Here is a 72,089-nt window from a genome sequence, read left to right as displayed (position 1 = left end):
AGATGTTGTCACTTTTCTTGCACTGCTGATTTTGAATTCTTTAACGTTCAGAGTGCTGCCACGCTGCATTCTGCCACTTTCTGAATTATGCCACTGTGAAACTTTGCACCTTTGATTTCTGCTGCTGTGACGCACTGCCACTTTGACTCCTTTGCTACTGCGAAACGTAAGCATTTTGATTTTCCCCACTTTGAGGCTTTGACACGGGGAGTTCTGCTACAGGTTGCCTTTGCCACCTTCATTCTTTCAACTGTGAAACTTTGCAGCATCAATTCTTTGCTACTGTGAAACATTGCCAATTTTGACATTTGCTACTGGGAAGCTTTGCCACTTTTGATTGTGTGCTACTGTGAAACTTTTCCAGTTTGATGTTCAGCTCTGTGAGGCTTTGCCACTGTAGTATCTGCTACTGCGAAACTTTGCAACTTTTGATTCTTTTTTGCTACTGTGAAACTGCTGCTTTTGACTTTTTCTACTGTGAAGCACTGCTACGCTGATTTTTTACTACTGTGAAATTTTGATTTTGGCCACTATGAAATCATGCCACTCTGATTTCTGCTAATGTGAGACTGTTACTGGGAGACTTGGTCCATTTTGAAGTTTGCTAGTAAGTAACTCGGCCACATACACAGGGTAATTCATAGAATTTCGCAGAAAAGTGTCGCAAGCGGTTGGCGCAGAGTGTCCGCGTGCGATTGACTGCGCCAGGCACGTGCGCTAAAACCAATTTCCACGCACAGCGTATTCATGGATTTTAGGCTCCCAAACCAGCCGTGGTGCAGAGAATCGCCGCGACCCTGCAGCAGCGCCAGTAACGCCCCCAAGAACGCCCTCGCGCAAGGAAAAGCCATCAAAATCGCTAAATCATCGCAAAGGGCTGCGCTAACCCTGGACCAGTTCACCGGGCTGTCAAACAGCAAACGCCAAGCGGGGAACGTGTATTTCAGGGGTGCGCGGGAAGTTCCACACGCGATTGGCCCCGTGCAAGCAGGGCACGTGTATTTCAGGGGTGCGCGGGAAGTTCCACACGCGATTTCAGCAGGGTACGTGTATTTCAGGGGTGCGCGGGAAGTTCCACATGCGATTGTCCCAGTGCGAGCAGGGTACGTGTATTCCATGGGTGCGCGGGAAGTTCCACACGCAATTTCAGCAGGGTACGTGTATTTCAGGGGTGCGCGGGAAGTTCCACATGCGAATGGGCCAGTGCGAGCAGGGTACGTGTATTCCATGGGTGCGCGGGAAGTTCCACACGCGATTACAGCAGGGTACGTGTATTTCAGGGGTGCGCGGGAAGTTCCACACGCGATTGTCCCATTGCGAGCAGGGTACGTGTATTTCAGGGGTGCGCGGGAAGTTCCACACGCGATTGGCCCCGTGCAAGCAGGGTACGTGTATTTCTGGGGTGCGCGGGAAGTTCCACACGCGATTGGCCCCGTGCAAGCAGGGTACGTGTATTTCAGGGGTGCGTGGGAAGTTCCACACGCGATTGGCCCCGTGCAAGCATGGTACGTGTATTTCAGGGGTTCTGGGGAGTACTACACGTGAATTGGCCGTGTGGGTCCTCCCAGGTGTACGCTCCACAACCTCCACGGCCCCTGCAGGCAGCCCACACCACGGGGGACTACCCAGCACCCCTGCTCATGTCCCGCAGGCAGCCCATCCACCATGGGCATGCCCCCCAGCCAACCCACATGTCACCTTGCACTACTGATCAACAATGCATGTCTCCCACCACCCCCACCCCCCAGCAGTGCAGGGGCACCCTCCACCAGGCCCCCACCCATGTCTCCCACCCACCCCCACCCCCCAGCAACCATGGGCAGCCCCCACCAGGCTCCCACCCATGTCTCCCACCACCCCCACCCCCCAGCCACCATGGGCAGCCCCCATCAGGCCCCCACTCATGTCTCCCACCACCCCCACCCCCCAGCAGTGTGGGGCAGCCTCCACCAGGCCACCACTCATGTCTCCCACCACCCCCACCCCCCAGCCACCATGGGCACCCTCCACCAGGCCCCCACTCATGTCTCCCACCACCCCCACCCCCCACCCACCAGGGGCAGCCTCCAACAGGCCCCCACCCATGTCCCCTATCACCACCTCCCCAGCAGTGCAGGGGCAGCCTCCACCAGGCCCCCACTCATGTCTCCCACCACCCCCACCCTCCAGCAGTGCAGGGGCACCCTCCACCAGGCCCCCACTCATGTCTCCCACCCACCCCACCCCCCAGCATCCAGGGGCAGCCTCCACCAGGACCCCACCCATGTCCCCTATCACCCCCACCCCCCAGCAGTGCAGGGGCAGCCTCCACCAGGCCCCCACTCATGTCTCCCACCACCCCCACCCCCCAGCCACCAGGGGCACCCTCAACCAGGCCCCCACTCATGTCTCCCACCACCCCCACCCCCCAGCAGTGTGGGGCAGCCTCCACCAGGCCACCACTCATGTCTCCCACCACCCCCACCCCCCAGCCACCAGGGGCACCCTCCACCAGGCCCCCACTCATGTCCCCCACCACCCCCACCACCCACCAGGGGCAGCCTCCACCAGGCCCCCACCCATGTCCCCTATCATCACCCCCCCAGCAGTGCAGGGGCAGCCTCCACCAGGCCCCCACTCATGTCTCCCACCACCCCCATCCCCCAGCAGTGCAGGGGCACCCTCCACCAGGCCCCCACTCATGTCTCCCACCACCCCCACCCCCCAGCAGTGCAGGGGCAGCCTCCACCAGGCCCCCACTCATGTCTCCCACCACCCCCACCCCCCAGCCACCAGGGGCACCCTCCACCAGGCCCCCACTCATGTCTCCCACCACCCCCACCCCCCAGCAGTGCAGGGGCAGCCTCCATCAGCCCCCCACCCATGTCCCCTATCACCACCACCCCCCAGCAGTGCAGGGGCACACTCCACCAGGCCCCCACTCATGTCTCCCACCACCCCCACCCCCCAGCCACCAGTTGCAGCCTCCACCAGGCCCCCACTCATGTCTCCCACCACCCCCACCCCCCAGCCACCAGGGACAGCCTCCACCAGGCCCCCACTCATGTCTCCCACCACCCCACCCCCCAGCCACCAGGGGCAGCCCCCACCAGGCTCCCACCCATGTCTCCCACCACCCCCACCCCCCAGCAGTGCAGGGGCACCCTCCACCAGGCCCCCACTCATGTCTCCCACCCCCCACCCCCCATCATCCAGGGGCAGCCTCCACCAGGCCCCCACCCATGTCCCCTATCACCCCCACCCCCCAGCAGTGCAGGGGCAGCCTCCACCAGGCCCCTCCTCATGTCTCCCACCACCCCCACCCCCCAGCCACCAGGGGCAGCCTCCACCAGGCCCCCACTCATGTCTCCCACCACCCCCACCCCCCAGCCACCATGGGCACCCTCCACCAGGCCCCCACTCATGTCCCCCACCCACCAGGGGCAGCCTCCACCAGGCCCCCACCCATGTCCCCTATCACCCCCCCCCAGCAGTGCAGGGGCAGCCTCCACCAGGCCCCCACTCATGTCCCCCACCCACCAGGGGCAGCCTCCACCAGGCCCCCACTCATGTCTCCCACCACCCCCACCCCCCAGCCACCAGGGGCAGCCTCCACCAGGCCCCCACTCATGTCTCCCACCACCCCCACCCCCCAGCCACCAGGGGCAGCCCCCACCAGTCTCCCACCCATGTCTCCCACCACCCCCACCCCCCAGCAGTGCAGGGGCACCCTCCACCAGGCCCCCACTCATGTCTCCCACCCCCCACCCCCCAGCATCCAGGGGCAGCATCCACCAGGCCCCCACCCATGTCCCCTATCACCCCCACCCCCCAGCAGTGCAGGGCCAGCCTCCACCAGGCCCCCACTTATGTCTCCCACCACCCCCACCCCCCAGCCATCAGGGGCAGCCTCCACCAGGCCCCCAATCATGTCTCCCACCACCCCCACCCCCCAGCCACCAGGGGCAGCCTCCACCAGGCCCCCACTCATGTCTCCCACCACCCCCACCCCCCAGCCACCAGGGGCAGCCCCCACCAGGCTCCCACCCATGTCTCCCACCACCCCCACCCCCCAGCAGTGCAGGGGCACCCTCCACCAGGCCCCCACTCATGTCTCCCACCCCCCCACCCCCCAGCATCCAGGGGCAGCCTCCACCAGGCCCCCACCCATGTCCCCTATCACCCCCACCCCCCAGCAGTGCAGGGGCACCCTCAACCAGGCCCCCACTCATGTCTCCCACCACCCCCACCCCCCCAGCCAGCAGGGGCACCCTCCACCAGGCCCCCACCCATGTCTCCCACCACCCCACCCCCCAGCCACCATGTGCAGCCTCCACCAGGCTCCCACCCATGTCTCCCACCACCCCCACCCCCCAGCCACCATGGGCAGCCCCCACCAGGCCCCCACTCATGTCTCCCACCACCCCCACCCCCCAGCCACCAGGGGCACCCACCACCAGGCCCCCACCCATGTCTCCCACCACCCCCACCCCCCAGCCAGCAGGGGCACCCTCCACCAGGCCCCCACCCATGTCTCCCACCACCCCCACCCCCCAGCCACCATGTGCAGCCTCCACCAGGTCCTCACAATCCTCAATCATGTGCGTTATGGTCAGCCTCCACAGCCAAAAAGCCCAACCAAGTAACCCATTCACCCACATGGAAAAGGAAATTACATGTTACACCCCCAATGTTCATAAAGCTAATGAACCCATGTCCGTCACACACAATGGTTGCAATTGAATGGGAAAACACCCAACATGACATGCATGAAAGCAATGAGATGATACCACACAGTGAAGTATGAAAACAAAATTGTATTAAAAAAATAACAATGCAAATGAAATGAAACAAACTACAATGGGAATGAAAAAAAGATAAGGTGCATGTCTGTTCAAAAAATAAAAACACCAAATCCAAATCCAATAAAATGTAGTCCAAAGTCAAATGAAAAATAAAATCAATCCAATTAAGAACTATGTACAAAACATCCAAGGGTCCATGAGCCCAACTGAACAAAGGAAACCTACAAAAAACCCTAACTAAAATGCAACTATATACAAAAAGTGGAGCAGTGTCCGTCGACTCCAAATCATAACAACAAACAAAGGAAACCTAAAACTAAACAACTATATACAAAGGCGGCGGGCAAGTCCAGCGGCTCACTCCGTGGTGTTCCGGCCCAGGGCATCATCGAACTCCTGTTCGATGTCCCGGAGGCGGTCCTGTTCCATGGCCCCGAGGGTCCGCAGGGATGACGCTGTGTCCTCCTCCAACCCCCTACGGATTGCCTCGAGGCACTTGGCCCGCCTCAGGGCCCTCCGCATGGAGTTCTCCGCCCTGACCATTGTGAGCCGCGCCTCTTCCGCCCGCCGCCGCTCCGCACTTATGGCGTGGCCCAACCGCTGCCACACGGAAGACACTCTCTGTCCTGGGTCCTCCTGCCCTCCGGCCGATGCCTGCCCCTCCGATGTGGAAGGCCCCGAGCCTTCATGGCTCCCACCATGTTGCTGCTGCTGCTCTGCCTCTGCCCGTGCACTGCCTCCTGCTGCCTGCACATCCTCAGCCAGATGGGGTGCAGTTGTTGATGTGGCCACCCCTGCTGGACGTCCGACTCCCGACTGTGGCAGGGATGCCTCCTCCACCAGCCTGGCCGCACCGTCAGAGGCAGCTCCACAGGGCACCCAGGTGACTGATGGGTGGGAAAATGGCACAGAGGATGACTGGCGCGTAGGGGGTCCAGTTGAGGAGGGGGTCGGAGCAAGCCCAATCAGACGGAAATCCGGCCTGGGTGACCTGTCCCAGCAGGCTGACGTGGTCAACGAGCCATTCGAGATGACGTGCAGTCTCTCCATGAAAAGACTGCAGGTCACCTCGCATGGCCCGTTGACGCAACGCCACACCAGCCAGGACAGGCTCAACCCGGACCTGGATGGCCACGTCCACAGGCAGAGGAAGGCCAGTTGACGTCAGCTCATCCCCTGCCTGAAAACGGGTCTGGACATAGGCATCCCTGCTGGTGCAAGATGATGCAGGGACAGGATCGGGGACAGGATTGCACACAGGCACATCCGCGGCGGCCTGTGCTGCCTCCTGTCCCTGGTCCTGCACTGCACCACTAGCACCAGTGGGATCCCCACCTCCAGACCCCGTCTCTGGTGCTTGCACAGCCTCCTCCCCCACCAAACCCCCCACCTACCTGGATGACTCAGTGCCATCTTCCCCTGTTGGGCCCTGTGGGGTCCCAGCTGCCCCTTCTGCTGCCGAGGAGTCCAACTCCAACCTCCGCCTCTTGGACCTCCCCCCGGCAGCTTCGGCCTGGGACACGGCACCGGACTCCTCACTCCCCGACGAGAAGACAACACGGGAGGGGAGCCGGGCCTTGCATCTCCGGCTGGCGGTGGGATCCCCGCCGCTGTGCTCCACAGCACCTTCTCCGCCCTCTTCATCAGTTGACGCTGCAGACAGGGAGAAACAAAACACAGGCATAAGGGCACTGTACAATGGACACATACACACATGACAGTTGCACATGAGTGGCATTGGCAAACCTCAGACATGTCATCACAATCCCCAACACACATGTCATTACAACTCGCACACATGAGCCATACCACAGCCATATCGCAACTGCCACCACCATCCCTACACATACAACTGCATGAGCAGCCAAAGGGAACCAGACATCACATGCAACACAGGAAGTGCACCACACATGTACACACACCACCACACTTGCATGCATGTGTACACCTCTGCCAAGTGTCGCACTGTTCAGATGGGCATCCATGTCACATCTGCCAATCAGGCTTCCACATACCGCTGTCACATGCATCTATGTTGCATCACTGTTGCACCCTTGTCAAATACACACACATGCACATGTACACAGTGCTCATACATGCAGCCGAAAACAACATACATGCGTGACATCACGGACATGTCTACTTACATACACATACATACAAACATGTGTGCACACACAACTGCATTTGGCATGCAAGCCTACACACACAAGCACCATCCATGTCTCAGACATTACAGCCCTCGCATGTGTCAGCCCCACGGCCCTGTACACCCCCACCCATACTCGACCCCATACAAACAGATGTGCAACCTGCACACTACCGAATAATCACCACACGCACTGCTCACAATCAGGATGCATGTACACTCACCGCTCGACTCCAGACGGGTCTGCTTCTCTAGGACCTGGACGTGGAGCGCTGAGGATATGCGTTCCAGGACCCTCATCTGTTCTTCCGACAAGTGGCCCCGGCGCCCCTTGGCATCCGCTGCCTTCAAGAGGCGCCGGGCCTTGTTCAGGGTCCTGGACCTGAAGTCCTCCCAGCGCTTCCTGACATGTTGTAAGTCCCGAACTGCCACCCCCTCCGCGTTGATGGCAGTCACGATGTCAGTCCAGATCCGAGTCCGTCCTTCTTTGTCGGCGCGGGAACTTCCAAAGAGGGCATCATACTGCCCCAGGACTTGCTCCACCAGGACACCAACTTCGGTGGCACTGAAGCTGGTGCCCCTCTGCCTCTCTGGCCGGGGGTTGTCAGTGGTCACAGATGGTGTTTGCCCCGACATGACAACCCCAGAGGCAGGAGTGGGTGGGCAACTGGGTCCTGGGGCTGGGCTGTGGAGCGATGGAATCCCAGTCGGGAGTCTTCAGTTCCAGCAGGGGTGGTCACAGCAACAGCACCCCTGGCTGATGTGCAGGCAGCAAATGGCACTGCACGTGGGCAGCAGGCAGTCAGGCAGCAGCAGATGGCAGGTAGGAGCGTGCTCGGGGCTCTGGGGGGCAGTAGTTCGGCCTTCTGGGCAGGAGCGTGGTCTTCCGTGTGCTTACGCGTGGCCAGCTTGATACGGAGTGATTTGGCACGTGAAAATCCTGCACGTCAGCGTGAAAATCGAGGGAAGGCCCTTAGCGCGTAAGTGCGTCAGCACGCATACGCGATTCTATTGGACCAAAGGCCCTCAGCGCGTAAGCGCGTCAGCACGTATACGCAATTCTATTGGACCAAAGGCACTCAGCGCGTAAGCGTGTCTGTGACGTGACGAGCACGGGTGTTTCCCACATAGCACGTGATGACAGAGCACACGTGGAAAGACTGCACGTCAGAGTGTCATCGCGTGTAATTGGACAGCACGTCAGAGTGTCATCGCGTGTAATTGGACAAAAGTGCGCGTACACGCGATTGGCCTATGTACATGTATATCAGTATATCAGGGGTGCGCGGGCACTTACACACGCAAGTACGTCAGTGCACCTGTATCCCGGGGTGCGCGGGAATTGCCACATGCTATTGTACTGGGTACTGGATTTCAGGGGTGCGCGGGTCACACGCTCGCCTACAACACGCGCAACGCATAAATTTGCGCGCTAACAAAATAACAAGCTCAGACCCAGGATGAACATACCGTTCCTAGCAGCAGTGGGCGTGGGCTACCAAAGGAGGAGGAGGAGGATAGTCAGGGGCATAATATTCACACCCAGAACCAACCTTTTCGGGATGCCTGATGACCAGGTGTATGGGAGGTACAGGTTTCCACCACACATAATACTGGACCTGGTGAGTGAGTGGGAGGATGACCTCACATCACCCACCCTGTGCTCCCAAGCACTCAGCCCCCTGGAGAAGGTCCTCAATGTACTGCACTTCTTAGCCACTGGATCATTTCAGCGGACAAGTGCCATAGTGGGTGGGGTATCACAGGCCACCCAGTCACGCTGCCTACACCAGGTCTTGAACATCATCACTGCACGCCCATCAGTACGCAGGCACATATACCTGCCCAGAACACCTGCAGAAAGGCATGCTGCCGCCCTGGATTTTTACGGTGTGGCACGATTCCCCAAAGTGCTAGGTGCCATCGACTGCACCCATGTGGCTCTACGTCCCCCCAGGGTATCAGAGCACATCTATAGGAACCGCAAGCACTGGCATTCCATCAACGTGCAGGTAGTATGTAATGCCAAGGGAATCATCACCTCAGTATATGCCAACTATCCCGGGTCCACCCACGACAGCTTCATTTACCGAATGTCCACCCTAAGCCGGGACCTAGAAGCTGGGGGGCATGGCTATACATGGCTGCTTGGTGAGTATGAATGCCACTGCACATGCATGCATGTCAGATACTGAGCAAGGTCACAACCCCACCAATGATACCAATCACCACCTCCACAGGGGACAGTGCCTACCCTCTCAGCCCCAACATGATGACGCCAATTCGGAACCCCACCACGCCACCCCAGGTAAGATACAACACAGCCCACATTACAACCCGGGGCATAGTGGAGCGCACATTCGGAGTGCTAAAGTCACGCTTTCGCTCCCTTGACCGTTCTGGCGGGCAGCTGTTGTACGCTCCCCCAGTAGTGTGCAGGATCATAGTGGCAGCATGTGTCCTGCACAACGTTGCAACACGCCGGGGCCTGGCCGTGGACATGGTGGTGCCCCCACATCCCCAACCACATGCACAGCCGCTGCGCATGGGAGAGGAAAGGGCACGGGGGGAGGCAGCCCGTACACAGCTAGTGGCTAATTACTTCACATAGTAATCACACCCCTGTGGAGTGCACACTGCCCTGGCACATTCCATCTGACAATCAATGATGACTCAACCTGACACTGATCCTGAATGTCTGGAGAATCAACCGTGAAAACCATATCAGCCTGAGATTGTTCACCTGGAAGTGTTACAATGTGTGCATGCCTACCCACACAGACACCACCAATGCAGTTTTGTGAAGAAACACATCCAAGCAGCTAAAATGAATACCCACTTGCAAAATGCAACAAGAGGACAGTGCCATGTCAGCCAACCCATCCCCAGCACCGCCACACGACACACCGTGCCATGTCATGCCATTTGCAGGTAAACAAAGTAATCACCACAACATGACACTAGTGTCACAATGTACAGTGTCCCTAATTTAAACTTGCAACACCTGAAATGCTCACAGTAATGCAGGACCAACAACAAACTTGAGCAGGTACTACCATTAACATGACATCACAAATGCAAGAAATGAGTAGTCTCACCACCTGGAAATGCCTGCACTCCCACCACTACCAACTGTGCAGTGTTGGTGCCATGTAGAGTAGTAGGTGCACTGCTGCCAACATGGACCCCATCTCCAAACCAGAGGGCCTTGTGTAGACATGAGGAAGGGACCTGCAAATTGGGAGGTAGACACAGATGATGAGTTACACATCAATGCAACATGCAGTGTACAACACAACAGCAATATGCACTAGGAATGTATACACAGTATTTTCTAGACTACCCACACATGTAGTGGGAGTCCAATGTCACCATGTACGTCAATGTCACTTGGGCACACCCTTTGCAAGCCCATGGAAACGGGAAGCAGGAGGGGTGTGTGTGACTCAAACCCAAGCATCTGAACCAAATACATGACAAGCCTGCATGTGCCCAGCCACAATGCAGCATATACCCACAGGAACCACGGAAGGCAACAAATTCTCCCAAAAAAATTGGGAAAAATAAATTTAAAAATAAAAATAAAAATAAAAATAAAAATAAAAATAAAAATCGAAAATGGCCATTGATGGGCCCGGGGGGGTTTGGGAGGCCACCCAGGAGGTCCGAGGACAAGGTGCACACCAAAACCCACCTGTGTGGATCCTGGGAAAAAAAAAACACCTCCATGGGCTCATGGCCCACACGGCTACCCTATTGTGGGAGTATCACTGCTGTCGCTATTATCACCCTGTGCAGCTGCATCCGGAGGTGGTTGCACTATGGGAGGCAGCCCACGCAAGGCCCTAGTCTGCTCCTCCATGGCTGCAAGCATGCGGGTGTGGTAGGTCTGGTTCTGGAGGATGAGTGTGCGGAGGTCCCCATGCAACAACTCACGGGATGCCCGGACCTCCGCCCTCGTTGCCTGCATCTCAGCTGAGAGCGTACGGGTGAGACGCTCCAGCTGCTGTTCTGTCCTTTGGTGTGTTGAAGCCTCAAGCTCAACAAGAGTCGTCCTGAGGTGAAGGAGCTCCTGCCTCAGGGCTTCCCTGTGGCCCTGGGACTCTATGGAGATGGCCTCCTGCAGAGTCGCCAGTGCCGCCTGCCTGTCCCTGTTGGACGCCAACATGTCCTCCCTGTGTGACTGGCAGATGGAGTCGGTTGCCTGCTGTAGTCGCTCCATCAGCCTTTCAGGGGGGACAATGGAAGTGGCCACCCTATCCATGGCCTGAGCCATCATCTCGGATGATGCTGCCTGTTGGGTTGCCATACCGTAAATGGATTGCTCCCATGCGGTATTGCCAGGTGGCGTTCGGCCACCACGTCGGTAGGCACCACACCTGTCTGGGGCAAGGCGAAGTGCGCCTTGCTGTGCCGGCACTGCCTGAGGCTGCAGGACTGCATTCCCCCTCTGATCTGCTGGCCCAGGAACAGGATCAGATGTCACGGAGTGTGACCCTGCATCCGTAACCACCAAAGGCGTAGCTGCCAACACTGACATCCCCATTGAGGGTTCTGACCCTGGTGCAGGTGGGTGGGACAGAACAGAATCCCTCCCTGGAACACTCACCTGCGACGGCACGTAGGTCTCATCATCTGAATCAACACCTGAGTACAGCTCGGGGGAGGTGCAGCCAGAGACACCCCTTGAGAGCACGACCTGCAGCACTTGTGGGTTCTCAGCCACCACCTGTCATGATCTCTGCTTCCAAAAGGTCAGGGTTTTCCCAACTCCCTTGGAAGCAGATCCATAACCCAGGTTCCGAGTGCCAACCAGTCCCAATTGGGACCTTTTGGACCCAGTCCTGGCGCCAGTGGCACCAGGCTCATAAATATGCCCAGTCCCAGCGCTGGAAGCGCCGGGCTCATAATGCTTGGGTGGACTTACCTGCAGCAGACCATGCTGCTTACTTGCCTGCCAGTTGAGCCTCTGATCCTCTTCTGTTTGGAACTACTTTTCCTGTTGGGTGGGGCAGGAGCCACTCCCTAGATTCAGAACACTGGAACTCTTCTGGAAAGCAGGAACTCTTTTCTTACCTAGGCATGGCTGTGGAAGGAGACACCTAAGCACTACAGGAGGCTATTTAAACCACACCCGATGGATGAATCTTGCTTTGCGTTATTCTGCATCCTCTGCAGCAGAACGCTCATCGTGTCTTCTGCATCTGATCCTGGGCCTAAGGAAAAAGGCTTACCATCCTGAATCGAGTCTTCAGCAACACCTATAAAGACAAGAAAGAACAGGTTAGCATTACGGTCTTCAGTGACAGCTCTTCACTTACCTGGTCCATCGGCTGTCACCAACGCCTCGCGCTGCATTCCGGCATCTGAAAGACAAAGGCTTACCTACTCTTCGTGCGCTCCGGAGGTCTTCACACTGCATTCCGGCACCTGAAAGACAAAAGCTTACCAACTCTTCACACGCTCCGGAGGCCTTCGGCGCTGCATCCCGCATCTGAAAGACAAAACAAGGTGCGTTTATAGACATTGGGGAACTTTAATACTCACGTGCCATTACTCCTTTCCACATCTAACCCAGTGGGTATTCCGGCACCCTGCAGCCGCTCCGAACTTGTACCTGCAAATAAAAAGACAGTCAGAGCGCATCGTGAAGCAGGCAACAAGCGCTTACTTACGTGCTTCCAGGCGCTTCTATTCATCACACGGGCTCCATCGTCAACTCACTTCAGCCCGTCATCCGCCATCGCCGGAACCCTGCAAAACAAGAAACATCATTACTAAAGACTTTAAAGACATTAGAATTACTCGAAACTTACCGTTCGTGCAGTAAACGACGGACAGCAGTCCTCTGAAGTCAAGAGGCCTGCTCCCCTTATCCAGTGAAGAAACTGGTTACAGCACCCTGCCCCGAGGCAGATGGAGAGCACGGCGTTCACTTACCTAAGGTGAGAGCGTTAACCTTTGGGGTTCTACAGGAGAAGAGAAAGGGAAGAAGAGAGAGACATTCAATAACCCAGTTCCTTAATCCCATATTTTCTATCTGCAGACATCTTATCCTTCGAGTCAGACATACAGTGCACAGAGGTCCAGCCCAAAGAGCCAGCCATGTGTTACACATCACCTTTGAAGATACGGTATACGCCCAGTCAAGACCGGCGCCTCTACGGGAATCAGGTGAGCGTTACAGAACGCAAAGCCTACCACAAAACTCCCATCCAGGTGCTATGGAAACCTCGGATACCGACCAGCTAGCCCAGTTACTTGGGGAACTAAGGGCAGAAGTGTATGCAGCCCGTCAGGAAACGAACGCTCTAAGAAGGGAACTGATTATTTCCAAGGAGCGAACAGGTGATCTCGCTAGACAATTGCTACAGTCACAAGCCGGACAGACCCCGTTACCCGCATCTGGGGGAAATCTTCCGTCTACATCCTCTATGAATCCAGTGCAGATCAACCTACCTGGGAATGTACCTCTAGCTCCACCCGAACGATTTTCTGGTGACCCAAAGAGGTTTGCAGTATTTATCAATCAGTGCCGGTTGCATTTCTTATGTTGGCCAGCAGCCTTTCCAACTGATCAAGCTAAAGTAGCTTTCGTGCTTTCGTACCTTAGTGGCAATGCGGCAGACTGGTCGATCCCTCTAGTAAATCAAGATGATCCGGTCCTCCATGATTTTCAAGCTGTTCAGCTCAGTATGGAAAAACTGTTCGCAAGACATTCACAGGGGCAGGCCTTGGACAATGAGCTTCTTTCGTTGCGACAAGGTAATCAAGACCTTTTGGCTTATATTGCGTCTTTCAACAGACTGATAGTGGAAACTCAATGGCCTGAGGACAAAAGGATTACGCTGTTTTATAGAGGTCTACGTGGAGAGCTCAAAGATGTGTTAGCCCAAGTAGTGAATCCCCCACAAGATTGTTCGGACTATATAGACTTAGTCGTTCAAATAGATCACAGACTGCAGAACAGGAAGGCCGATCGTTCCAAGTTTGATGCTCGAGTATTTTCCAAACCGCCAACTCCTTCCAAAGGAGTAGACTCCGGGGAACCCATGCAAATAGGGGGTCTGAAAGGTCCTCTAACACAAAAGGAGCGGGAAAGGAGAAAACAGTTGCAATTATGCCTCTATTGCGGAAACTCAGGGCACTTTCTTCGAGACTGTCCGGTGAAACCTGCCAAGAAGGCAGTAGGAGCTGCAGTTACCAAAGTTACAAACTCAGAGCAGGGAAACGACCTCGCCCGACAAGAATAGAGGTCCTCTTGCCGAGCGTGAAAACCAGTTCCGTGACCTCGCATTTCGTGATACCTATGGTCCTCATTAGCCCTGATAATCCGGATCGATTACATGCAATTGAAGCTTACGTCGACAGCGGTGCCATCGGCAATTATGTGGATCATGAAATGGTTTTGAGGATGAATCTAACTCGTTGTCCCAAGGCTGTAAAGGACGTCATTACTACGGTGGATGGTACGGAGATAGCCTCCGGGCCAGTAACGCATACCACTCAAGAGGTGATGCTAGTAAGTCAAGATGGACACCATGAGAAGATCGTGCTCGATGTGATCAAGGCCCCTCAGTTTCAGATTATTCTAGGAATACCTTGGTTAGAGAAACACAATCCTCTGATCGATTGGCGAGCAAGAACGGTCCAGTTTCCAGAATGTGTCTCTACTTGTCACCCTCCACCTGGTGTTGCACTGGCAGCAATTTCTTCAGAGACTCCCCAGTTACCTCCCGAATACCTAGAATACCAAGATGTTTTCCGGAAGGATCAGACTAACTCTCTACCTCCTCATAGGTCTTATGACTGCCAGATAGACCTGATACCTGGATCTACTCCTCCTTGTAGTAGAATTTATGCCCTCACCGAGCCTGAGAACCTTCACCTTCGACAATACCTGGATCAATACCTGGCAAATGGGTTTATTCGTCCTTCCAAGTCCCCTGCTTCTTCAGCTTGTTCTTCGTTCCAAAAAAGGAAGGAGACCTTAGAACTTGTATAGATTATCGCTCCCTGAACCAGATCACCGTTAAGAATAGATATCCGTTACCTTTGATCCCTGAACTCCTGGACCAAGTCAGAAAAGCATGCATATATACAAAGCTGGATCTTAGAGGAGCTTACCACTTGGTACGAGTAAAAGAGGGCGATGAATGGAAGACGGCCTTCCGCAGCAAGTATGGGCTATTTGAATATCAGGTCATGCCCTTCGGACTTTGCAATGCCCCGGCCGCCTTTCAATATTTTATGAACGATGTCCTCAGAGAGCTCATAGATGTGTGTGTTGTTGTTTACATTGACGACATCCTCGTTTATTCTTCATCGGAATCTGAACATCGGAAACACGTGAAAATGGTCCTCGAAAGATTGCGTCAACACAAACTTTTCGCTAAGTTGGAAAAATGTGTTTTCAACGTGACTGAAGTTGAATTCTTGGGATTCATATTATCACCTGGCGGAGTGCGTATGGATTCAAAGAAGGTCGATGCAGTTCTTAAATGGCCATCACCATCCTCCGTAAAAGGTGTGCAAAGCATGTTAGGCTTCGCTAACTTTTACCGCAGGTTTATCCCCGAATTCTCTCGAATAGTTCAGCCCATCACTGCCTTGTTAAAGAAAAACAAACGTTTTGAATGGTCTACCGAGGCGGAACAAGCTTTCCAGGATTTGAAGACTAAATTTATCTCTGCACCAATCTTAAAACACCCTCGCCCCGAACTCCCCTACATCGTGGAAACTGATGCTTCAAGCCTTGCCATGGGGGCAGTTCTTTCACAAAAGGACCCGGTAACCAATCAGTTGCATCCCGTGGCATTTTGGTCCCGCAAATTCTCGCCTCCTGAAATCAATTACACGATTACTGACAAGGAACTTCTGGCTATCAAGTCTGCCTTTAAGGCTTGGCGGCATTATCTGCTGGGGGCCCGACACACCGTTACTGTGATTACGGATCACCGAAACCTGCAATATTTGAAAACCGCAAAAGCCCAATCCTCTAGACAACTCCGTTGGGCATTATTCTTTGCCGAGTTTGACTTCATAATTACCTATCGACCTGGTACAAAGAACGGTAAAGCTGATGCCCTTTCTCGGATGGGAGTGGAAGAACACTTGATCAACCCTAAACCCGTACCAATCATTCCCGAACAAAGAATTCTGGGTGTAATCGCCACAGAATCCATAGAGGAAGTTAAGGATAAAGCCAGGCAACTTGTAACTCCAGCAGACATACAGAATTGGCATCTGCAGGGAAAAGACTTTGCAGTAAAGGACAACTTATTGTATTTCCAAGAACGATTATACCTACCCAGCACAGATTTACAGAAAAAAGTAATCTCTTGTTATCACGATTCTTTAATGGAAGGACATCCCGGTATGGCCAAGACCTCAGAAAAGATCAAGCGCTACTTCTGGTGGCCGTCTTGAAAAAAAGATATCAGAGACTTTATAATGTCCTGTGGAGTATGCGCCCAAAACAAGAGTCAAAAGGAAAGACCAGAAGGCCTCTTACGCCCTATTGACATCCCACCTCGCCCTTGGCATACACTTTCTATGGACTTCATCACCGATCTACCTCCATGCTCCGGATACAATACGATTCTAGTAATCGTGGACTTATTCTCCAAGATGGCGCATTTCATTCCGCTCAAAGGCTTGCCAACAGCAGCAACTCTGGCCCGAGAATTTCTCGAAAACATCGTCCGACTGCACGGTTTTCCTTCGGTTCTAATTTCGGATCGAGGTAGTCAATTTATTTCTCTTTTTGGCGAAGTTGCTGTTGGTCGGCTCAAATTGATGTGAGACTATCGACCAGTCACCACCCTCAGACCGACGGACAAACCGAGAGGACCAATCAAACTCTGGAACAGTATTTACGCTGCATGCTGTAACAAACTGAAAAAACTTGGAAAGACATCCTTTGGATAGCCGAATATGCCTACAATAACTCTGTCCATTCGGGAACTAGGAAAACCCCGTTTTTTCTTTTGTACGGCAGTCACCCTCGAACCTCGGAGTTGGATCACCTCCAAGATCTTGAAACACCAGCAGTAGACTACCTGCATTCTACAATCACCCAAGCCTTTAAGGAAGCTGTTTCTCACCTTCAAAGGGCTAAAGAACAATACAAGAAAGGAGCAGATCAACATCGGAAGGAAGCCCCTCAATATCAAGTAGGGGATCAAGTCTGGTTATCCACCAAACATCTACCTCTAAAAGGGCCACGCACATTCAACCCAAGATACCTTGGTCCCTATTCCATCACTACCATAGTAAACCCAGTAGCGGTCAAGTTGGACTTGCCCCCGCACATGAAGATACATCCGGTCTTCCACGTCTCTCTATTAAAACCCGTGCAACCTCGAACCCGACTAACTAAATCTCCAAAACCTATCCTAGTTGATGGAGAACTCGAGTTTGAAGTCAAAAGCATTCTGGACTCCAAGATCTCCAAATCTAAACTATTTTACCTAATTGACTGGAAAGGCTACGGCCCCCAAGAGAGATCCTGGGAACCTGCTGAATATGTCCACGCTCCTCGCCTAATCAAAAGATTTCACCGAACATTTCCTGACAAGCCAAAACCCCCGGAGAAGCCCGGTTTGGGAGGGGCCTTGAGGGGGGGTACTGTCATGATCTCTGCTTCCAAAAGGTCAGGGTTTTCCCAACTCCCTTGGAAGCAGACCCATAACCCAGGTTCCGAGTGCCAACCAGTCCCAATTGGGACCTTTTGGACCCAGTCCTGGCGCCAGTGGCACCAGGCTCATAAATATGCCCAGTCCTAGCGCTGGAAGCGCCGGGCTCATAATGCTTGGGTGGACTTACCTGCAGCAGACCACGCTGCTTACTTGCCTGCCAGTTGAGCCTCTGATCCTCTTCTGTTTGGAACTACTTTTCCTGTTGGGTGGGGCAGGAGCCACTCCCTAGATTCAGAACACTGGAACTCTTCTGGAAAGCAGGAACTCTTTTCTTACCTAGGCGTGGCTGTGGAAGGAGACACCTAAGCACTACAGGAGGCTATTTAAACCACACCCGATGGATGAATCTTGCTTTGCGTTATTCTGCATCCTCTGCAGCAGAACGCTCATCGTGTCTTCTGCATCTGATCCTGGGCCTAAGGAAAAATGCTTACCATCCTGAATCCAGTCTTCAGCAACACCTATAAAGACAAGAAAGAACAGGTTAGCATTACGGTCTTCAGTGACAGCTCTTCACTTACCTGGTCCATCGGCTGTCACCAACGCCTCGCGCTGCATTCCGGCATCTGAAAGACAAAGGTTTACCTACTCTTCGTGCGCTCCGGAGGTCTTCACACTGCATTCCGGCATCTGAAAGACAAAAGCTTACCAACTCTTTGCACGCTCCGGAGGCCTTCGGCGCTGCATCCCGCATCTGAAAGACAAAACAAGGTGCGTTTAAAGACATTGGGGAACTTTAATACTCACGTGCCATTACTCCTTTCCACATCTAACCCAGTGGGTATTCCGGCACCCTGCAGCCGCTCCGAACTTGTACCTGCAAAATAAAAAGACAGTCAGAGCGCATCGTGAAGCAGGCAACAAGCGCTTACTTACGTGCTTCCAGGCGCTTCTATTCATCACACGGGCTCCATCTTCAACTCACTTCAGCCCGTCATCCGCCATCGCCGGAACCCTGCAAAACAAGAAACATCATTACTAAAGACTTTAAAGACATTAGAATTACTCGAAACTTACCGTTCCTGCAGTAAACGACGGACAGCAGTCCTCTGAAGTCAAGAGGCCTGCTCCCCTTATCCAGTGAAGAAACTGGTTACAGCATCCTGCCCCGAGGCAGATGGAGAGCACGGCGTTCACTTACCTAAGGTGAGAGCGTTAACCTTTGGGGTTCTACAGGAGAAGAGAAAGGGAAGAAGAGAGAGACATTCAATAACCCAGTTCCTTAATCCCATATTTTCTATCTGCAGACATCTTACCCTTCGAGTCAGACATACAGTGCACAGAGGTCCAGCCCAAAGAGCCAGCCGTGTGTTACACATCACCTTTGAAGATACGGTATACGCCCAGTCAAGACCGGCGCCTCTACGGGAATCAGGTGAGCGTTACACCACCACACCACGTCCCTCACTGGTGGTTGGTCGGCCCTCGGACCCCTCCTGGGTCTGCACCATCTCCACAACCCCAGCAGTATCAGGTGCGTCTTCCCCTGCAAAGACATTAAAAAAAAGAAATGGAAACAGGCATTAGCACCATGGCACACAATGAGGGCTGAGAAGCAAGAGAACCAGTACTTGATTGACACATGTCCCACATGACTAAAACCCTCCCATGCATGCACCCTCACTGCATATGAAGGGCAGGCAAATGGCACACACTGATGACACCAAGATGGAAGATGAACACATTTTCTGCATGCTGTCTGGCAGTGGCATCACACAATGGCCTGTGATTGCCAGGTGAAACACACATGCCATCACACAGATGGCATGTACCATTGCTATTGAGTGAAGATGGAGAGGAGGGCAGCACCTATTCATTCAGTCCAGTTCCCGCATGTAATAGCTTTTCTAATTCAAACAGGTCAGATTTTTCACCTGGAGCTGCCAGTCCAAAATGGTCCAATTGCACAGGGACATGTGTGAACAAATGATATCCAGGTAACAAAGTCACTCCACTTTACCATAGCCATGTCAGACATGTGACTAGAGGACTGCGAAATGCCTAGTAAAAGTGGAGGAATGCAAACAATCTGCCTGAATGAACAGTGAAAAATAACCAACATTGTTGTGGCAAGGTGACACTTCAAGGGCAACTGGCGTGAAGTTGGGCTAGATGTCTACTGTGGGCAGAAGGGATACTGCTATGGCCTAATGCAGCTGCGCAGGATGTATTGCATGAAGCACATGGCTGACCCATACGACTCAGGCGCACACACTCTGATCTGGCACACAAACAGAAGCCCTCACACACACACCATGCACATGGATGAAACACACATGCATGTGCACTCACCGGACAATGCCTCGTAATCAGGCAGATCTCCCACGCCTTGGATCTGTTCCTCCGTGACGTAGGTCCCAGCGACTGACTCATGTGGAGTGAGTTCCATGTCTACTACTGGAGACCCACCTCCAGTCACTAGAGTTGCGGCATGACTTGAGGCCAGCTTACTCTTTGCCCTGCGCTTTAGGTCATTCCAGCGCTTATAGCAATCATTGGCTGTGCGCCTCACGATTCCAAGGGCACTTACGATGTCCGCAACGGTCTGCCAGTGTGCCTGGCGTTGTGCAGGTGTGGTCTTGGATCCTGCAACAATGACCATCTCGTTATCATGTGCGGACACATACTCGACAAGTGCATTCAGTTCGTCATCCGTGAAGCTGGGCTTCCTGGACGGGCCGGACTGTGTAGCCGTGTCTGGGGCATCAGCCTGTGCCGGACGAGCACTCTTCCTCTTCCGCTTGGAAGGTGGTGGTGATCCTGAGTGTCCTGCGCCGCTCTGGACACTAGGGGCAGGAGCCCTGGTGGTCTCTGTATCAGGAGTGTGGGATTGCACAATCAGCATGGGAGTTGGTGCAGGCATTGGCTCAAGTGTAATGGTGTCAGTGGGAATGTCAGCAGGATGGACTAGGACCGACACTGTCCTGGCTGGGTGTGTGAGAGCTGGGGTGGATGGAGCCGCAGCTGCCCCTGCAGCCTCTCCGCCCTGCCTACTTGGGGCAGCAGATGACCTTGCTGCCCCAGATGCACGTGGCATGATGACATCAACGTGCACCAGCGCACGTGTCATAGGCCTGCTGACCTGGAAGTCAGCCATGGAGTCAGACAGGTCTGGTGCCACAATGGGCTGGTCCAACAAGGGCTGAGCATGGATGGTGTCAGCCACATCAGCCTCAACGGGAGGGGGGGATCATGGGTGCCCTTGACTGGTCCTCCACACATGGGGGGACAGGCTCACCCTGCAAGTAACGACCACGTCCCCTACCGGATCCACCATGGCCACCACTTGTGGCTCTTCCACCTTTGCCACCCTTACGGAATCCTCGCCTCCCAGCCATGGCACTGATGTTAATGTGCTTATGGGAGTGGCTGTAAACTATTGTCCTGGGCAATTGGGGGTCAAAGGGGTTGGGTACCAGATGGTAATTGTACCCTAGTGCTCTCGCAAGGCTGAATGTAACCCCTGGGGAAAGATGACGGGTCACGCTACGCACAGGAGCCCCAAAAAAGGGAGATGAGGTGCACGCAACCCCTCCTAGACCACGTGTGCAGAAAGAAAAACCTGCACTACGCTGTGGCACCCAGTAACACAAGAATGAACGTATGCGTGTCACACGCAGCCTAGAATGACCTCTGAAGGGGTAGGCTACACACGGGGCAAGCACAGATGTTAGATACGTGCGTGACTCACCGTCTGCCAGGTAAAAGAGCATGAAAAAGGAGCGCGTTTGGTTGGCAACACCCCCGCCAAAAGAAGATTTGTACGCTGTCTGAGGAGACAGGACAACAGTAGAAGGGAACACTGTTTGAGGGAACAGGCCCAGGTAAACCAGTAAAAGAGAAAAAAGAGAAAAAGCTGTCAGAGGTAACAGGGAATACGAACTTAAAACGCCGTGAAGTAAATCACGTGTGAAACGACAAGAAGTACAGAATTCACCCACTCACTCTCCATGAAAAGCACGTACAAGGAAATGGTGTTCTACACATACCTTTTATACAGGCCCACACGTTCAGCGTCACTTACGCGGCGTGTAGGCGCTAGGGCCATTTCCACCAATTACACGCTTTGTCACTTCTGCGTGTAGGGCCATTTCCACCAATTACACGCTTTGTCACTTCTGCGTGTAGGGCCATTTCCACCAATTACACGCTTTGTCACTGCCACGTGTACGCGCTAGGTTCATTCCCACCAATTACACGCTTTGACACTCGGACGTGTCTTTCATTTTTTTCACACGCAACATTTTCAAACGTGTGCCCAATTCAACGTGCACGTGACTTCATAGACGCGCATACGCTGGCGACGCGCTTACGCGCTGAGGGCCTTTGGTCCAATAGAATCGCGTATGCGTGCTGACGCGCTTATGCGCTAAGGGCCTTTCCTCGATTTTCACGCTGACGTGCAGGATTTTCACGTGCCAAATCACTCCGTATCAAGCTGGCCACGCGTAAGCACACGGAAGACCACGCTCCTGCCCAGAAGGCCGAACTACTGCCCCCCAGAGCCCCGAGCACGCTCCCACCTGCCATCTGCTGCTGCCTGACTGCCTGCTGCCCACGTGCACTGCCATTTGCTGCCTCCACATCAGCCAGGGGTGCTGTTGCTGTGACCACCCCTGCTGGAACTGAAGACTCCCGACTGGGATTCCATCGCTCTACAGCCCAGCCCCAGGACCCAGTTGCCCACCCACTCCTGCCTCTGGGGTTGTCATGTCGGGGCAAACACCATCTGTGACCACTGACAACCCCCGGCCAGAGAGGCAGAGGGGCATCAGCTTCAGTGCCACCGAAGTTGGTGTCCTGGTGGAGCAAGTCCTGGGGCAGTATGATGCCTTCTTTGGAAGTTCCCGCGCCGACAAGGAAGGACGGACTCGGATCTGGACTGACATCGTGACTGCCATCAACGCGGAGGGGGTGGCAGTCCGGGACTTACAACATGTCAGGAAGCGCTGGGAGGACTTCAGGTCCAGGACCCTGGACAAGGCCCGGCGCCTCTTGAAGGCAGCGGATGCCAAGGGGCGCCGGGGCCACTTGTCGGAAGAACAGATGAGGGTCCTGGAACGCATATCCTCAGCGCTCCACGTCCAGGTCCTAGAGAAGCAGTCCCGTCTGGAGTCGAGCGGTGAGTGTACATGCATCCTGATTGTGAGCAGTGCGTGTGGTGATTATTCGGTAGTGTGCAGGTTGCACATCTGTTTGTATGGGATCGAGTATGGGTGGGGGTGTACAGGGCCGTGGGGCTGACACATGCGAGGGCTGTAATGTGTGAGACATGGATGGTGCTTGTGTGTGTAGGCTTGCATGCCAAATGCAGTTGTGTGTGCACACATGTTTGGATGTATGTGTATGTAAGTAGACATGTCCGTGATGTCACGCATGTATGTTGTTTTCGGCTGCATGTATGAGCACTGTGTACATGTGCATGTGTGTGTATTTGACAAGGGTGCAACAGTGATGCAACATGGATGCATGTGACAGCGGTATGTGGAAGCCTGATTGGCAGATGTGACATGGATGCCCGTCTGAACAGTGCGACACTTGGCAGAGGTGTACACATGCATGCAAGTGTGGTGGTGTGTGTACATGTGTGGTGCACTTCCTGTGTTGCATGTGATGTCTGGCTCCCCTTTGGCTGCTCATGCAGTTGTATGTGTAAGGATGGTGGTGGCAGTTGCGATATGGTTGTGGTATGGCTCATGTGTGCGAGTTGTAATGACATGTGTGTTGGGGATTGTGATGACATGTCTGAGGTTTGCCAATGCCACTCATGTGCAACTGTCATGTGTGTATGTGTCCATTGTACAGTGCCCTGATGCCTGTGTTTTGTTTCTCCCTGTCTGCAGCGTCAACTGATGAAGAGGGCGGAGAAGGTGCTGTGGAGCACAGCGGCGGGGATCCCACCGCCAGCCGGAGACGCAAGGCCCGGCTCCCCTCCCGTGTTGTCATCTCGTCGGGGAGTGAGGAGTCCGGTGCCGCGTCCCAGGCCGCAGCTGCCGGGGGGAGGTCCAAGAAGCGGAGGTTGGAGTTGGACTCCTCGGCAGCAGAAAGGGCAGCTGGGACCCCACAGGGCCCAACAGGGGAAGATGGCACGGAGTCATCCAGGTTGGTGGGGGGTTTGGTGGAGGAGGAGGCCGTGCAAGCACCAGAGACGGGGTCTGGAGGTGGGGATCCCACTGGTGCTAGTGGTGCAGTTCAGGACCAGGGACAAGAGGCAGCACAGGCCACCGCGGAAGTGCCTGTGTGCAATCCTGTCCCCGATCCTGTCCCTGCATCATCTTGCACCAGCAGGGATGCCTACGTCCAGACCCGTTTTCAGGCAGGGGATGAGCTGACGTCAACTGGCCTTCCTCTGCCTGCGGACGTGGCCATCCAGGTCCGGGTTGAGCCTGTCCTGGCTGGTGTGGCGTTGCGTCAACGGGCCATGCGAGGTGACCTGCAGTCTTTTCATGGAGAGACTGCACGTCATCTCGAATGGCTCGTTGACCACGTCAGCCTGCTGGGTCAGGTCACCCAGGCCGGATTCCTCTGTCTGATGGGGCTTGCTCCGACCCCCTCCTCAACTGGACCCCCTACGCGCCAGTCGTCCTCTGTGCCATCTTCCCACCCATCAGTCACCTGGGTGCCCTTTGGAGCTGCCTCTGACGGTGCGGCCAGGCTGGTGGAGGAGGCATCCCTGCCACAGTCGGGAGTCGAACGTCCAGCAGGGGTGGCCACATCAACAACTGCACCCCAGGCAGAGGAGGATGTGCAGGCAGCAGGAGGCAGTGCACGGGCAGAGGCAGAGCAGCAGCAGCAACATGGTGGGAGCCATGAAGGCTCGGGGCCTTCCACGTCGGAGGGGCAGGCATCGGCCGGAGGGCAGGAGGACCCAGGACAGAGAGTGTCTTCCGTGTGGCAGCGGTTGGGCCACGCCATAGGTGCGGAGCGGCGGCGGGCGGAAGAGGCGTGGCTCACAATGGTCAGGGCGGAGAACTCCATGCGGAGGGCCCTGAGGCGGGCCGAGTGCCTCGAGGCAATCCGCAGGGGGTTGGAGGAGGACACGGCGTCGTCCCTGCGGACCCTCGGGGCCATGGAACAGGACCGCCTCCGGGACATCAAACAGGAGTTCGATGATGCCCTGGCCCGGAACACCACGGAGTGAGCCGCTGGACTTGCCCGCCGCCTTTGTATATAGTTCTTTAGTTTTAGGTTTCCTTTGTTTGTTGTTATGATTTGGAGTCGACGGACACTGCTCCACTTTTTGTATATAGTTGCATTTTAGTTAGGGTTTTTTGTAGGTTTCCTTTGTTCAGTTGGGCTCATGGACCCTTGGATGTTTTGTACATAGTTCTTAATTGGATTGATTTTATTTTTCATTTGACTTTGGACTACATTTTTTTGGATTTGGATTTGGTGTTTTTATTTTTTGAACAGAAATGCAGCTTATCTTTTTTCATTCCCATTGTAGTTTGTTTCATTTCATTTGCATTCTTATTTTTTTAATACAATTTTGTTTTCATACTTCACTGTGTGGTATCATCTCATTGCTTTCATGCATGTCGTGTTGGGTGTTTTCCCATTCAATTGCAACCATTGTGTGTGACGGACATGGGTTCATTAGCTTTATGAACATTGGGGGTGTAACATGTAATTTCCTTTTCCATGTGGGTGAATGGGTTACTTGGTTGGGCTTTTTGGATGTGGAGGCTGACCATGACGCACATGATTGGGGATTGTGAGGACCTGGTGGAGGCTGCACATGGTGGCTGGGGGTGGGGGTGGTGGGAGACATGGGTGGGGGCCTGGTGGAGGGTGCCCCTGCTGGCTGGGGGGTGGGGTGGTGGGAGACATGGGTGGGGGCCTGGTGGTGGGTGCCCCTGGTGGCTGGGGGGTGGGGGTGGTGGGAGACATGAGTGGGGGCCTGGTGGGGGCTGCCCATGGTGGCTGGGGGTGGTGGGAGACATGGGTGGGAGCCTGGTGGAGGATGCACATGGTGGCTGGGGGGTGGGGGTGGTGGGAGACATGGGTGGGGGCCTGGTGGTGGGTGCCCCTGGTGGCTGGGGGGGTGGGGGTGGTGGGAGACATGATTGGGGACCTGGTGGGGGCTGCCCATGGTGGCTGGGGGGTGGGGGTGGTGGGAGACATGGGTGGGAGCCTGGTGGGGGCTGCCCATGGTGGCTGGGGGGTGGGGGTGGTGGGAGACATGAGTGGGGGCCTGGTGGAGGGTGCCCCTGCACTGCTGGGGGGTGGGGGTGGTGGGAGACATGGGTGGGAGCCTGGTGGGGGCTGCCCATGGTTGCTGGGGGGTGGGGGTGGTGGGAGACATGAGTGGGGGCCTGGTGGAGGGTGCCCCTGGTGGCTGGGGGGTGGGGGTGGTGGGAGACATGAGTGGGGGCCTGGTGGAGGGTGCCCCTGGTGGCTGGGGGGTGGGGGTGGTGGGAGACATGAGTGGGGGCCTGGTGGAGGGTGCCCCAGCACTGCTGGGGGGTGGGGGTGATAGGGGACATGGGTGGGGGCCTGGTGGAGGCTGCCCCTGGATGCTGGGGGGTGGGGGGGTGGGAGACATGAGTGGGGGCCTGGTGGAGGGTGCCCCTGCACTGCTGGGTGTGGGGGTGGTGGGAGACATGGGTGGGAGCCTGGTGGGGGCTGCCCCTGGTGGCTGGGGTGTGGGGGTGGTGGGAGACATGAGTGGGGGCCTGGTGGAGGCTGCCCCTGGTGGCTGGGAGGTGGGGGTGGTGGGAGACATGAGTGTGGGCCTGGTGGAGGCTGCCCCTGGTGGCTGGGGGGTGGGGGTGGTGGGAGACATGAGTGGGGGCCTGGTGGAGGCTGCCCCTGCACTGCTGGGGGGTGGGGTGATAGGGGACATGGGTGGGGGCCTGGTGGAGGCTGCCCCTGGATGCTGGGGGCTGGGGGTGGTGGGAGACATGAGTGGGGGCCTGGCGGAGGGTGCCCATGGTGGCTGGGGGGTTGGGGTGGTGGGAGACATGAGTGGTGGCCTGGTGGAGGCTGCCCCACACTGCTGGGGGGTGGGGGTGGTGGGAGACATGAGTGGGGGCCTGGTGGAGGCTGCCCCTGGTGGCTGGGGGGTGGGGGTGGTGGGAGACATGAGTGGGGGCCTGGTGGAGGGTGCCCCTGCACTGCTGGGGGGTGGGGGTGATAGGGGACATGGGTGGGGGCCTGGTGGAGGCTGCCCCTGCACTGCTGGGGGGTGGGGGTGGTGGGAGACATGAGTGGGGGCCTGGTGGAGGGTGCCCCTGCACTGCTGGGGGGTGGGGGTGGTGGGAGACATGAGTGGGGGCCTGGTGGGGGCTGCCCATGGTGGCTGGGGGGTGGGGGTGGTGGGAGACATGGGTTGGAGCCTGGTGGGGGCTGCCCATGGTGGCTGGGGGGTGGGGGTGGTGGGAGACATGAGTGGGGGCCTGGTGGAGGGTGCCCCTGCACTGCTGGGGGGTGGGGGTGGTGGGAGACATGAGTGGGGGCCTGGTGGAGGGTGCCCCTGCACTGCTGGGGGGTGGGGGTGGTGGGAGACATGAGTGGGGGCCTGGTGGAGGCTGCCCCTGGTGGCTGGGGGGTGGGGGTGGTGGGAGACATGAGTGGGGGCCTGGTGGAGGCTGCCCCTGCTGGCTGGGGGGTGGGGGTGGTGGGAGACATGAGTGGGGGCCTGGTGGAGGGTGCCCCTGCACTGCTGGGGGGTGGGGGTGGTGGGAGACATGAGTGGGGGCCTGGTGGAGGGTGCCCCTGCACTGCTGGGGGGTGGTGGTGATAGGGGACATGGGTGGGGGCCTGGTGGAGGCTGCCCCTGCACTGCTGGGGGTGGGGGTGATAGGGGACATGGGTGGGGGCCTGGTGGAGGCTGCCCCTGCACTGCTGAGGGGTGGGGGTGGTGGGAGACATGAGTGGGGGCCTGATGGAGGGTACCCCTGCTGGCTGGGGGGTGGGGGTGGTGGGAGACATGAGTGGGGGCCTGGTGGAGTGTGCCCCTGCACTGCTGGGGGGTGGTGGTGATAGGGGACATGGGTGGGGGCCTGGTGGAGGCTGCCCCTGCACTGCTGGGGGGTGGGGGTGGTGGGAGACATGAATGGGGGCCTGGTGGAGGGTGCCCCTGGTGGCTGGGGGGTGGGGGTGGTGGGAGACATGAGTGGGGGCCTGGTGGAGTGTGCGCCTGCACTGCTGGGGGGTGGTGGTGATAGGGGACATAGTGGGGGCCTGGTGGAGACTGCCCCTGCACTGCTGGGAGGTGGGGGTGGTGGGAGACATGAGTGGGGGCCTGGTGGAGGCTTCCCCTGGTGGCTGGGGGGTGGGGGTGGTGGGAGACATGAGTGGGGGCCTGGTGGAGGCTGCCCCTGCACTGTTGGGGGGTGGGGGTGATAGGGGACATGGGTGGGGGCCTGGTGGAGGCTTCCCCTGGATGCTGGGGGGTGGGGGGGTGGGAGACATGAGTGGGGGCCTGGTGGAGGGTGCCCCTGCACTGCTGGGGGGTGGGGGTGGTGGGAGACATGGGTGGGAGCCTGGTGGGGGCTGCCCCTGGTGGCTGGGGGGGTGGGGGTGGTGGGAGACATGAGTGGGGGCCTGGTGGAGGCTGCCCCTGGTGGCTTGGGGGTGGGGGTGGTGGGAGACATGAGTGGGGGCCTGGTGGAGGGTGCCCCTGCACTGCTGGGGGGTGGGGGTGGTGGGAGACATGAGTGGGGGCCTGGTGGAGGGTGCCCCTGCACTGCTGCCGGGTGGGGGTGGTGGGAGACATGAGTGGGGGCCTGGTGGAGGCTGCCCCTGCACTGCTGGGGGGGGTGGTGATAGGGGACATGGGTGGGGGCCTGGTGGAGGCTGCCCCTGGTGGGTGGGGGGTGGGGGTGGTGGGAGACATGAGTGGGGGCCTGGTGGAGGGTGCCCATGGTGGCTGGGGGGTGGGGGTGGTGTGAGACATGAGTGGTGGCCTGGTGGAGGCTGCCACACACTGCTGGGGGGTGGGGGTGGTGGGAGACATGAGTGGGGGCCTGGTGGAGGCTGCCCGTGGTGGCTGGGGGGTGGGGGTGGTGGGAGACATGAATGGGGGCCTGGTGGAGGGTGCCCCTGCACTGTTGGGGGGTGGGGGTGATAGGGGACATGGGTGGGGGCCTGGTGGAGGCTGCCCCTGCACTGCTGGGGAGTGGGGGTGGTGGGAGACATGAGTGGGGGCCTGGTGGAGGGTGCCCCTGCACTGCTGGGGGGTGGGGGTGGTGGGAGACATGAGTGGGGGCCTGGTGGGGGCTGCCCATGGTGGCTGGGGGGTGGGGGTGGTGGGAGACATGGGTGGGAGCCTGGTGGGGGCTGCCCATGGTGGCTGGGGGGTGGGGGTGGTGGGAGACATGAGTGGGGGCCTGGTGGAGGGTGCCCCTGCACTGCTGGGGGGTGGGGGTGGTGGGAGACATGAGTGGGGGCCTGGTGGAGGGTGCCCCTGCACTGCTGGGGGGTGGGGGTGGTGGGAGACATGAGTGGGGGCCTGGTGGAGGCTGCCCCTGGTGGCTGGGGGGTGGGGGTGGTGGGATGACATGAGTGGGGGCCTGGTGGAGGCTGCCCCTGCTGGCTGGGGGGTGGGGGTGGTGGGAGACATGAGTGGGGGCCTGGTGGAAGGTGCCCCTGCACTGCTGGGGGGTGGGGGTGGTGGGAGACATGAGTGGGGGCCTGGTGGAGGGTGCCCCTGCACTGCTGGGGGGTGGTGGTGATAGGGGACATGGGTGGGGGCCTGGTGGAGGCTGCCCCTGCACTGCTGGGGGGTGAGGGTGATAGGGGACATGGGTAGGGGCCTGGTGGAGGCTGCCCCTGCACTGCTGGCGGGTGGGGGTGGTGGGAGACATGAGTGGGGGCCTGGTGGAGGGTGCCCCTGCACTGCTGGGGGGTGGTGGTGATAGGACACATGGATGGGGGCCTGGTGGAGGCTGCCCCTGCACTGCTGGGGGGTGGGGGTGGTGGGAGACATGAGTGGGGGCCTGGTGGAGGGTGCCCCTGGTGGCTGGGGGGTGGGGTTGGGAGACATGAGTGGGGGCCTGGTGGAGTGTGCCCCTGCACTGCTGGGGGGTGGTGGTGATAGGGGACATGGGTGGGGGCCTGGTGCAGGCTTCCCCTGCACTGCTGAGGGGTGGGGGTGGTGGGAGACATGAGTGGGGGCCTGGTGGAGGCTGCCCCTGGTGGCTGGGGGGTGGGGGTGGTGGGAGACATGAGTGGGGGCCTGGTGGAGTCTGCCCCTGCACTGCTGGGGGGTGGGGGTGATAGGGGACATGGGTGGGGGCCAGGTGGAGGCTGCCCCTGGATGCTGGGGGATGGGGGGGTGGGAGACATGAGTGGGGGCCTGGTGGAGGGTGCCCCTGCACTGCTGGGGGGTGGGGGTGGTGGGAGACATGGGTGGGAGCCTGGTGGGGGCTGCCCCTGGTGGCTCGGGGGTGGGGGTGGTGGGAGACATGAGTGGGGGCCTGGTGGAGGCTGCCCCTGGTGGCTGGGGGGTGGGGGTGGTGGGAGACATGAGTGGGGGCCTGGTGGAGGGTGCCCCTGCACTGCTGGGGGGTGGGGGTGGTGGGAGACATGAGTGGGGGCCTGGTGGAGGGTGCCCTTGCACTGCTGGGGGGTGGGGGTGGTGGGAGACATGAGTGGGGGCCTGGTGGAGGCTGCCCCTGGTGGCTGGGGGGTGGGGGTGGTGGGAGACATGAGTGGGGACCTGGTGGAGTCTGCCCCTGCACTGCTGGGGGGTGGGGTGATAGGGGACATGGGTGGGGGCCTGGTGGAGGCTGCCCCTGAATGCTGGGGGATGGGGGGGTGGGAGACATGAGTGGGGGCCTGGTGGAGGGTGCCCCTGCACTGCTGGGGGGTGGGGGTGGTGGGAGACATGGGTGGGAGCCTGGTGGGGGCTGCCCCTGGTGGCTCGGGGGTGGGGGTGGTGGGAGACATGAGTGGGGGCCTGGTGGAGGCTGCCCCTGGTGGCTGGGGGGTGGGGGTGGTGGGAGACATGAGTGGGGGCCTGGTGGAGGGTGCCCCTGCACTGCTGGGGGGTGGGGGTGGTGGGAGACATGAGTGGGGGCCTGGTAGAGGGTGCCCTTGCACTGCTGGGGGGTGGGGGTGGTGGGAGACATGAGTGGGGGCCTGGTGGAGGCTGCCCCTGCACTGCTGGGGGGGGTGGTGATAGGGGACATGGGTGGGGGCCTGGTGGAGGCTGCCCCTGGTGGGTGGGGGGTGGGGGTGGTGGGAGACATGAGTGGGGGCCTGGTGGAGGGTGTCCATGGTGGCTGGGGGGTGGGGGTGGTGGGAGACATGGGTGGTGGCCTGGTGGAGGCTGCCCCACACTGCTGGGGGGTGGGGGTGGTGGGAGACATGAGTGGGGGCCTGGTGGAGGCTGCCCCTGGTGGCTGGGGGGTGGGGGCGGTGGGAGACATGAGTGGGGGCCTGGTGGAGGGTGCCCCTGCACTGCTGGGGGGTGGGGGTGATAGGGGACATGGGTGGGGGCCTGGTGGAGGCTGCCCCTGCACTGCTGGGGGGTGGGGGTGGTGGGAGACATGAGTGGGGGCCTGGTGGAGGGTGCCCCTGCACTGCTGGGGGGTGGGGGTGGTGGGAGACATGAGTGGGGGCCTGGTGGGGGCTGCCCATGGTGGCTGGGGGGTGGGGGTGGTGGGAGACATGGGTGGGAGCCTGGTGGGGGCTGCCAATGGTGGCTGGGGGGTGGGGGTGGTGGGAGACATGAGTGGGGGCCTGGTGGAGGCTGCCCCTGCACTGCTGGGGGTGGTGGTTATAGGGGACATGGGTGGGGGCCTGGTGGAGGCTGCCCCTGCACTGCTGGGGGTGGGGGTGGTGGGAGACATGAGTGGGGGCCTGGTGGAGGGTGCCCCTGCACTGCTGGGGGGTGGGGGTGGTGGGAGACATGAGTGGGGGCCTGGTGGAGGCTGCCCCTGGTGGCTGGGGGGTGGGGGTGGTGGGAGACATGAGTGGGGGCCTGGTGGAGTCTGCCCCTGCACTGCTGGGGGGTGGGGGTGATAGGGGACATGGGTGGGGGCCTGGTGGAGGCTGCCCCTGGATGCTGGGGGATGGGGGGGTGGGAGACATGAGTGGGGGCCTGGTGGAGGGTGCCCCTGCACTGCTGGGGGGTGGGGGTGGTGGGAGACATGGGTGGGAGCCTGGTGGGGGCTGCCCCTGGTGGCTCGGGGGTGGGGGTGGTGGGAGACATGAGTGGGGGCCTGGTGGAGGCTGCCCCTGGTGGCTGGGGGGTGGGGGTGGTGGGAGACATGAGTGGGGGCCTGGTGGAGTGTGCCCCTGCACTGCTGGGGGGTGGGGGTGGTGGGAGACATGGGTGGGAGCCTGGTGGGGGCTGCCCCTGGTGGCTCGGGGGTGGGGGTGGTGGGAGACATGAGTGGGGGCCTGGTGGAGGCTGCCCCTGGTGGCTGGGGGGTGGGGGTGGTGGGAGACATGAGTGGGGGCCTGGTGGAGGGTGCCCCTGCACTGCTGGGGGGTGGGGGTGGTGGGAGACATGAGTGGGGGCCTGGTGGAGGGTGCCCTTGCACTGCTGGGGGGTGGGGGTGGTGGGAGACATGAGTGGGGGCCTGGTGGAGGCTGCCCCTGCACTGCTGGGGGGGGTGGTGAAAGGGGACATGGGTGGGGGCCTGGTGGAGGCTGCCCCTGGTGGGTGGGGGGTGGGGGTGGTGGGAGACATGAGTGGGGGCCTGGTGGAGGGTGTCCATGGTGGCTGGGGGGTGGGGGTGGTGGGAGACATGGGTGGTGGCCTGGTGGAGGCTGCCCCACACTGCTGGGGGGTGGGGGTGGTGGGAGACATGAGTGGGGGCCTGGTGGAGGCTGCCCCTGGTGGCTGGGGGGTGGGGGCGGTGGGAGACATGAGTGGGGGCCTGGTGGAGGGTGCCCCTGCACTGCTGGGGGGTGGGGGTGATAGGGGACATGGGTGGGGGCCTGGTGGAGGCTGCCCCTGCACTGCTGGGGGGTGGGGGTGGTGGGAGACATGAGTGGGGGCCTGGTGGAGGGTGCCCCTGCACTGCTGGGGGGTGGGGGTGGTGGGAGACATGAGTGGGGGCCTGGTGGGGGCTGCCCATGGTGGCTGGGGGGTGGGGGTGGTGGGAGACATGGGTGGGAGCCTGGTGGGGGCTGCCCATGGTGGCTGGGGGGTGGGGGTGGTGGGAGACATGAGTGGGGGCCTGGTGGAGGCTGCCCCTGCACTGCTGGGGGTGGTGGTTATAGGGGACATGGGTGGGGGCCTGGTGGAGGCTGCCCCTGCACTGCTGGGGGTGGGGGTGGTGGGAGACATGAGTGGGGGCCTGGTGGAGGGTGCCCCTGCACTGCTGGGGGGTGGGGGTGGTGGGAGACATGAGTGGGGGCCTGGTGGAGGCTGCCCCTGCACTGCTGGGGGGGGTGGTGATAGGGGACATGGGTGGGGGCCTGGTGGAGGCTGCCCCTGGTGGGTGGGGGGTGGGGGTGGTGGGAGACATGAGTGGGGGCCTGGTGGAGGGTGCCCCTGCACTGCTGGGGGGTGGAGGTGGTGGGAGACATGAGTGGGGGCCTGGTGGAGGCTGCCCCTGCACTGCTGGGGGGTGGGGGTGGTGGGAGACATGAGTGGGGGCCTGGTGGAGGCTGCCCCTGCACTGCTGGGGGTGGGGGTGATAGGGGACATGGGTGGGGGCCTGGTGGAGGCTGCCCCTGGTGGGTGGGGGGTGGGGGTGGTGGGAGACATGAGTGGGGGCCTGGTGGAGGGTGTCCATGGTGGCTGGGTGGTGGGAGAAATGGGTGGTGGCCTGGTGGAGGCTGCCCCACACTGCTGGGGGGTGGGGGTGGTGGGAGACATGAGTGGGGGCCTGGTGGAGGCTGCCCCTGGTGGCTGGGGGGTGGGGGCGGTGGGAGACATGAGTGGGGGCCTGGTGGAGGGTGCCCCTGCACTGCTGGGGGGTGGGGGTGATAGGGGACATGGGTGGGGGCCTGGTGGAGGCTGCCCCTGCACTGCTGGGGGGTGAGGGTGGTGGGAGACATGAGTGGGGGCCTGGTGGAGGGTGCCCCTGCACTGCTGGGGGGTGGGGGTGGTGGGAGACATGAGTGGGGGCCTGGTGGGGGCTGCCCATGGTGGCTGGGGGGTGGGGGTGGTGGGAGACATGGGTGGGAGCCTGGTGGGGGCTGCCCATGGTGGCTGGGGGGTGGGGGTGGTGGGAGACATGAGTGGGGGCCTGGTGGAGGCTGCCCCTGCACTGCTGGGGGTGGTGGTTATAGGGGACATGGGTGGGGGCCTGGTGGAGGCTGCCCCTGCACTGCTGGGGGTGGGGGTGGTGGGAGACATGAGTGGGGGCCTGGTGGAGGGTGCCCCTGCACTGCTGGGGGGTGGGGGTGGTGGGAGACATGAGTGGGGGCCTGGTGGAGGCTGCCCCTGGTGGCTGGGGGGTGGGGGTGGTGGGAGACATGAGTGGGGGCCTGGTGGAGTCTGCCCCTGCACTGCTGGGGGGTGGGGGTGATAGGGGACATGGGTGGGGGCCTGGTGGAGGCTGCCCCTGGATGCTGGGGGATGGGGGGGTGGGAGACATGAGTGGGGGCCTGGTGGAGGGTGCCCCTGCACTGCTGGGGGGTGGGGGTGGTGGGAGACATGGGTGGGAGCCTGGTGGGGGCTGCCCCTGGTGGCTCGGGGGTGGGGGTGGTGGGAGACATGAGTGGGGGCCTGGTGGAGGCTGCCCCTGGTGGCTGGGGGGTGGGGGTGGTGGGAGACATGAGTGGGGGCCTGGTGGAGGGTGCCCTTGCACTGCTGGGGGGTGGGGGTGGTGGGAGACATGAGTGGGGGCCTGGTGGAGGGTGCCCTTGCACTGCTGGGGGGTGGGGATGGTGGGAGACATGAGTGGGGGCCTGGTGGAGGCTGCCCCTGCACTGCTGGGGGGGGGTGGTGATAGGGGACATGGGTGGGGGCCTGGTGGAGGCTGCCCCTGGTGGGTGGGGGGTGGGGGTGGTGGGAGACATGAGTGGGGGCCTGGTGGAGGGTGTCCATGGTGGCTGGGGGGTGGGGGTGGTGGGAGACATGGGTGGTGGCCTGGTGGAGGCTGCCCCACACTGCTGGGGGGTGGGGGTGGTGGGAGACATGAGTGGGGGCCTGGTGGAGGCTGCCCCTGGTGGCTGGGGGGTGGGGGCGGTGGGAGACATGAGTGGGGGCCTGGTGGAGGGTGCCCCTGCACTGCTGGGGGGTGGGGGTGATAGGGGACATGGGTGGGGGCCTGGTGGAGGCTGCTCCTGCACTGCTGGGGGGTGGGGGTGGTGGGAGACATGAGTGGGGGCCTGGTGGAGGGTGCCCCTGCACTGCTGGGGGGTGGGGGTGGTGGGAGACATGAGTGGGGGCCTGGTGGGGGCTGCCCATGGTGGCTGGGGGGTGGGGGTGGTGGGAGACATGGGTGGGAGCCTGGTGGGGGCTGCCCATGGTGGCTGGGGGGTGGGGGTGGTGGGAGACATGAGTGGGGGCCTGGTGGAGGCTGCCCCTGCACTGCTGGGGGTGGTGGTTATAGGGGACATGGGTGGGGGCCTGGTGGAGGCTGCCCCTGCACTGCTGGGGGTGGGGGTGGTGGGAGACATGAGTGGGGGCCTGGTGGAGGGTGCCCCTGCACTGCTGGGGGGTGGGGGTGGTGGGAGACATGAGTGGGGGCCTGGTGGAGGCTGCCCCTGCACTGCTGGGGGGGTGGTGATAGGGGACATGGGTGGGGGCCTGGTGGAGGCTGCCCCTGGTGGGTGGGGGGTGGGGGTGGTGGGAGACATGAGTGGGGGCCTGGTGGAGGGTGCCCCTGTACTGCTGGGGGGTGGAGGTGGTGGGAGACATGAGTGGGGGCCTGGTGGAGGGTGCCCCTGCACTGCTGGGGGGTGGGGGTGGTGGGAGACATGAGTGGGGGCCTGGTGGAGGCTGCCCCTGCACTGCTGGGGGTGGGGGTGATAGGGGACATGGGTGGGGGCCTGGTGGAAGCTGCCCCTGGTGGGTGGGGGGTGGGGTGGTGGGAGACATGAGTGGTGGCCTGGTGGAGGCTGCCCCACACTGCTGGGGGGTGGGGGTGGTGGGAGACATGAGCGGGGGCCTGGTGGGGGCTGCCCATGGTGGCTGGGGGGTGGGGGTGGTGGTCGACATGGGTGGGAGCCTGGTGGGGGCTGCCCATGGTGGCTGGGGGTGGGGGTGGTGGGAGACATGGGTGGGAGCCTAGTGGGGGCTGCCCATGGTTGCTGGGGGGTGGGGGGTGGGAGACATGAGTGGGGGCCTGGTGGAGGCTGCCCATGGTTGCTGGGGTGTGGGGGTGGTGGAAGACATGGGTGGGAGCCTGGTGGGGGCTGCCCATGGTTGCTGGGGGGTGGGGGTGGTGGGAGACATGAGTGGGGGCCTGGTGGAGGCTGCCCCTGTACTGCTGGGGGGTGGTGGTGATAGGGGACATGGGTGGGGGCCTGGTGGAGGCTGCCCCTACACTGCTGGGGGGTGGGGGTGGTGGGAGACATGGGTGGGGGCCTGGTGGAGGCTTCCCCTGCACTGCTGGGGGGTGGGGGTGGTGGGAGACATGAGTGGGGGCCTGGTGGAGGCTGCCCCTGGTGGCTGGGGGGTGGGGGTGGTGGGAGACATGAGTGGGGGCCTGGTGGAGGCTGCCCCTGGTGGCTGGGGGGTGGGGGTGGTGGGAGACATGAGTGGGGGCCTGGTGGAGGCTGCCCCTGCACTGCTGGGGGGGGGTGGTGATAGGGGACATGGGTGGGGGCCTGGTGGAGGCTGCCCCTGGTGGGTGGGGGGTGGGGGTGGTGGGAGACATGAGTGGGGGCCTGGTGGAGGGTGTCCATGGTGGCTGGGGGGTGGGGGTGGTGGGAGACATGGGTGGTGGCCTGGTGGAGGCTGCCCCACACTGCTGGGGGGTGGGGGTGGTGGGAGACATGAGTGGGGGCCTGGTGGAGGCTGCCCCTGGTGGCTTGGGGGTGGGGGCGGTGGGAGACATGAGTGGGGGCCTGGTGGAGGGTGCCCCTGCACTGCTGGGGGGTGGGGGTGATAGGGGACATGGGTGGGGGCCTGGTGGAGGCTGCCCCTGCACTGCTGGGGGGTGGGGGTGGTGGGAGACATGAGTGGGGGCCTGGTGGAGGGTGCCCCTGCACTGCTGGGGGGTGGGGGTGGTGGGAGACATGAGTGGGGGCCTGGTGGGGGCTGCCCATGGTGGCTGGGGGGTGGGGGTGGTGGGAGACATGGGTGGGAGCCTGGTGGGGGCTGCCCATGGTGGCTGGGGGGTGGGGGTGGTGGGAGACATGAGTGGGGGCCTGGTGGAGGCTGCCCCTGCACTGCTGGGGGTGGTGGTTATAGGGGACATGGGTGGGGGCCTGGTGGAGGCTGCCCCTGCACTGCTGGGGGTGGGGGTGGTGGGAGACATGAGTGGGGGCCTGGTGGAGGGTGCCCCTGCACTGCTGGGGGGTGGGGGTGGTGGGAGACATGAGTGGGGGCCTGGTGGAGGCTGCCCCTGCACTGCTGGGGGGGGTGGTGATAGGGGACATGGGTGGGGGCCTGGTGGAGGCTGCCCCTGGTGGGTGGGGGGTGGGGGTGGTGGGAGACATGAGTGGGGGCCTGGTGGAGGGTGCCCCTGCACTGCTGGGGGGTGGAGGTGGTGGGAGACATGAGTGGGGGCCTGGTGGAGGGTGCCCCTGCACTGCTGGGGGGTGGGGGTGGTGGGAGACATGAGTGGGGGCCTGGTGGAGGCTGCCCCTGCACTGCTGGGGGTGGGGGTGATAGGGGACATGGGTGGGGGCCTGGTGGAAGCTGCCCCTGGTGGGTGGGGGGTGGGGTGGTGGGAGACATGAGTGGTGGCCTGGTGGAGGCTGCCCCACACTGCTGGGGGGTGGGGGTGGTGGGAGACATGAGCGGGGGCCTGGTGGGGGCTGCCCATGGTGGCTGGGGGGTGGGGGTGGTGGTCGACATGGGTGGGAGCCTGGTGGGGGCTGCCCATGGTGGCTGGGGGTGGGGGTGGTGGGAGACATGGGTGGGAGCCTAGTGGGGGCTGCCCATGGTTGCTGGGGGGTGGGGGGGTGGGAGACATGAGTGGGGGCCTGGTGGAGGCTGCCCATGGTTGCTGGGGTGTGGGGGTGGTGGAAGACATGGGTGGGAGCCTGGTGGGGGCTGCCCATGGTTGCTGGGGGGTGGGGGTGGTGGGAGACATGAGTGGGGGCCTGGTGGAGGCTGCCCCTGTACTGCTGGGGGGTGGTGGTGATAGGGGACATGGGTGGGGGCCTGGTGGAGGCTGCCCCTACACTGCTGGGGGGTGGGGGTGGTGGGAGACATGGGTGGGGGCCTGGTGGAGGCTGCCCCTGCACTGCTGGGGGGTGGGGGTGGTGGGAGACATGAGTGGGGGCCTGGTGGAGGCTGCCCCTGGTGGCTGGGGGGTGGGGGTGGTGGGAGACATGAGTGGGGGCCTGGTGGAGGCTGCCCCTGGTGGCTGGGGGGTGGGGGTGCTGGGTGACATGAGCAGGTGTGCAGGGTAGTCCCCTGATGTGTGTGCTGCCTGCAGGGGCCGTGGAGGGTGTACAGGGAATACCTGGGAGCACACAGCCAAATCGCGTGTACATTTTCCCGCGTACCCCTGTCATACACGTGCCCAGCCAAATTGCGTGTGGAACTTCCCGCGCACACCTGAAATCCACGTACCCGGCCAAATCGCGTGTGGAACTTCCCGCGCACCCATGTAATCCACGTACACGGCCAAATCGCGTGTGGAACTTCCCGCGCACCCCTGAAATCCACGTACACGGCCAAATTGCGTGTGGAACTTCCCGTGCACCCCTGTAATCCACGTACACTGCCAAATCGCGTGTGGAACTTCCCGCGCACCCCTGTAATCCGCGTACCCTGACAAATCGCGTGTGGAACTTCCTGCAAACCCCTGGAATTCACGTACCCTGACAAATCGCGTGTGGAACTTCCCGCGCACCCCTGAAATCCACGTACCCGGCCAAATTGCGTGTGAAACTTCCTGCGCACCCCTGAAATCCACGTACCCGGCCAAATCGCATGTGGAACTTCCCGCGCACCCCTGAAATCCACTTACCTGGCCAAATCGCGTGTGGAAATTCCCGCGCACCCCTGAAATCCACGTACACGGCCAAATCGCGTGTGAGACTTCCCACGCACCCCGGTATACACGCACACGTATTTTTTGTCAGCGGGTGTCCGTGTTTGTGGGTACCCCTTTGCACGTCATTTGTCCTGGAGGGCCACAGTATGGGACATTCATCATGGCAGTATATAGGTGCTATTTGTTGGCGCACCTTTTGGCGCACATTTCTTGCAGGCGCAGAGACGCTACAGCCTGCTTTCTTGTGGCGGTCGTGTTTGTGCCTGTGCGCTGGTTTGAGCGTGCACTTTTTTGCCCTATTCTATTCCATGAATACGTGTTGTAGGCGAGCGTGTGGGCGTTCCGCGCACTTGTGCCCTGTACTTCCCCCGTGACGCCCACATTTTGGCAATTTGTTCCCCATTCCGAGTGTTACGCCCCGTGTTCCGCCTACTTTTGTTGCGTGTGCCGCGCTATGTGCGATTTTCGCTGTGGCCTGTGCGATTTTCGCTGTGACCTGGCGCACGCAGTTAGATGGCCTGTGCGCCAACATGCGCCGCGCACTTTTTTATCGCACATCCGATGGTTTTCTCGCACACGGCCTTCCATGAATCGATGTGCGCTGCTTTTCGTGCGATTTTCGCACTTGCACTGCGATTTTCGCTATTCCACTGCGATTCGCAGGTTTTTGGCCACTTGCGCCGCTCTAATTATTCCATGAATCGGCCTCACAGTCTTTCCACTTTGATACTAGGTCCATCTGAATCTTTCTACTGTGAAACTTGGCCACCCTGACCTTTTTGTTACTGTGAAAATGTACCCCATTACACTACACCAACTTGAACTTTAAACCATGAAGCTCCTTCTTTTGAGATTTGCCAAGGTGAAACTCTGCCACTATGAGATTTTACCACCTTGATTGCTCTGCTCACTTTGAAGGTAAATACTGCTATTTCTGCCACGGTGCACTCTGCCACCTTTTGAATTATTACACTGTGAAACTCATTTCTCATAACTCTGCCACTGCTGAGTTTTTGTCACTCTAAACCTTCCCACTTTTGCCTCCATTCGTCACTTTGAATACTCCACATTAAGAGCTCACCACTTTGAATTCTTGCACCGATAACTCTTGCCACACTGAACTTTTCTAATGCAATACCACTTCCTGTAAATTCTGTCACTGGGAAAGCTTGACACTCTGAACTCTTTTACTGTGAGGATCCCTTCCTCTAAACTCTGTCACTGTGAGACTTTATCACTTTGAACTTTTTTTATACCAGTTTTATTTATTTTATCATACCATAACATACAGACTTAATACACATCATCCAATGATACATCACATTATTCGTCTCATCAACATTCCCAACTCCCCCCTCCCTCCTGTCTATTCCACCTGTTTTGTCTCCCCGTAATTTGTGTTATTTTTCTCACTTGTCTTTTCGTAAACAAAATGCTAAGAATTATGCTATTCAACTAAATCACCCCCATACTAACTTGTTCCCAGTACTCACACTCTGACCCTCCCATCTCTTGTCTCCTCGTAACAGCAGCCCCAGAGTGTACACTGCCTGAACACTGTTCAATTACTGTTAGCAGCGTCACTATGACCACTGACCGCTCAGGCTGTTACCATGTATGCTCCATTGTTTCCTCCCCTTTGTTTTCTTGTCTCTTTTATGTAACTAAGTATGCTTTCTTGTAATAGCGCCACGACGCATCGGGCTGTTTTTGCGCTTTATAAATGTTAATGAATAAATACATTTTTCTGCTTGGACTTCCTACCAAGGTCTTTTCCGCTATTTGTGGTGGTGCATGTGACTGTGTCTGTGTTTCTTTCTGTGCGCGGGGCGCTAGCTCCTGTATCATATGTGTCAAGGACATCAGATTTGTGTTTTGCTCTTCTTGGCCTTTGCGAGATGCTTCTTGCCACACAGCCGTCTCTGCCAGTGCCCATTTCTCAAGGTCTCCTAACCATGCGTTTAGCCCTAGACCTTTATGTGCTTTCCATTCCATTGCAATCCTACGTTTTGCTAAAATGTACGCTAGATCTCTCGATTTGCCAACATGGCGTGTCTGCTTAGATCCTGGGACAATGCCTGGTAGGCACGCCTTGGGAGTGACCAAATCTGCCAATAGGCCAATCTTGGTGAAGGTCTGGGTCACTTCTTCCCAGAACAAGCGTATTTCGTCGCAGGCCCAGAACATATGTATAAGGTCTGTGTTGACCAGGCCACATTTTGGACATGTTTGTGTTGTCACTTTGTTAAATTTTGCAATTCTTCCCGGAGTTATGTATGCTCTATGTGTAACATATAATTGGATTAACTGTAGTTTTGCTTTCTGGACACTTTCTTATGATACCCCATGATTCTGATCCAAGCTTTGTCTGACAATTGCTCCCCCAAGTCTACTTCCCAGCGTTGTTTAATCAGTCTCATATTGCTATCTAGCTTCACCATCAGTATCTCATATAATCTTGATACTGCTTGTCCCCCTTCAGAGAAATCATATAGTGTTTCTATTGTTTCGTATCCTACCAAAACTCCACCCGTTGCTGGCCATTTCAATTTCAACTCATGTAGAAGTGAGGTGTGGGTTACATGTTGCCCCGCACTAACTCTTGATTTCATGACTACCTCGCTAAAGGTCTTTGGTCTCCCTTCCATCAATATATCGCCCAGCGTCACTACCCCTCTAGGCTCCCAGTATTTCTGAACATTCATTGGGGGTCATTACGACCCAGGCGGTAAGTACGCCAACTTTACCACCATGGTGTAAACTACGTTTACACCATGGTGGATGGCCGATTTACCGCCCCATTCCAAGGTGAGTGGGGCGGTAAATCCCCATTTCCCATTTTACCCTTCCCCATTCCCATTTTTGCCCCATAAATTACGGTGGCGTAATTAGCACCAAGGCGGTTTAGCACCATGGATTTTAACGACTGCTAGAAGCAGCCGTTAAAATCGGAATCAGACGTTAAGGGTTAACGACGGCGTTAACCCTTAACGCCTGAGTTGCAATGAGGCCCATTGAGTTTCCTCGCTCTTGAGTGTCAACAGGGGTATCTGGGGTGAATAAGATGCGTCCTTGCCCAGAAAACAGCAGGCCCTTTGCCACATTACGATGACCAGTTTCAACAGCAAAGGGGGCCTAGGATCTCGTGGAACCAGGTTCCACACCATCTCTTTCAGGAAGAATGGGGTACATGGCGGCTGTAGTAACTCTGTATCTAGAGTCTGTTCATCTGATAACCAATATGTGTCAAATTGTAGTTGGCACGCCACAAAATACCCTTCAAAGTACGGCACATTTATCCCTCCTTGTTCGTACGGTCTTTGCAATCTCTCAAGCGCTAGTCTGCACCTCAAATTATGCCATAGGAAGCTTTGGCAAGTGGTATTCAACCTCTTGAAAAAGGCTCTAGGCACATTATATGGGATGTTCGTAAAATAGTGTAGCAGTCTTGGAAGTACCACGATTTTCATCAATGCGGCCCTCCCCATTAGTGACAGTGGCAGTTTGGCTCCATAGATTTCTCTATTTTATTGACCACCTTCACCATATTCTGCTCATGCTCTACTTTAGGAGTATGGTAAATATCTACTCTCAGGTATCTAAATGTTTCTGTTTCCCATTTAATCAGTAACAGCAGTAGCGCTCCCCGAGGACTTCTAATGCACCCGGCTAGTGGGAATAAGCTTGAATTTTGTGCATTAATTGCAATACCAGACAATGTTGCCTATCACTACAGCACATACAGTATGTATTGTAAATTGATCTCCGTTTTTGTGTTGATAGAGTAGCATAGCATCCGCATATAGGGAGATCAGGTGTGTGTTACCCCGTATATTAATGACGGCCTCATGATACTCTTTCCGTAGATATACCGCTAATGGCTCTAAGGCCTGTATAAACAACATTGGAGACCAAGGGCATCCCTGTCTTACTTAATTTCATTGTTCTGATATCGTGGCGCCGGTCTTCACTCTAGCTATCGGGTTGCTGTATAGTAGATTTACCCATCTGATATATATGGGGCTCATACCGAACCCTTTTAAAACCGCTAGTAGCCATGGCCATCTGCCTGAATCAAAATCTCTGACTGCGTCTAGCGAGGTAACTGCCATGGGCTGCGTGCTGTCTCTGGTGTGGTCTATTACGCGGTGCAATCGTCTTAGATTGCATGTGATATTTCTATGTGGGACGTATACCGACTGGTCTGAGTGCACAAGTTTGTGTATCATAGGTCTCAACCTGTTAGCCATCAGAGCCGTCAGTATTCTCCCATCCTGATTAAGCAGCGAGAGTGGTCTGTAAGAACAACATTCAGTATACGGTTTGTCAGGCTTCAGCAATGGAACTATAATGGACTCTCGCAATGACTGTCACAAAATGCCCTTATCTAGGGATTCGTTCAGCATTGCCAATAGTGGGGGAGTAACCTCTGCCACAAATTCCTTGTATAACTCACAGGGCAGCCCGTCCGCCACTGGAGCCTTGCCCGACAGCAACCCTCTTATGCTATGTTCCAGCTTTTCTTTAGTTATGGGGGCTTCCAGCTTGTCTGCATCCTCCACATCTAGCGTTGGAAGATCTATCTGCTCTAATGCCTCAGCTATCTCCGACTCTTGGGTTTCCGATGTCACCTCATATAACATCTTACAGAACTCACAGAAACAATTGTTTATGTCATATTGGGCAGCCCGTCCGCCACTGGAGCCTTGCCCGACAGCAACCCTCTTATGCTATGTTCCAGCTTTTCTTTAGTTATGGGGGCTTCCAGCTTGTCTGCATCCTCCACATCTAGCGTTGGAAGATCTATCTGCTCTAATGCCTCAGCTATCTCCGACTCTTGGGTTTCCGATGTCACCTCATATAACATCTTACAGAACTCACAGAAACAATTGTTTATGTCATATTGCGTCTCGCAATGCTCTCCATCCTTCGCCTCAATTGCTCAAATCATACTATGCTCCACCTCGCTCTTGTACAACCAGGCTAACAAGCGCCCCAGTTTATCTCCCTCAGTGTGATGTCGTTCCGCATATTTCCTATAACTCAGTTTCCCAAGTCTGTCCCAGTGCACCAAACACTCCGGCTGTAAGGCGACAGCCTCTCGGGTACTCCCATAAGGGAGTCCACTTTGACCATTTATGGCTTCTAATTTGATTTTGGCCTTGCGTAGGTCATTCTCTATTTATGCCTGATTTCTGTTTGCCTTAGCTATTGCTGTCCCTCTGATCACCACCTTGAAAGCTTCCTATAACGTGCCTGCTGACTCCACACTTGCCATAATATGCATAAAGTAATACTGCACCCCTGTTTTTAAATGTTCCCGGAATGCCTCATCTTGAAGGGAGTCGCTACGAAGTCGCCACATTCCGATACGCTCTCTTGGGGAGTGGGAGACCCGCCAATTAACCACCAGAGGGGAATGATCTGACAGCACACGTGCTTTATAAAGCGCCCCTGTGAATTCCCTTAAGAGACCCGCACCTTTAAAAATATAATATAATCTAGTGTGCACGTCTTGGGGGGCTGCGTAATGTGAATAACCCCGGGCCTGCGGGTGTAGAGTCAGCCAGATGTCCGCTACCTGAAATGATTGTAGAAATGTGCATATTGATTTGGCAGATGGGGGAGGGTGACTGAATTTCTGATCTGACCCATCCAGTATAGGATTAAGTGTACAATTAAAGTCCCCACCCCAAATCAGTGTATCGCCTATTTGCAGACTTATTAGTGGATACAACGTGCAGAAGTAAACAGAGGTCTTTCGGTTTGGTGCGTATGTGTTAATTATACAAAATTCCACCCAACCTCGCAACCCAAACATCCTACCCTCTTTGTCTTGAAAGGTCTTTAGCACCTTCAAAGGTGTTGACGATGCCACCCATATTAATACACCTCTAGCATAAGCAGAGTATGGTGAGCCCAGCATGGTACCCCTCTATTTCTTGGCCAAGGTGGTCTGTCTCTCTTTTGTTAGATGAGTCTCTTGAAAGAGGGCAAAGTCAATTTTCTGATGCCTGAAACACATCATAATTCTTTTCCATTTAATATAACTGTTAAGGCCTCTTACATTCCAGGATGCTACTCTATGTTCTCCCATCACATTTGTAAATTCAGACATATTTCAGCAGCCCGCCGTTCAAGTCCAAGTTCAGTATATACACTGTTGATTCGTAGGCAAACACCCCACTAACTACCCCAAATCCCATACCCTCCCTGATCCAAAAGTTGCCCAGCTCAATACTTTGTGCTCAGGCATCCCCACTTCTCACTGTTACTCCAGGGAAATGCCCTAGTGCATGGTGTAGTAGGCGGATACATAACTGCTAGTATCCGAACAAACAACACCGTCCCTGGGGGTAGGTGCTCCCACGTGGTGCGCTCTTAAATAAGCACTGAATCCTGGGCTCCAGCATTATTCATCGAATCTTCTCATAGCTTCCATCTGAAAGGGTTTACCCTTTTCGCCGTTGTGTGTTTGCAGACTCCTGGCCCTCGCCATTAACTTGGTCTGCTGCATAGGCCTACTCATCGCTACTCAGGCCAGCCTCTGTTCCAGTTGGCAAATTCTGCATGTCCATCCATTTGTGAGCTTCCTCAGGGTCCTCGAAGAAAATGGCTCGACCTTTATGGATCAATTTCAGTCTGGTCAGATACAACAGTATGTATTTCAGGTTCGACACTTGTAATCTCCTTTTGGCCGCTATATAGTTCATTCACTGCTTCTGCACTCGAAGGGTGAATTCCGGATAAGAGGTTTTCGTGGCTGACGCTTGTTGGATCGCCCCCTTCTTGCGAAATGATTCAAGGATCTTTTCCCTATCTCAATAGTTCAATATCCGGGCTATTATTGGCCTCGTTGGATCTCCAGGTGGTGGTTTCCTCACCAATGATCGATGTGCTCTTTCAACTGTGAATCCCTACGTGAGGGCGCTGGGGCCAATTTCTTTCTGTAGCAGGGACTCATGTATTCTGTCGGGTTCCCTCCTTCTCCTTCTGGGATCCAAATAATGTTCACATTATTTCGCCGAGCTATGCCTTCTGCATATTCAGCTCTATCTTCTAGATTGTGCACTTATTGTTGCAGCACCCGGACTTCTTGTCAAGTGTCTTTAAGGTTGCTTGTATTTTCTGTAACTGTCTTTTCCAGTGTACCTATGCGCTCAGCAAGTGCCCTCACATCCTGTCTCAACAGGTTCACATCTATACTGATGGCATTGATTTTAGCCTTGAGGGATCCCTTCAGGGATGCTATGGCCTCTAGGATCTCTTCATCCCCCCTTACGAGCGCCAGCTCTGCTTGGAGTGCCCTTGCATCAGCGGTTTTGGCCATTGAGGTGGGCTTAGTAAATGTTTCCAGTGTCAGCTGCTTAGCCTTGCTTTTCTGGGGCTTGGAAGCCATGGCCACACTTCTCCTTCAACGTCCAGCACTTCACAATGGCTCCCTGACCAGTTTTCTGCTACGCACAGACAGCCCTTCAGTAAATGGGCCATCAACCTCCTTGGTGTTGTGCCCCTTTTGTTGCTTACCCCTTTATACCCGTCGTAGGGCAACATCCAGGCCGCACAACACTGTGTGCCAGAGCGGCTTACATGCTTGAGCGTTGCTACAGTTGTGACTTTTGCTTTTGCCATCAATGAGGGCGTATGGCTGCCTGGGCCCTCATTGTGTATATGAAGACTCTGTATGAGTAGTAAGGCTTTGAAGTTGTGGGGTGCTAGTTTGTACCAGGGCCAGCCTCCACCTGCTAGCATTTGCCCAGTTGCCCCTGGGAAAACCTGCAGTGTTCATACAGCCCTCTGTGCACAACCCAAGTTTATTTTGGGTGACTCCTAACTCGCTCCACCGGTGTATAGCACTAATTCTTACGGGGTGGCACCCCCCTGTTCCCAGTGTCAAGCTATTCCAGTGGGCCTTACAGGGTCTTGTGTCTAGCAGCGTTCTATTTAATTAATCTGACCTCCTGGCATTGTTGCCCAGCTGTTAAATTCTAGCACACTTTTCAAAATGTCAGTGCAAGGGCTGGGGCTGACATTGTAACTCCAATCTCACTTTGGTGCAGATGTGCAATGTGTTTCCTCTTCAGCCCTTACCTCCGTTACTCTTGACACTTATCCTTTGTGTCCAGGCTTCCGCCCACCATTACTGCTGCTAATTTGGGCATTTGCTGGGCCTCTGTGAATCTCGCCCGTCTTTTGTACTGTGTGCCATATTGTTTTCCCAACACGATCTGGGCTGGCCTTCATTCCCACTTCATCCAGCTGCTCATTTTGTTCAGGAGGTAACGCTGCTCTGCCCAATGGAATCCTGCAATGCGTTAACACCCACAAATTAGGGGGGCGCTCGAGAGCCCGACCAGTATGGCCGAAGGTCCGTGAAGCTCCTCGGCACCCCGGCTATCCGGCACGAAATCCTGAGGACTCGTGAGGTTTTTGCACTGCTTGTTATGGCGAGTCAGCGCCGGTACTTGCTTGGCCCCTGCAGGCTCCGATTCGACCCGTGGGAGAGGGAGCCGGCTTGCATTGGCGCCCACACCTCCGGCGTGGGGTGGAGGCGGAGAGGAGTGCGGTCGCTGCGTGGAAGGCCAAGGGCTGAGCCCTGGACTGGGTAAGCGGGTGACCGCTGTGTGACGGTGCGGCTCCGGGGCCCTACGGAGGGGCATCCGGGCACTTGGAGTGGGGCACCGCGACTGCGGTGAGGAGTGGCGGCGGCCGAGATCCCTGCGGTGGAAGCGTGGGAGGAGACGCCGCTTGAGAGGTGGCCGTGCTCCCTGGGGTTCGCCTACTTTTGTTGCGTGCGCCGCGCTATGTGCGATTTTCGCTGTGGCCTGTGCGATTTTCGCTGTGACCTGGCGCACGCAGTTAGATGGCCTGTGTGCCAACATGCGCCGCGCCCTTTTTTATCGCATATCCGATGGTTTTCTCGTGCACGGCCTTCCATGAATCGATGTGCGCTGCTTTTCGTGCGATTTTCGCACTTGCACTGCGATTTTCGCTATTCCACTGCGATTCGCACGTTTTTGGCCACTTGCGCCGCGCTAATTATTCCATGAATCGGCCTCACAGTCTTTCCACTTTGATACTAGGTCCATCTGAATCTTTCTACTGTGAAACTTGACCACCCTGACCTTTTTGTTACTGTGAAAATGTACCCCATTACACTACACCAACTTGAACTTTAAACCATGGAGCTCCTTCTTTTGAGATTTGCCAAGGTGAAACTCTGCCACTGTGAGATTTTACCACCTTGATTGCTCTGCTCACTTTGAAGGTTAATACTGCTATTTCTGCCACGGTGCACTCTGCCACCTTTTGAATTATTACACTGTGAAACTCCTTTCTCATAACTCTGCCACTGCTGAGTTTTTGTCACTCTAAACCTTCCCACTTTTGCCTCCATTCGTCACTTTGAATACTCCACATTAAGTGCTCACCACTTTGAATTCTTGCACCGATAACTCTTGCCACACTGAACTTTTCTAATGCAATACCACTTCCTGTAAATTCTGTCACTGGGTAAGCTTAACACTCTGAACTCTTTTACTGTGAGGATCCCTTCCTCTAAACTCTGTCACTGTGAGACTTTATCACTTTGAACTTTTTTTTTATACCAGTTTTATTTATTTTATCACACCATAACATACAGACTTAATACACATCATCCAATGATACATCACATTATTCGTCTCGTCAACATTCCCAACTCCCCCCTCCCTCCTGTCTATTCCACCTGTTTTGTCTCCCCGTAATTTGTGTTATTTTTCTCACTTGTCTTTTCGTAAACAAAATGCTAAGAATTATGCTATTCAACTAAATCACCCCCCACACTAACTTGTTCCCATTACTCAAACTCTGACCCTCCCATCTCTTGTCTCCTCGTAACAGCGGCACCCAGAGTGTACACTGCCTGAACACTGTTCAATTACTGTTAGCAGCGTCACTATGACCACTGACCGCTCAGGCTGTTACCATGTATGCTCCATTGTTTCCTCCCCTTTGTTTTCTTGTCTCTTTTATGTAACTAAGTATGCCTTCTTGTAATAGCGCCACGACGGATCGGGCTGTTTTTGCGCTTTATAAATGTTAATGAATAAATACATTTTTCTGCTTGGACTTCCCACCAAGGTCTATTCCGCTATTTGTGGTGGTGCATGTGACTGTGTCTGTGTTTCTTTCTGTGCGCGGGGCGCCAGCTCCTGTATCATATGTGTCAAGGACATCAGATTTGTGTTTTGCTCTTCTTGGCCTTTGCGAGATGCTTCTTGCCACACAGCCGTCTCTGCCAGTGCCCATTTCTGAAGGTCTCCTAACCATGCGTTTAGCCCTAGACCTTTATGTGCTTTCCATTCCATTGCAATCCTACGTTTTGCTAAAAAGTACGCTAGATCTCTCAATTTGCCAACATGGCGTGTCTGCTTAGATCCTGGGACAATAACTGGTAGGCTCGCCTTGGGAGTGACCAAATCTGCCAATAGGCCAATCTTGGTGTAGGTCTGGGTCACTTCTTCCCAGAACAAGCGTATTTCGTCGCAGGCGCAGAACATATGTATAAGGTCTGTGTTGACCAGGCCACATTTTGGACATGTTTGTGTTGTCACTTTGTTAAATTTTGCAATTCTTCCCGGAGTTAAGTATGCTCTATGTGTAACATATAATTGGATTAACTGTAGTTTTGCGTTTCTGGACACTTTCTTATGATAGCCCATGATTCTGATCCAAGCTTTGTCTGACAATTGCTCCCCCAAGTTTACTTCCCAGCGTTGTTTAATCAGTCTCATATTGCTATCTAGCTTCACCATCAGTATCTCATATAATCTTGATACTGCTTGTCCCCCTTCAGAGAAATCATATAGTGTTTCTATTGTTTCGTATCCTACCAAAACTCCACCCGTTGCTGGCCATTTCAATTTCAACTCATGTAGAAGTGAGGTGTGGGTTACATGTTGCCCCGCACTAACTCTTGATTTCATGGCTACCTCGCTAAAGGTCTTTGGTCTCCCTTCCATCAATATATCGCCCAGCGTCACTACCCCTCTAGGCTCCCAGTATTTCCGAACATTCATTGGGGGTCATTACGACCCAGGCGGTAAGTACGCCAACTTTACCACCATGGTGTAAACTACGTTTACACCATGGTGGATGGCAGATATACCGCCCCATTCCAAGGTGAGTGGGGCGGTAAATCCCCATTTCCCATTTTACCCTTCCCCATTCCCATTTTTGTCCCATAGGGCATAATGGGAGTGGGGAAGGCGCTAATTACGCCACCGTAAATTACGGTGGCGTAATTAGCACCAAGGTGTTTTAGCGCCATGGATTTTAACGGCTGCTAGAAGCAGCCGTTAAAATCGGAATCAGGCGTTAAGGGTTAACAACGGCGTTAACCCTTAACGCCTGAGTTGTAATGAGGCCCATTGAGTTTCCTCACTCTTGAGTGTTAACAGTAGCATCTGGGGTGAATAAGATGCGTCCTTGCCCAGAAAACAGCACGCCCTTTGCCACATTACGATGACCAGATTCAACAGCAAAGGGGGCCTAGGATCTCGTGGAACCAGGTTCCACACCATCTCTTTCAGGAAGAATGGGGTACATGCCGGTTGTAGTAACTCTGTATCTAGAGTCTGTTCATCTGATAACCAATATGTGTCAAACTGTAGTTGGCACGCCACAAAATACCCTTCAAAGTACAGCACTTTTATCCCTCCTTGTTCGTACGGTCTTTGCAATCTCTCAAGCGCTAGTCTGCACCTCAAATTATGCCATAGTAAGCTTAGGCAAGTGTTATTCAACCTCTTGAAAAAGGCTCTAGGCACATTATATGGGATGTTCGTAAAATAGTGTAGCAGTCTTGGAAGCAACACGATTTTCATCAATGTGGCCCTCCCCATTAGTGACAGTGGCAGTTTGGCTCCATAGAGTTCTCTATTTTATTGACCACCTTCACCGTATTCTGCTCATGCTCTACTTTAGGAGTATGGTAAATATCTACTCTCAGGTATCTAAATGTTTCTGTTTCCCATTTAATCAGTAACAGCAGTAGCGCTCCCCGAGGACTTCTACTGTACCCGGCTAGTGGGAATAAGCTTGAATTTTGTGCATTAATTGCAATACCAGACAATGTTGCGTATCACTACAGCACATCCAGTATGTATTGTAAATTGGTCTCCGTTTTTTTGTTGATAGAGTAGCATAGCATCCGCATATAGGGAGATCAGGTGTGTGTTACCCCGTATATTAATGACGGCCTCATGATACTCTTTCCATAGATATACCGCTAATGGCTCTAAGGCCTGTATAAACAACATTGGAGACCAAGGGCATCCCTGTCTTACTTAATTTCATTGTTCTGATATTGTGGCGCCGGTCTTCACTCTAGCTATCGGGTTGCTGTATAGTAGATTTACCCATCTGATATATATGGGGCTCATACCGAACCCTTTTAAAACTGCTAGTAGCCATGGCCATCTGCCTGAATCAAAATCTCTGACTGCGTCTAGCAAGGTAACTGCCATGGGCTGCGTGCTGTCTCTGGTGTGGTCTATTACGCGGTGCAATCGTCTTAGATTGCATGTGATATTTCTATGTGGGACGTATACCGACTGGTCTGAGCGCACAAGTTTGTGTATCATAGGTCTCAACCTGTTAGCCATCAGAGCCGTCAGTATTCTCCCATCCTGATTAAGCAGCGAGAATGGTCTGTAAGAACAACATTCAGTATACGGTTTGTCAGGCTTCAGCAATGGAACTATAATGGAATCTCGCAATGACTGTCGCAAAATGCCCTTATCTAGGGATTCGTTCCGCATAGCCAATAGTGGAGGAGTAACCTCTGCCACAAATTCCTTGTATAACTCACAGGGCAGCCCGTCCGTCACTGGATCCTTGCCCGACAGCAACCCTCTTATGCTATGTTCCAGCTTTTCTTTAGTTATGGGGGCTTCCAGCTTGTCTGCATCCTCCACATCTAGCGTTGGAAGATCTATCTGCTCTAATGCCTCAGCTATCTCCGACTCTTGGGTTTCCGATGTCTCCTCATATAACATCTTACAGAACTCACAGAAACAATTGTTTATGTCATATTGCGTCTCGCAATGCTCTCCATCCTTCGCCTCAATTGCTCAAATCATACTATGCTCCACCTCGCTCTTGTACAACCAGGCTAACAAGCGCCCCAGTTTATCTCCCTCAGTGTGATGTCGTTCTGCATATTTCCTATAACTCAGTTTCCCAAGTCTGTCCCAGTGCACCAAACACTCCGGCTGTAGGGCGACAGCCTCTCGGGTACTCCCGTAAGGGAGTCCACTTTGACCATTTATGGCTTCTAATTTGATTTTGGCCTTGCGTAGGTCATTCTCTATGTATGCCTGAACTCTGTTTGCCTTAGCTATTGCTGTCCCTCTGATCACCACTTGAAAGCTTCCTATACGTGCCTGCTGACTCCACACTTGCCATAATATGCATAAAGTAATACTGCACCCCTGTTTTTAAATGTTCCCGGAATGCCTCATCTTGAAGGGAGTCGCTACGAAGTCGCCACATTGGGATACGCTCTCTTGGGGAGGGGGAGTCCCGCCAATTAACCACCAGAGGGGAATGATCTGACAGCACACATGCTTTATAAAGCGCCCCTGTGAATTCCCTTAAGAGACCCGCACCTTTAAAAATATAATATAATCTAGTGTGCAGGTCTTGGGGGGCTGCGTAATGTGAATAACCCCGGGCCTGCGGGTGTAGAGTCAGCCAGATGTCCGCAAGCTGAAATGATTGTAGAAATGTGCATATTGATTTGGCAGATGGGGGAGGGTGACTGAATTTCTGATCTGACCCATCCAGTATAGGATTAAGTGTTCAATTAAAGTCCCCACCCGAAATCAGTGTACCGCCTATGTGCAGACTTATTAGTGGATACAACGTGCAGAAGTAAACAGCGGTCTTCCGGTTTGGTGCGTATGTGTTAATTATACAAAATTCCACCCAACCTCGCAACCCAAACATCCTACCCTCTTTGTCTTGAAAGGTCTTTAGCACCTTCAAAGGTGTTGACAATGCCACCCATATTAATAAACCTCTAGCATAAGCAGAGTATGGTGAGCCCAGCATGGTACCCCTCTATTTCTTGGCCAAGGTGGTCTGTCTCTCTTTTGTTAGATGAGTCTCTTGAAAGAGGGCAAAGTCAATTTTCTGATGCCTGAAACACATCATAATTCTTTTCCATTTAATATAACTGTTAAGGCCTCTTACATTCCAGGATGCTACTCTATGTTCCCCCATCACATTTGTAAATTCAGACATATTTCAGCAGTCCGCCGTTCAAGTCCAAGTTCAGTATATACACTGTTGATTCGTAGGCAAACTCCCCACTAACTACCCCAAATCCCATACCCTCCCTGATCCAACAGTTGCCCAGCTCAATACTTTGTGCTCAGGCATCCCCACTTCTCACTGTTCCTCCAGGGAAATGCCCTAGTGCATGCTGTAGTAGGCGGATACATAACTGCTAGTATCCGAACAAACAACACCGTCCCTGGGGATAGGTGCTCCCGCGTGGTGCGCTCTTAAATAAGCACTGCATCCTGGGCTCCAGCATTATTCCTCGAATCTTCTCATAGCTTCCATCTGAAAGGGTTTACCCTTTTCGTCGTTGTGTGTTTGCAGACTCCTGGCCCTCGCCATTAACTTGGTCTGCTGCATAGGCCTACTCATTGCTACTCAGGCCAGCCTCTGTTCCAGTTGGCAAATTCTGCATGTCCATCCATTTGTGAGCTTCCTCAGGGTCCTCGAAGAAAATGGCTCGACCTTTATGGATCAATTTCAGTCTGGTCAGATACAACAGCATGTATTTCAGGTTTGACACTTGTAATCTCGTTTTGGCCGCTATATAGTTCATTCACTGCTTCTGCACTCGAAGGGTGAATTCCGGATAAGAGGTTTTCGTGGCTGACGCTTGTTAGATCGCCCCCTTCTTGCGAAATGATTCAAGGATCTTTTCCCTATCTCAATAGTTCAATATCCGGGCTATTATTGGCCTCGTTGGATCTCCAGGTGGTGGTTTCCTCACCAATGATCGATGTGCTCTTTCAACTGTGAATCCCTATGTGAGGGCGCTGGGGCCAATTTCTTTCTGTAGCAGGGACTCATGTATTCTGTCGGGTTCCCTCCTTCTCCTTCTGGGATCCAAATAATGTTCACATTATTTCGCCGAGCTATGCCTTCTGCATCTTCAGCTCTATCTTCTAGATTGTGCACTTATTGTTGCACCACCCGGACTTCTTGTCAAGTGTCTTTAAGGTTGCTTGTATTTTCTGTAACTGTCTTTTCCAGTGTACCTATGCGCTCAGCAAGTGCCCTCACATCCTGTCTCAACAGGTTCACATCTATACTGATGGCATTGATTTTAGCCTTGAGGGATCCCTTCAGGGATGCTATGGCCTCTAGGATCTCTTCATCCCCCCTTACGAGCGCCAGCTATGCTTGGAGTGCCCTTGCATTAGCGGTTTTGGCCATTGAGGTGGGCTTAGTAAAAGTGTCCAGTGTCAGCTGCTTAGCCCTGCTTTTCTGGGGCTTGGAAGCCATGGCCACACTTCTCCTTCAACGTCCAGCACTTCACAATGGCTCCCTGACCAGTTTTCTGCTACGCACAGACAGCCCTTCAGTAAATGGGCCATCAACCTCCTTGGTGTTGTGCCCCTTTTGTTGCTTACCCCTTTATACCAGTCGTAGGGCAACATCCAGGCCTCACAACACTGTGTGCCAGAGCGGCTTACATGCTTGAGCGTTGCTACAGTTGTGACTTTTGCTCTTGCCATCAATGAGGGCGTATGGCTGCCTGGGGCCCTCATTGTGTATATGAAGACTCTGTATGAGTAGTAAGACTTTGAAGTTGTGGGGTGCTAGTTTGTACCAGGGCCAGCCTCCACCTGCTAGCATTTGCCCAGTTGCCCCTGGGAAAACCTGCAGTGTTCATACACCCCTCTGTGCACTACCCAAGTTTATTTTGGGTGACTCCTAACTCGCTTCACCGGTGTATAGCACTAATTCTTACGGGGTGGCACGCCCCTGTTCCCAGTGTCAAGCTATTCCAGTGGGCCTTACAGGGTCTTGTCTCTAGCAGCGTTCTATTTAATTAATCTGACCTCCTGGCATTGTTGCCCAGCTGTTAAATTCTAGCACACTTTTCAAAATGTCAGTGCAAGGGCTGGGGCTGACATTGTAACTCCAATCTCACTTTGGTGCAGGTGTGCAATGTGTTTCCTCTTCAGCCCTTACCTCCGTTACTCTTGACACTCATCCTTTGTGTCCAGGCTTCCGTCCACCATTACTGCTGCTAATTTGGGCATTTGCTGGGCCTCTGTGAATCTCGCCCGTCTTTTGTACTGTGTGCCATATTGTTTTCCCAACACGATCTGGGCTGGCCTTCATTCCCACTTCATCCAGCTGCTCATTTTGTTCAGGAGGTAACGCTGCTCTGCCCAATGGAATCCTGCAATGCGTTAACACCCACGAATTAGGGGGGCGCTCGAGAGCCCGACCAGTATGGCCGAAGGTCCGTGAAGCTCCTCGGCACCCCGGCTATCCGGCACGAAATCCTGAGGACTCGTGAGGTTTTTCCACTGCTTGTTACGGCGAGTCAGCGCCGGTACCTGCTTGGCCCCTGCAGGCTCCGATTCGACCCATGGGAGAGGGAGCCGGCTTGCATTGGCGCCCGCACCTCCGGCGTGGCGTGGAGGCGGAGAGGAGTGCGGTCGCCGCGTGGAAGGCCATGGGCTGAGCCCTGGACTGGGTGAGCGGGTGACCGCTGTGTGACGGTGCGGCTCCAGGGCCCTACGGAGGGGCATCCGGGCACTTGGAGTGGGGCACCGCGGGCGTGTTGAGGAGTGGCGGCGGCGGTGCAGGGGGAGCGGATTCCCCGGGTCGCGGCGGTGGCGCGGCGGCGCTGCACTGCTGAAGTGCTCGGCGGCCGAGATCCCTGCGGTGGAAGCGTGGGAGGAGACGCCGCTTGAGAGGTGGCCGTGCTCCCTGGGGGGGGTCCCTCCCTGCGGCTGGGAGGCATGGATGCTGTGGAGGACTGATCCTGCGGTGGGAGCTCCAGGAACCCGTGGACAACGCTGGGCGAAGTTGAGGAGCGAACTGTCTCAGTGGCTTTGGGAGCTGAGTGGGGGCCTGGGTGCCTCTCTGTGCTTGGAGGTCCTGTGTACGTGCGAGGTGGCCTGATTCTCCTGTGGCCCCTGGTATACTTGTGTGCTTGGACTGTGCCTGCTGCCCACGGGTGGCAACATATCAGTTGGTGGCGCATTAACTGCTTGTTGCTTGGCGCCTGGCCTCTTTTTTTTTGTTCGTTTTGGAGGCCTGGTGGCGGGGAGGTCCAGCCAGCATACTGGTAGCTCCGGGAGGGGCCCGTCGGTGTGAGGAGGGGCTGCTTTGCTCTGGGGCACTCTTGTTTGTGGGTCCCTTGGCCTCTCTCCTGTCCCTCTCTGCTTGCCATGTCAAAATCGGGAAAGAGTGGGAAGCATCAAGCCAAGCTACGCTTTGAGGCACCTGCTCAGGCTAAGCTAGGAGGAGCGATGGTGGATTCTTTGGAGCAGGGTGCCCTGCCGGCGGGGACGGATCCCTCTTCAGCTCTTCAGGACATCAAAACCATGTTTCAGCAGCTGCAGACCGGGATTCAGTCTCTGGATGGCAAACTGGATACCCTGACCTGCAAGGTAGATCATATGCAGGTCAGGCTAGATAAGCATGGGGAGAGGCTGGATGAGGCGGAGGAACGGATTTCCGGGTTGGAGGATGCTACGAATTCGGTGTCTGGAGCAATGGTGGGGGTGCAGAGGGTCCTGATGGAGCTACGGGAGAAGCAGGAGGACTTTGAATCGCGGTCGAGGAGGCACAACGTGAGGATTGTTGGATTGGCGGAGTCGGTGGACCGAAGGGATATGGAGAGCCTGGTGGAGGACATTTTGAGAGAAGCGCTGGGCTCTGAGAGCTTCTCTCCGGTGTGTGTGGTGGAGAGAGCACATAGGATACCAAGTGGCAGGAGGCCGGTCCCGGGAGCTCCACCGAGACCATTGATAGCTCGCCTCCTGAACTACAGGGACACGGATACTATTCTTTGGAAGGCACGGGAGAAGGGCACTGTGTCCTATAAGGGGGATGTCATTAGGTTCTTTCCGGATTTTTCAGATAAAGTGCAGGCTGTTCGGAAAACCTTTTTTGATGTGAAGAAGTGGCTGAGAGCCAGAAAGTATGCTATGTTGTTCCCGGCAAAGCTCTGTGTGGAGCATAAGGGCAAGGCGCTGTTCTTTCAGTCTCTGGGAGAAGCGGCCTCCTTTTTGGATATGTTGCCGGAGGAGCCTTCCAAGTGAGGTGCTATATTGGGCTGGTTTGGGGGGCGGGAACTGTCGGACTTGCTATATTGTCGCTGACATGATCTTCGGGACTGTTTTCTGTGGAAAGAGTTGGTGGAATAAGGGTGGGGTGCCGGGGGGTCGGGCTGGTAGTTCCCATTAGCCGAAAGCTGGTTGCCTATGTTGTTTGGGTTTGGGGTGCTTGAAACTTGGGGTCTCTGGCACGTTAAGGGAAGGAGTTGGGTGGGTGTTTGTGGGGATAGGGCGCAGGGGTGGCACTGACAAGTTGGGGAGTTGTCGGTAGGGGTGGAGGGTTGGGGGGGTTTGGCTGTTGGTTACGGGGGTCATGGCAGGGGATACACAATGCTGTTGGAGGTCGGTTGTTGTTAGTATAATGAGTTCTTGGTTGCTTGGTGATGGAGTCACTTAGGCTTTTATCCTGGAATGTGCGGGGCCTTAACGATCCGCCGAAATGCCGTAAGGTTTTACAATATTTGCAACGTCATCGGGTGGAGGTGGCCTTTCTTCAGGAAACTCACCTGACGGTGGACTCGGAGGCAAAGTTTGGTAAATGCTGGGGGTGCCACAGATATTTTTCGTCGTATTCCTCTTACTCCCGGGGGGTGGCAATTTTGGTGCATAGGTCGGTGGGATTTCGACTGGTCAAGGTATTGAAGGATCAGGAGGGACGGGCGCTTATTCTCCAGGGGCTTGTGCAAGGGAGGTTGTATACGTTCAGTAGTTATTACGGTTCTAACCAGGACACGATTGACTCACTACAGTGGATTGAGCGGCAATTGGCGGATATACTCACGAGGGAGGTACTATGGGCCGGGGACTTCAATGCAGTGCTTGACCCCGCTCTGGATCGCACTGGGCACCACTCTCACTCTCACAGCCGGTGTTCGGTTAAAATCCAGGGTATGCAGCAGGTCTGGGGATTGGCGGATGTTTGGAGGGTGCGTAACCCCGGGGTGTGCCAGTACACTCATTATTCTGCACCACACAATTCCGCTGCACGACTGGATTATTTTCTGGTGTCTGAGGCTCTTCTGGGGCAGGTATCAGGGGTTTGGACCCTGGCTCGCACTCTCTCTGATCATGCCCCGGTTTGCCTGGATGTTCGGTTGAGGGGGCAGATTGGGGGGAGACTACCGTGGAGGTTTAAAGGGACTGAGCTTCAGGATGTGGTTTTCCGGGAGGAATTGGGGAAGGCAATTGACGACTACTTTGCAGTGAACGAGCGATCGGTTTCCTCTGTGGGGACTCTGTGGGAGGGGTTTAAATGTGTGATACGGGGGGATGTATCTCCAAGGAAGCCGGCATATTGAAAAAGATCTGTAGGGATTTGGAGATGAAGGAGGAGGAGATACGTGCGCTGCAGGAGGTTTCCCCTGTCCCTTCCAAGGCCCAACAGGGAGAGATCATGCAGTGTCTTCAGGAGTTTCACGCCCTAGCCCAGCGGGAGGTGCAGTATTTATGGGATAGGTCGGCCCCTCGGAAATATGGTGAGGGTCAAGCACCAGGCAGGCTGTTAGCTAAGGCCACGCGGATGCATACCCCGGGAGGCACGGTGGCGGTTATTACGGATGATGATGGGGTAAATCACTTTGAGGATGAGGCGATCCTTAATGAGTTTCACACGTTTTATGCCGCCTGTATGCTTCTCAGTCCCGCGCTTCGCAGGCGGTTATTGATGCGTTTTTCGACCAGGTTGGTTTGTACTGGTGCTCGGAGGAGCAGAGGGAGTGGCTGGGCAGGCCGGTGTCACTGGAGGAGGTGCGGGAGGCTATACGGTCATTTCCCAATGGGAAGTCCCCGGGTCCGGATGGGTTCACCTCCGAGTTTTATAAGTGTGTTGCGGACAAATTAGCTCCCTATTTACTGTGGGTATACCAGGAGGCGGTACTCACAGGTCAATTGCCGGAGTCCTTGAGAGAGGCGTTGGTGGTGATGCTCTTGAAGCCGGGAAGCCTGAGGGGTATTGTTCCTCTTATTGCCCGATCTCCTTGATATATTTGGAAAATAAAATCTTGGCCAAGGTCTTGGCGTCTCGTTTGTCGCCGCTGATGTCCACGTTGGTGATGGCAGATCAGGCAGGCTTTATACGACGTTGTTTGGTTTGAGGCGGATGTTTGGGTTGATGGTCGCCCTCCCGAGTGATGACCCGGCTGTGGCAGTCTTATTGGATACCACTAAGGCCTTTGATTCTATTGAATGGCCCTTTTTGTTTACAGTTCTGCGCAGATCCGGTCTCGGGGGCTCCTTCCTGGCTATGGTGCCCCTTCTATACGAAAAACCGGTGGCACGGGTGAGGATCAACGGGCAGGTTACTGCACGGATTCAGCTCGAAAGGGGGACGCATCAGGGGTGCCCTTTGTCTCCTCTGTTGTTTGCTTTGGCCATAGAGCCTTGGGCTGAGAGGGTGAGGGAGCTCCATCTCCATCGTGGGATCCAGTTGTTTACACATAGGGTGGTTATTTTGCGGTACGCGGATGATATGGTCTTGTTCGAGCGCCGCCCTGAGGTCAATTTGAATCCAGTTATGTTAGATGTTCAGCAATTTGGGGAGCTCTCTGGGCTGAAGGTGAACACAGGTAAATCGGTGATCTTTCCCTTGACGGACAGGCAGGTGCGTTTTCAAGATGAGTGGGGGTTTCAGTGGGACCTGCTCAGTACACAGTATTTGGGTGTAACGTTGGCTCGATCTAGGGAGTTGGTGTTCTGTAGTAACTATGAGGTGGTGCTTCAGCAGTCTAGGGAGGCGTTGCAAAGGTGGGCTTCCCTTCTGCTCAATCTGTATGGGAGGGTTTCCGTGGTCAAGTTGGCCATTCTCCCCCGGTTTTTGTATGTGTTTCTTAATGTCCCTGTATTGGCGCCGCCCTGAGGTCAATTTGAATCCAGTTATGTTAGATGTTCAGCAATTCGGGGAGCTCTCTGGGCTGAAGGTGAACCCAGGTAAATCGGTGATCTTTCCCTTGACGGACAGGCAGGTGCATTTTCAAGATGAGTGGGGGTTTCAGTGGGACCTGCTCAGTACACAGTATTTGGGTGTAACGTTGGCTCGATCTAGGGAGTTGGTGTTCCGTAGTAACTATGAGGTGGTGCTTCAGCAGTCTAGGGAGGCGTTGCAAAGGTGGGCTTCCCTTCTGCTCAATCTGTATGGGAGGGTTTCCGTGGTCAAGTTGGCCATTCTCCCCCGGTTTTTGTATGTGTTTCTTAATGTCCCTGTATTGGTGCCTAAGAGCTACTTCCTTGCCCTCAGGTCAGCAGTGATTCGCTTTCTCTGGGCCGGCAAGCAGGCACGGGTGGCATGGGGCACGCTCACTGCGCCTGTACACCGTGGGGGCCTTGCGTTGCCCGAATTTGAATTATATTAGTGGGTGGCTCAAGCCAGTTACTTACGGTATTGGTATGGAATGGCGGCGGAGCATAGGCACATGGAGATACAGCGGTCCATTGCGTCCCTAGCTTTGCTCCAGTCGGTTATTCTGACGTCTCTGGTGCGTCTGGCGGTGACACGCAACATGGTGGAGTTAACGTGTAGGGCCTGGTAAAATAACGATGCAGACACCCTGGAGAGTAATAATATTGATGTAAGAATTTATAATGCACAAGCTTAAAATTGGTATTGATAGCCCCCTTCCGCGTGCCCTCACAGCAGTATAACCACACTCCTTCCGAAACCTTCCTCCCCAACAGCTGTTCCCACTCTCCACACGGAGATGATACAGATAGCGATCTACTCTCTATCCCCGCTGCATAAAGCCGCCTGACCAGCCCTCGATCCAAGTCTCCCTTGAGCACACTATCTAACAACTGCGCCACTGCTGTCTGCCCGGGAAAGGTCAGGAAAAGCCGCTACAGCGCCACCCGAAGCCTGTAGTATGTAAAGACATCTAACGCGGACAAGGTTTATGGTTTGGTTTGTTGTTGATCTTTCTTATGCAAATGCCAATAAAGAAATTAAAAAAAAACACCCACGAATTACGGGCCGTGTGTGGACCACAATGGAAACCGTAATGCAGTCTATTGTGCGAACCATAGTCTTTGCATGACTGCGCTTATTGTAATAACAGATAGCACCTGCCAGACCACCCCGGATGCTTCACAAATGTTGACTTGCCAGGCCTTGTTCACTGTCTTGAGGCCGACCACAGTGGGACCCGGCATCTTATTAGTTGCATGCCATGAATCCGCATGGCTGGCTGCATCCTTGTTCGTCGTGCTCTGCAGGGCAGAACTCACTGGGAGCTGCTACTGTGTCTTCTCTCACAGTATATTGGCTGTGTTTACCTTTCAGAAGTGGACCACAGTGGAAGCCGCATATACTTATTAATGTTATTGCGAGCCTTGCCTCCGACATTTCGCAGATAAGGTTGGATCGCAGCGGGCGCTGTTCAATGAAATTGTTACTCAGCTACGTTATATTTAGAAAGTTACACTTGTTTGTCACCACTTGTCCAGGCGCTGCCCCGCTTGATTCCTACTCGTTAGTCCTTCTGGGGCCATGTTGCTGCAAACCGTCCCTGATACATCCTGGCCGTAGCGGTATGCTGCTCCTCAGTGTGGCACTCCTTATCTCATCTGCCGCAATAAAAACACTTTCCTGCCGCAGATGACCAGTGTCATCTCGCTTCCTGTGTGTCGGGTCCGCAATTCCTTCAGTGCTCTCGCCAGGACACTAAGCCACGTGGCTCTCCTCGCCGTAAGCACGCTTCAAAGTTATGTGCTACTAGGCGAGCAGCCCACTTAGCGCCGATCAGCAGCCAGGTCGTGCCATATGTAGCTACCACTTTGCCCGCAGCATCCACTGCAGTGGAGTTAACGTGTAGGGCCTGGTCTCGGCTGGAGCGTGCGCCTGTGAATAGTATACTTTATTCGCCGGAGCTCCTGGTCATATTTATCCCTGGTATGCCTGTGACTAGCGAGGCAAGTTATGTCACTATGACTAAATGGCTGGGTCTGGTTAAGTTTGCAGATTTGTTCCCGAATGGCACATTCCTTACCATAGAGCAGCTGCGAAATAAGGGGGTTTTGTCCGCGTTAGATGTCTTTACATACTACAGGCTTCGGGTGGCGCTGTAGCGGCTTTTCCTGACCTTTCCCGGGCAGACAGCAGTGGTGCAGTTGTTAGATAGTGTGCTCAAGGGAGACTTGGATCGAGGGCTGGTCAGGCGGCTTTATGCAGCGGGGATAGAGAGTAGATCGCTATCTGTATCATCTCCGTGTGGAGAGTGGGAACAGCTGTTGGGGAGGAAAGTTTCGGAAGGAGTGTGGTTATACTGCTGTGAGGGTACGCGGAAGGGGGCTATCAATACCAATTTTAAGCTTGTGCATTATAAATTCTTACATCAATATTATTACTCTCCAGGGTGTCTGCATCGTTATTTTCCCCACAGGTCCGCGGCCTGTAAGAGGTGTGGGTATGAACCCGCGGGGTTTTTCCATGTGGCATGGGACTGCGCATCACTTGGCCGATTCTGGGGGGGGGGTGGTTCTGGGGGGGGTGTTTGATGTGATAGGGCAGATTTTGAGCCAGCGTTACTCTCCGGATCCGCTGATGGGCTTGTTGGGATACACTGCCCAGGTACCGAAAGGATTTAGGAAGTTGGTTACTCTTCTGCTGATCTTGGCTAAGCGGATGGGCTGGGGTAGTGCTGTGGTTGCCCAATGGTCCCGGGACATTTTGTATTGCAATGAGATGGGGGTGATGAGGGGGAACACTTGGGGGGACACTAGGATGTGGGATGCATATACGTTATATCTCCTTCGTGGGAGTGATGAGCGCTTAGACTCCGCTTCACCACGGTTACTCATGGCTTCGCCGTCATCGAGCTGAGAAGGCTGCTAGTGGGATAGGTTTATGACTTTGAACTGCTGGTCCACTAAGGGGGAGTGAGGGACTGTGCTGTCTTGGGTCCCCTGCCTCGTTATGCATTTCCCTCAGGACTTGCTGTGCACCGGTATATGACCCCAGCACCTTTGCACTATGAGGTTTATTCATATAGACTTGGGTCTGACTTTGGGCTTGTGGAATATCTCATGTCATGTGGGGGGGAGGGTGGATAGGGGGTTTATGGTTTGGTTTGTTGTTGATCTTTCTTATGCAAATGCCAATAAAGAAATTCAAAAAAAAACACCCACGAATTACGGGCCATGTGTGGACCACAATGGAAACCGTAATGCAGTCTATTGTGCGAACCATAGTCTTTGCATGACTGCGCTTATTGTAATAACAGATAGCACCTGCCAGACCACCCCGGATGCTTCACAAATGTTGACTTGCCAGGCCTTGTTCACTGTCTTGAGGCCGACCACAGTGGGACCCGGCATCTTATTAGTTGCATGCCCTGAATCCGCATGGCTGGCTGCATCCTTGTTCGTCGTGCTCTGCAGGGCAGAACTCACTGGGAGCTGCTACTGTGTCTTCTCTCACAGTATATTGGCTGTGTTTACCTTTTAGAAGTGGACCACAGTGGAAGCCGCATATACTTATTAATGTTATTGCGAGCCTTGCCTCCGACATTTCGCAGATTAGGTTGGATCGCAGCGGGCGCTGTTCAATGAAATTGTTACTCAGCTACGTTATATTTAGAAAGTTACACTTGTTTGTCACAACTTGTCCAGGCGCTGCCCCGCTTGATTCCTACTCGTTAGTCCTTCTGGGGCCATGTTGCTGCAAACCGTCCCTGATACATCCTGGCCGTAGCGGTATGCTGCTCCTCAGTGTGGCACTCCTTATCTCATCTGCCGCAATAAAAACACTTTCCTGCCACAGATGACCAGTGTCATCTCGCTTCCTGTGTGTCGGGTCCGCAATTCCTTCAGTGCTCTCGCCAGGACACTAAGCCACGTGGCTCTCCTCGCCGTAAGCACGCTTCAAAGTTATGTGCTACTAGGCGAGCAGCCCACTTAGCACCGATCAGCAGCCAGGTCGAGCCATATGTAGCTACCACTTTGCCCGCAGCATCCACTGCAAACATCCTTTTTTCTGAGGCATCCGCCATTCTGGTTCCCAACTATCTTGTCGGGCCGCTGAGCTTCCGTTGCTTGTTGTCATTCAATCGACCTTCTTCCAAACTCACTGCTTAGCCTGCTGTTGTTTCGGCCTCTTTACACACACGGGCATCCCTTCATAGTGCACGAACGGTGCGTGTGACCATCCTTATAGTTAAGGATTATGTTGGATCAGCTGGAGATTCCCGGGAACCCCCCCTACTACATGGCTCTTAAGCCACGCCCCATTGCTTTGAACTTGGCAACTTTACGCTTCACCATGCTGAATTCTATTACTTTATAAATGTTGCCCTCTGACTTTTTTACCCTCTATGAGACTCTACAACTCTGATTCCAACCACTGTTACATCTTGCCACTCTTGCATATTCCCACTGTGAGATATTTCTCTCCTGCTTCGCCACTCTGAATGTTGCCACTGCGAGATCCTGCGACCAATGCAATTGAAACATTCTGCTTCTCCGACCTCCAACCACCCAACCTGGAGGAAGCGTTCGATAATTCAGGCATTCTTAGACATGTTCAGGTGGGTTTTCGTCCAGGGGTCTCCACCGTAGATCAAGCAATGAGGTTGGATCTTTTGCTTCACAAACACGTGTGCCTAAGTTCGCAAACCATATATATGGCTCAAACACATGCAGATGCCAGACGGAGGCAGTGTTCTTCCTCCGTCTGCTACCTTCTCTGTATTAACATTCTCTACATTTGGAGTAATTTACGTCTGTACAAGAGCATTGATTTTGGCAAACCCATGGTTTTCTGTATATTTGGGGTTTGTTGATTTGCAAATGGCCTTTGACACTGTCCCAAGACACCTCTTATGGGCTTCCCTGGAGGAGTTGGACAAACACCCCTCTCCCCTGAGGCTGGGCTGTGTCTTGGGGCGGACCACAATGGGACCAAGCATCTGATTAGTTGCATGCCCTGCATCCGCACGTCTGGCTGCATCCTTGTTGGTCGTGCTCTGCAGGGTGGAACGCACTGGGAGTTGCAACCACTCTTTTACCTTGCCACTCTTGGTCACTTTATCACTGTGCGATTTTGCCACTCTTGCATATTCCCATTGTGAGATGTTCCTATCCTGCCCCCCAGCACTCTGAATTGTTCCACTGCGAGATCCTGCAACCTCTGCATTTGAAACATCCTGCTTCTCTGACATCCAACCACTCGAGATGTTCCACACCCCTGGGATGTTCTGCCCTGCCCTGGGACACTGTGACTACCGGGTATGCCCTGTCCACTGGCATATCCTGACCTGTGATAGTTTGCCCACCCAGGATAGCTGCCCCGCTGGACAGTTGGTCTCCCTGGACAGTTGTCTCCTGTGACAGTCTATCCCCAATGGAATGTTTTTACACCTAAAGGATAGTTTGTCCCCGGTAGGATAATCTGATGCAAAGGACAGTTTTCCCCCAAGGACAGTTTTCCCCCCAAGGACAGCTTGCACCCCTGGCCAGTTTGCCGATTGGAGAGTTTACATTTTGTACTATAAGTCCGGTTATTCAAAAATATCCCTGTTTATGAGAAAACATTTGAGCTTGGAAATTGGTCCCCAGAATCCACAACCAAACGTGGTGCAACTCTAACAGAGCACCGTTTGAGGCAGTGAAAGGTTTGCTGCCCAGGCAGCCCTGTGATATGGGGCCCTGCTGCTTACTCACCACCTGCAGCACTAGTCTCATATGCACTGGCCCACAGTTCAGATGAACCAATGAACTGGCATTCCCCTGCAGCAGGCAGGCTGCTTCCACTAGACTTGTTTAATGACTCCACCAAACTGGTGACTCACTTGTCGGCCTGTCTCAACTCTTCTATACAGATGCTTGCCCCAGAGTTTCAAGAGGATAAAATCTGAAAACAGCAAGAACTCTTGGTATAATGTCTTCTTCTGGAGCAGCACAGCAGCAAGGTAAGCCCAATTGGACTTTCATATCCGCCGAGGACCTCTTTTACATCTAACTTCAAATTGTCCTTCACTTTTTGCAAAAGTCGCTGCCGAGCATGTGTGTCAACTACAACATCCTTGGGTGACAAACATGTAACGTCTTGGAAACCCTCCTCCTCCTCAACTGAATCTTCGGTTGGTGATTCCTGCTTCCGACCTTTCTTTTTCTGCCCCTTTGGATGTTTTTTGGTGTAGAGATGTTGCCTTCCTCGGGGGGAAGCCACTCCGATTCTCTGACTGTGGAAAGGAATACAGAGGACCCCCTTCCGAGAAAGCCAACAGAGAGGAAAATAGCGCAAGGATTAAAAAACACTCTCTTAGAAGATCACATAGGTGAAATAGTCCAGGAGGAGTAGTTATCCGAAGAATTCCAGGAACAGTGAAGGGCTTGGATCCTTCAGTTGCACACAGCCAACGGAAGTAGAAATCAATGGTCTAGCAGCCAACTCAACCACTAACCAAAGAGTGTGGGGGAAGTGAAAGCAGAGAAAATTCCAAATAGCCAATAGGTAATGAATAATATCTAGCTGGAAGCGAGAAAAGACACCAGAAAACAGAAAGAAAACAGTCTGCCAATAGAAATAAAGAGATGATAACAGCGAGGTAGCATGAGAAACCAAGGAAGGAAACAGAGAAACAGTACGGCATCCAAGAAAAAAGGAGAGAAGGCAAGCAACGGAAAGCTAGATGTTGAGGAACGAAGCAAAGTAGGAACGGAGAAGGAGAGGAACGTGGTCACACCGAGCCGTGGCCGCGAGAGAGGACAGCAGACAACGCCGAAACAAAGCCGCACAGAGAAATGCGACTCTGCCGAGGTGGCGCCGCAGAAAGAAAACAGCAGGCAACGAGGAAAGGGAACAGAACGAGGTCCGTGGAGGAAGGAGGCAAGAAAGAAAGTTGGAACGGAGAAAAACAGTGGCACGGATAAAGGACACTAGCGTTAGCACCCAACGGAGGACGAAGAAAGGGGGGTTGCAACGCAAAGAGCCAGCAGAAGGGCGGGGCGTAAAAACGGAATGAAAAAACTGTAAAAAGGAAAGACTAAAATGCCAAAAAAGAAAGTGCAAAGTAGAAATGGAACCGCCTAATGGCGGTGAAGTCTCCAGCGGCCCCATAGGCGCCAGGTAGGAAGGCGCAAGCAGTGCATGACAGTATGTCCCCTCCCAAGAGGTACTCTTCAGGTTTTCCCGTGAAACAGTCGGTGAAACCGTTGCACAAGTCTAGGTGCATGTATGTGTGAAACAAGTTCCCAGGAATCTTCAGATCGGGGATATCTTTTCCAGTGCACCAGGTATTCGAGGCGACCCCTCTTATACCTAGTGTCCTGAATGGTAGATACTTCATACTCTTCAGGTGTTAGATCTTTTACTTGTCGAGAACGGGGGATGGGTCGTTGGAAAGGATCAGTCTGATATTCTTTAAGAAGGGGTGAATGGAACACCGGATGTATGCGTTTCATGTGTGATGGCAGCTGCAGGCGATAGGCAACTAGGTTCATTTTGTCAAGGATGGTATAAGGACCCAGGTATCTTGGTGAAAGCTTGGATGGAGGTAACCATCAAGGTAGATATGTGGTGGATAGCCACACCCTCGTTCCCTTCTTCCACATCGGGGAAGGATGTCGATGTGGATTATGTTGAGACCTGTACCGAAGTTGACTATCTTGAAGACTTTTGCTGGCGGTTCTTTGTGCTTCAAAGAATTTAGAAAGAACTGCTTCCATAGAAGGTATAGATGAATGTCGGAACTTTGGACGATGGTAGAAACGAGGGATGAAACCCATAAGAACAGTAGAAAGGGCTAAGTTTAGTAGCGCTATGGCAGGAGTTGTTATAAACAAACTCTGCCGTGGGCAAAAGAGCGACCCATTTGTCTTGTTGGTGATTCATGTAACATCTCAAGTACTGTTCTAGAGAGGCATTTAATATCTTGGGCTGGTAGTTAGTTTGAGGATGGAAGCCTGAACAAGTCACTCTCTCTATACCCAGACATCTACAAAGTTCTTTCCAAAATTGAGAAATGTACTGTGTCCCTCGATCAGATATTATCTTTTCTGGTAAACCATGTAATCGAAAGATGTCTTTGTCAAAGACAGAGGCCATCTCAGCGGCTTTCGGAAGACCTGCCAGAGGGGAAAAATGAGCCATCTTGGTGAAGCTGTCTACAGTGACCATGATACATGAACATCCATCAGACGGTGGAAGCTCCACTATAAAATCTGTGGCGAGTACGCTCCATGGTCTGTTAGGTGGAGGGTCTTGATGCAAATAACCAACTGGTTTCTGAGTGTTGTACTTCACCTTGTTACAGATAGGACAGGAGAGCACATACTTAGTTACTTCTTTGGTTAACTCAGGCACCAAAAATGTCTCCTAATAAGATCAACAGTGTTTGATACTCCTCGATGTCCCGCCATGGGATCATCATGGCACCATTTGAGGACGTTCCTTAAGGTATCGTGATCTGGTAAGTACAAGCGATGATTCATGATATGATATGATATGTTTATTTACATAGCGCCTATACACAATGTGTTTCAAAGCGCTTCAAGGCAAGGAAGGGAACAAGGGAAAATACAATGACATTCTTACAGGCCATGAACAGTAAGGATGTGAAATTAACTATCGTACTCAGCCTGATGACATTTCAGATAGTGCAAGTGCTAAGACATAGATAAGGAAGGGAGGGGGAGAGTGGGAAGGAAATGGAAACAGACAGGCGACTACCGTACTAGGCCTGACGACATTTCTGGTAGAGCCTGAGTAAAACAAAAGGTGAGGGAGAGGGTTGCAGAAAGGGAGGGGAGGAACAAAACAAGTGACTATCGTACTATGCCTGACACCATTTCAGAAAGTGCTGGAGGGAGTGGGAACACTAAGGGGATAGGTGAGCGACAGACGAGGTTGCTATCATAGTAGGTCCAGGGACAATTCTGATAGAGTAAGTGCATAGAAGAAAGTAAGGGGAGGAGGGGAGGAGATAGGAAAAGGGAGAGGGGAGAGGAGGAGAGAAAAGAGAGTAAGCAGTCAAAAAGAGTGGAGAAGCAAGAGAGGAGAGCGAATACAATTGCAGAAGTCTGTAGTAACACATAATGTTGCAAGACAGGATACAAGATGAAGATGGAACAGCATGATTCAGGGCCACCATGAGTACAAGATGCAAAGGAAGTCCAGCATGACAGTTGAGAAAGGGTGACGCACCGTGAATCAATGAAGCCCATAAAAGTAAAATCCAGCATTGGCCACAAGACGGTGATGGTGAAACCAGAATGTATCAGGACAGACTCCTGTGTGCAGGAAGGGGGGGTACAAGGGAAAGTCATCTTGCTTGCAAAGCATATCTTGTGGCCTTATATTGGGTGGTTGAAGAGTCATTCTTGTCTTTTCGTGTACTTCTTCGAGAAAAGAGTTCACAGAGCTTATGATCTTCTGTCGGGGAAGGATGAGTTCTTTCTGGTAATTGGGAAAGCCTCCAGTCAACGGTATTCTAGAAAGTGCATCAGCAAGTAGATTCTTTGTGCCGGGCAACAAGGTCAAGATAGAATCATATTGTGAGAAGAAATGGGCCCACCTAGCTTGTTGAGAATTGATGCATTCCATTTGTTGGATGACTTTGAGGTTCTTATGGTCGGTTCTACAGGTGAAGTTGTGAGCTGCTCCTTGCAGGAGGTGGCGCCATTCTTCACAAGCCACTTTCATGACTAACAGTTCTTTTTCTATACCCGAATAATTTATCTGGCTAGGAGTAAGAGTTTTGGAAACATAAGCTATAGGATGCTCGACCCCCTCCTGATCCTGCAGCAGTGCTGCACCCTCAGCAGCTGCTGATGCATCAGTTTCCACAATAAATGGTAGTCCTTGGTCAGGTTGGCAAAGAATCAAAGCTGAGCAGAAGGCTTTTTTTAGCAGGAGGAATGCCTGGTTAGCTTCACTAGACCATGAAAATTGAGCTGTAGACTTCTTTAACAGTCTGGTTATAGGTAATACCTTCTCAGAGAAGCTGGGAATGAACTTATGAAAAAAGTTAGTCAAACCTAAGAACCTTTGAACTTCCTTAACAAAAGTTGGTACTGGCCAGTGTAGAATGACGTCTGTCTTTCTTTTGTCCATTTCAATTCCCGCTTCGGACAGGAAATACCCTAGATAGGGCACAGAGGAGACTTGGAAGATGCATTTGTCAGGATTCACCAGAAGATGGTTTTCTTTCAGACGATGTAGAACCTGCCAAAGGCGTTCCTTATGAAGACTTCTGGAAGCAGAATACACCAAAATATCATCCAAATGCACTATCATGCGCTGGAAGAGAAGATCTGAAAAGAGACAGTCCATAAATCTCTGGAATATAGATGGAGCATTTACAAGGCCGAATGACATCACACAATATTCAAAATGTCCATAAGGGGTCCTGAATGCGGTTTCCATTCATCTCCGGAACGGATACATAAAAGATGGTAAGCCCGTCGAAGGTCAAGCTTAGAGAATACAACAGCTCCCTGCACAGCTTCCAAAATGTCTTTTATGAGGGGCACAGGGTATCTGTCTCGGATTGTGACCTGATTGAGCCCCCGATTGTCGATACAAGGTCTCAACTCAGTAGTGTCTTTCTTCGGAACAAAAAACAGAGATGCCCCTGCCTGAGATCTTGAAGGTTGAATCAGACCATTGTGGAGGTTCGTATCCAGATATTTCCGGAGAACCTCCTTTTCCCATAGAGAGAGAGACAACATCCGTCCAAATGGCACCAGGGCATTGACACCAAATCAATGGCGCAGTCTTCGGCTCGGTGAGGAGGAAGCTCCTGCGGATCTTGTTCTTGGAAGACCTCCTCATACTCACACAGTTCAAAGGGAAAGTTACGGATTCCTAAGGCCTTGGGCGTCTGAGGAGTTTCCTCCCGTGCAGTGACTGTAGTGTAATACTTCGGTTTCACATGTCTTGCGACAATAGTCGGAGACAAATAACAGTTGGTTCTTCTTCCAATCGATAGCAGGATTGTGTTTACATAGCCAAGAGATTCCCAGGATTATAGGGAAATGAGCAGCTCTTATTAGACCAAACCGGATGGATTCAGTATGCCGCAGGACTGTCATAGTTAACTGTGAGGTGGTGTGAGTGATGAGGCCCAAACTTAGGGGTTTGCCGTCAACTCCCTCGACTTTCTGATCCTCCTCCTTCTCTAGCCTTTCTATGCCCATCTTGTTGGCCCATACAATGTCCATAAAGCATCCAGCAGTGCTGCAGTCTATCATGGCTAGGACATTGGTCTTTCCTTGCATAAGATTGAGTTGAACAGCGACCACCATCAGTCGGTTATCTTCGGGAAGTTACTGACATGGAAACGTAGGGACTGGGAATACCCCCTCGGAAACTTGTCCCTGCTAGTTCGGAGGATGGGCGTTTCCCTGCCGTCGAGGTGGGACTTCTGGGCAATCTCTCAACAGGTGACGATCAGAACCGCAGTACATACATAAACTGTTTTCTTTTCATCTCTTACGTTCTTCTGAGGTCAAGGGACCTCAGGTGGTTCCAATTTGCATTGGTTCTTCTTTTGGTAGTCGCGGTGAGGAAGAGGGGTTTGGCATGGAGGCTTCAGGAAGAGGTAACTGGAAGCGACCTTTCCTGCGTTCATATCTTCATTCGGAGAGGGGGAAGTCTAACTGTAGAACTGTGGACCATAGGTCAGACAGGGTGTTGGGTTTCGGAACCCGAGCCAATTCATCCTTCAACTCTTTTAGAAGCCCTTGCCGAAAGATAGTATACTGTACTGTTTCTGGCCAACCAGTCTCAGCTGCGATCGGTTTGAACATGGAAATGTAAGACAACAAATCCATACTGCCTTGTTGGATCTCCAATAGTTGTTCGCTGGCAACTTGAACAGATTCCTGTCTTTTGAAGGCTGTCTTAAATTGAGCAGTGAAGCCGCTATAGTCCTGCAACAGGGGGTTGGCACTAGTGACCAGAGGAGTGGCCCAAGTTAGGGCATTCCCTGTTAGATTGGAAATCAGAAATCCTATCCGGGCCTGGTCTGTAGTGTAGGTTTGGGGCCGGAACGTAAAGTGGATGATGCAAGCCTCCATGAATTCCTTGAATTTATGGGGGGAACCATCGTATTTGCCTGAGGTTAAAGACA

The sequence above is a fragment of the Ambystoma mexicanum genome, chromosome 14, assembly GCF_040938575.1.
Source record: "Ambystoma mexicanum isolate Mex_15411 chromosome 14, UKY_AmexF1_1, whole genome shotgun sequence".
NCBI classification, from domain to species: Eukaryota; Metazoa; Chordata; class Amphibia; order Caudata; family Ambystomatidae; genus Ambystoma; species Ambystoma mexicanum.
The sequence above is the reverse complement of the archived record's forward strand: the minus strand, read 5'-3'. Positions refer to the sequence as shown.